Below are 72,089 nucleotides of genomic sequence, written 5' to 3'. Positions count from 1 at the left end.
CCTTTTAAAACAGATTGCTATAAAGCACTTTCTGAGATGTCATTATTTCGTTTATCATTCAGATTTCATGAAAACACATATGATTATTAATAAATAGAGTGAAAACAATAATAAACAAGAGATATGTTGGGTGTGGAGCCTGATTATCTTCTGTATTCAAAGGTTTCAGCCGGATGTATACCCCAGGAAGACTGTACACCCCTCCACATGGGGGGGTACGGGGGGGACTTCCCCCCCCCACGGGGGTCCAGGGGGTAAATCCCCCCCGGATGGGGGGTCCGAGGGCCAGCGGGGGCTCGGGGGCAGTGCCCCTGAAGCTAAAAATAGATGTAAAATTGCCTTGTAAAAGTCTAGTAATTTCTAGTCAATCTGATCCGTTCATTAGGCGAATGATATGATGGTAGAATTTATGTTTAGTTTAGGGTTTTTTTCCCTAGAAGGAAACCCCTCACTATATATGAGGGAATTGTATTGCATCTATATATATCTGTATTCTGAGTGAGGAAGAGAGGAGATTGAGAGCAAAGAGGGTGTTACAGCGGATCTGCTGTAGGTTGTATCTCTTCAGTTTGCTAGATAATATAAAAGGAAGGATTGGTTGTTTCTCCGTGGACATAGCCCAAACTGGGTGAACCATGTATATCTATGTCTCTCTTGTTTTATGTATTTTCTATGTTTTTATTTTTGCAATATTTTATGTGTTCCATTGCTCTATAATATATAATTTTTTAACAACTGGTATCAGAGCCGAAGGTCTATTTGGCTGATAAACTCGCAGGAGAGAAGGGTTCCTGGTTCGAGTGGGAGCAATGGTGAAAGATCGTAGGTTTAGGGTCGAAAAATTCAATGGCCAAAACTACCAGCTATGGAAGATGCAGATGGAAGATTATCTGTATCGGAGAGATCTGTACCTACCATTTAGCGGAAAGACAAAGAAGCCGATGAGTATGACAGACACAGAATGGGATATTCTGGACAGAAAGGCACTTGGAACAATATGGTTGTGCCTAGCGGTGTCGGTAGTGTTTAATATTTCAAAGGAAACGACAACACAGGGTTTAATGTCGGCATTGGCCAAACTATGTGAAAAACCCTTGGCCTCAAATAAGGTATTTCTTATGAAGTGATTATTTAATATGAAGATGTCAGAAGGTGGATCTGTTGCAGATCATTTAAATGATTTTAATACAGTTACAAGTCAGTTAAGTCCTGTAGGGTTAAATTTTGATGATGAAGTTAGGGCTTTGTTATTTCTGTGCTCATTGCCAGAAAGTTGGAATGGTTTAGTTATGGTCGTTAGTAACTCTGTCTCTGGATCTAGTACTTTAAAGTTTGATGATGTTGTTGGTGCAATCCTTAGCGAGGAAATGCGACGGAAAAGCTTCGGTGAGACTTCAGGTAATGCTTTGACTGCAGAGACTAGGGGAAGAAAAATGGAAAGAGGAAAGAGCCCAGGATATCGCAGTATGTCAAGAAAAGGCATATCCAAGTCCAAATTGGGGATAGTGTGCTAGAAATGCGAGAAGAAAGGACACCTGAAGAAAGAGTGCAAGTCTCAGAAGGGAAAAGAAGGAGATGCGCAGCAAGAAACTAATCACGAAGCGAATGTAACAGGTGATGTGTTGCAATATGCTTTGATTCTTTCATTAGAAAATATTATTGATGCCTGGGTGGTAGATTCAGGGGTCTCATTCCATGCCACACATGATAAGAAACATTTTCATGATTATGTTCAAGGAGATTTTGGACAAGTTCAATTGGGTGATGATAAACCCTGTAAAATCGTTGGAATGGGTACAATTTTCATAAAACAGAAAAATGGAAATCAGTGGCTATTGAAGAAGGTAAGGCATGTTCTAGATCTTAAGAAAATTTTGATTTCATTAGGGAAGTTGGGAGGTGAAGGTTGTGTAACTACTTTCACAGATAAAACCTAGAAAGTCACTAAAGAATCCCTGGTAATAGCAAAAGGAGAAAAAGTTGGTACATTGTATTTATGCAATGGTATCTCTAATTTTTTTAATGCTTTACCCTCTACAGGAGAAGATATGGCATTGTGGCATCATAGGCTCGGGCACATGAGTGAGAAGGGGATGCAGATTCTTCACTCAAGAAATTTTTTTCCAGGTTTGAAGCATGTTGATTTAAAATTCTGTGAGAATTGTGTTTATGGAAAACAGAAGAGAGTCAGATTTCTTAGAGTTGGGAAAGAAAAGAAGAGCGAAAAATTAGAGCTTGTGCATACAGATGTATGGGGACCTGCTCAGGTATCATCTCTTGGTGGCTCTCATTATTACGTTACTTTTATTGATGATGCAACCAGAAAAACCTAGATTTATTATATTTGAAATAAATCTGATGTATTTGATACTTTCAAGAAATGGAAAGCTTTGGTTGAAAATGAGACAGGGAAAAGGTTGAACTGTCTCAGATCAGATAATGGAGGTGAATATTGCAGCAAAGAGTTTTATAGGTACTGTTCAGAGAATGGAATTCATAGAGAGAAGACAGTTCCAGGAACACCACAAGAAAATGGTGTGTCAGAAAGGATGAACAGGACAATCATGGAGCGTGCAAGGTGCATGAGATTGCATGTAGGATTGCCTTTAAAAATTTTGGCAGATGCTGTAGATACTGTTGTTTATCTAATAAATAGAGGGCCTTCAAATTCCTTGGATGGTGGTATTCCAGAGGAGGCATGGACACATAAAAAGGTAAACTACTCATTTTTAAAGACTTTTGGTTGTGAAGCTTTTGTCCACATTAACAAAGAAAATAGAACAAAGCTTGAGGCAAAATCAAAGAAATGTACCTTTATTGGATATGGTGTTAATGATTTTGGTTATCGCTTATATGATTATGAAAATCACAAAATCATTAGGAGCAGAGATGTAATATTCAATGAAAAGGTATTGTATAAGAATCAGTTGCAGGAAAAGAAACAAGAAAAAGAAAACAGAGAATACACAGTGCTTGACGATATCACAGGAAAAGTGATGGTGCCTGAAAATCATAATGATCAACAGCCAGAACAACAACCACAACAACAAAAAGCACTTCAAACACCTGAAAGTGGTGTTAGAAGATCTACCAGGATAAGTAGACCCCTTGAACGATACTCTCCTTCATTATATTATGTATTGTTGACTGATTCTGGTGAACCAGAATGTTATGAAGAAGTAGTGCAGGTAGAAACCAGGAAGAAGTGGGAGCAAGCCATGAAAGAAGAGATGGACTCCTTAGCACATAACCAAACTTGGGACTTAGTCAGGTTGCCTGCAGGTAAAACAGCATTGCAAAATAAATGGGTTTATAGGCTGAAGGAAGAAGATGGAGGAAAACAGAGGTACAAAGCTAGACTTGTGGTGAAGGGATTTGCATAGAAGAAAGGTATTGATTTTGATGAAATATTTTCTCCTGTTGTTAAAATGACTTCAATCAGAACTATTTTAAGTCTAGTAGCAGCTGAAGATTTGCATCTTGAGCAGTTAGATGTAAAGACAACCTTTCTCCATGGGGATTTGGAGGAAGAGATATATATGCAGCAGCCACAAGGATATGAGGTAAAAGGGAAGGAGAAACTAGTGTGCAGGTTGAAGAAGAGCTTGTATGGCTTAAAACAGGCTCCAAGGCAGTGGTATCTAAAATTTGACAGGTTTATGTCTGCACAAGGTTATACTAGGTGTCACTCCGATCATTGTGTTTATCTCAAAAGGCAAAATGATGGTAGCTATATTATATTGTTATTGTATGTAGATGACATGCTTGTTGCAGGTTCTAACATGCAGAAAATAAATGTGCTCAAAAGGAAATTGGCAAACTCATTTGCAATGAAGGATTTGGGTGCTGCAAAACAAATCCTTGGCATGAGAATAACTAGAGACAAGAAGAATCGCAAATTAACATTGTCTCAAAGTAAGTACATAGAAAAGGTGTTGAAAAGGTTTAATATGAATGATTCAAAACCAGTTAGTATACCTTTGGCTAGCCATTTCAAATTAAGTAAGGAGGCATGTCCCAAGACTCGGGAAGAAATGGCTCATATGTCTAAAGTTCCATATGCATCAGCAGTTGGAAGCTTAATGTATGCAATGGTCTACATAAGGCCTAATATTGCACATGTAGTGGGAGTTCTAAGCAGGTACATTAACAATCCAGGAAAAGAACATTGGATGGCGGTGAAGTGGATTCTCAGGTATTTGAGAGGTACCACAAATCAAGCATTATGCTTTGGTGGTTCAAACATTGCTCTACAGGGATATGTTGATGCAGACATGGCAGGTGATAGAGATAACAGGAGGAGCACTACAAGACATGTATTTACTGTAGGTGGAACAGATGTCAGTTGGGTTTCAAAAATCCAAAATGTTGTTGCACTTTCAACAACAGAAGCAGAGTATGTTGCTGCTACAAATGCTAGTAAAGAAATGATTTGGTTATAAAGGTTTTTGGATGAATTGGGTAAGAAGCAGGAGTTGGGCAGGTTATACAGTGACAGCCAGAGTGCCATACATCTTGCAAAGAACTCTACATTTCATTCCAATACTAAACATATACAGCTCAAGTACCATTTCATACGGTCAGCATTGGAGATGGATAGTTGAAGATGGAAAAGATACACACTAGCTAGAATCCTGCAGATATGCTAACAAAAGTAGTAACCACGGAGAAACTGAGAATCTGCTCAATTTCAATTGGTCTTCAAGTATGATGAAGAAGATGAGAAACAACCAGGTCCAAAGTGGAGTCATTGTCTAGCAAATGAAGCAGCGATGGAGTTGCTATAATCAGTCTCCAAGTGGGAGATTGTTGGGTGTGGACCCTGATTATCTTTTGTATTCAAAGGTTTCAGCCAGATGTATACCCTAGGAAGACTATACACCCCTCCATGCGGCATGTGTAGGGGGGACTTGTCCCCCCCGCGGGGGTCCGAGGGGGTAAATCCCCCCCGGATGGGGGGTCCGGGGGCCAGCAGGGGCTCGGGGGCAGTGCCCCCGAAGCTAAAAATAGATGTAAAATTGCCTTGTAAAAGTATATTAATTTCTAGTCAATCTGGGCCATTCATTAGGCAGATGGTCTGACAGCAGAAGTTATGTTTAGTTTATGGTTTTTTGCCCTAGAAGGCAACCCCTCACTATAAATGAGGGAATTGTATTGCATCTATATATATCTAGATTATGAGTGAGGAAGAGAGAGGAGATTGAGAGCAAAGAGGGTGTTACAGCGAATCTGTTGTAGGTTGTATCTCTTCAGTTTGCTGGATAATATAAAAGGAAGGATTGGTTGTTTCTCCGTGGACGTAGCCCAAACTGGGTGAACCACGTATATCTGTGTCTCTCTTATTTTATGTATTTTTTGTGTTTATATTTCTGCAATATTTTATGTGTTCCATTGCTCTGTAATATCTAATTTTCTAACAAGATACAAAATACTTATTTGACCAATGTTTTGCACATGAATCCTGTGAAATTCCTTTGCTTTATTCAATGCTTCCAGCCAGCCATACAAGAGTTGTTCCAATAGCACTTCTTTTCCAAAATAATAAGTATATAGAAATGTCTAAGAATCCACCCTAAGTACTCCGAATGAGGAAGTACTTATACAAAAATTTACAACAAAATATCTCTTTAACTGAGAGAGATATAATCTAGGAAGACTAACTATATGTTACATAAAAATAGAGACAGATGGTCTCGAAGATAGAAACTAAAATGAACTGATGGCTTGCTGTTCCTGTTTTTGTGAATGAGCTGGAGGCAGGTCCTATGATTGAGCATCTTGTTGTCCTGCTTGTAATTCTGTGTTGGCTACTTGCTTTGGACTTTTAACTGATACTCTTTAACCTGTTCTGATACTCTTTACCTGCTTTATCTTCATTCATCTTCTTTTACCAAAATTGACCATAGTAAATACTTCAATTTCACTTTTTACCAAGGTAAATTACAAAATGTCTATCATATCTGTCCACCAATCATCCCTTGGTATCCTGGTCCTTTGTAGCTTTCTAAAGATTTCATCAGCCTCTATATATTTTACAAAATTAGGCTGAACTGGAAATAAATGTTTCAATTCATGTTCAACATAAAAAAGGTTCTCTAGACTGTCATAGAGAACTCTGCTTGTAGGTAGTGCCTTGGGTCCAGATGCACTAGCTAATGAACTGGCCTGGTTATTTGCATATTTATCCAATTTGTCAATATAATCCTCATGCCTCATCAATTTATCATTAATAACTAAAGGACTAGGAAGTCCTTTGCTTTGTAAAATGCCAAACTTTTCCATAAAATCATCAATGTCTTCTTGCATGTTTTGACATTTTCTTTCTAAATTTTGCATCAAAGATCTTTTGATCAATACATTTTTTATTTCTAAGATAGTCCCAATTCTATCCTCAATTTTTAGCTCTTCTAGTTGGTACTTATTTTTGCTGTTCAAAAAATTTATTAGCCTGATAGCTTCCTCAAGCTTCCCCCTAGCTCTTCCTTGGTTTTCTGAATTTCTTGAAGAGCAACTCTCACTAGTTCAATATGTTAAAAAATAATCTATATTCATGACCAAACATCATTTATTTATTGAGTGATTTTGGCCCATATAATTTTTCTTATGTCTGTTAAAGGCTTTTCAAAAGAGAGATCTTTTTCCAATGTTTTTACCTGCTGAGCCAAGCCTTTATTCTTCCTCACCTCTTTAGCAAAATTAATTTTTGAAACATCATATTTTTGTTCTAAGGTAAAAAAAAATTCCTTTACCTTCTGTAATTCAGAGACTTGGAGTTTCATCTCCTCCATTGACTTGATTAACTCCTATGTACTCAAACTTGAAGTTCCTTCCTATGCTATTCCTGTGCTTATGCTTGTAATTGTCTCTGCTGTGACCAAGGGGACATTTGGTGCTAGAGCTATTGCTAGTGTTGAAGGGACTGCTGTGGAAACTACTGGTATCACATTTTGAGGTTGAGAGGTCGACTCTCCCTGCTTTCTTTTCAATGATTTTTCTAATTATTGCTCAATCTCCTTAAGCTTGAGGACCAGGTCCATAAGCTCTTCTTCAGATTTCTTTTGAATAACTTCAACAATTTGTGGATGCCTTGATGGGGGCAAATTTAACTGCTTTCTCAAGGCAGCTATGTCTTCATCTTTCTTTTTTATCAAGGCCTCTGCAGCCTTTACATCCTTTGGGTTATGACCCAATCCAATAACCAACTCCTCCAAAGATTTAATTCTATTGTCCTTAGCCTGGGAGGAGGCTCTTTCCAGCTGTAGTTGAGTAGTTGTGTTATTTAATGAATTCTCCAATCTTTGGGCCATCATAGCTTTGCTGGTTAATGTAGAATACACCATTTCCCCTGTTTGCTTATGTAGTTCAATCTGATCTAAGGGGTGAATGTCTTTGGCCATGACCTCAAAATCAGTTTTGAGGTAGTCTGCTATTGACTGAGGCTGTTGTACTTTAGGCTTGAAGAAGCTCATTTGCATTTTGCCTTCCTTGATGTCATAGGCTGACATCAACCTAGTCTGATTGGTGGGAGCCATATTCATGTATTGATTGTAGACTTGGGCCCTTAATGGTTCATTCCTGGCCTTTATTTCTTTGAATTTCTGTTTAATGTCTAGGTTTTGATTTCTAGGAGGCCTGAAGGATGATACTTCAGCACTTAGTTGTCTCTCTAGTTCGTGTCTCTGTGAGCTAGAAGGTGTCCCACCTTCTAGGAAAGTTTGCTGACTATCTGTGCCTTCTTTCTTCTGGCTCTCTATAGTTTCCTCAAATAATTCCTCTTCTGAGTGAGGATTTAGCCTGTGCCTCTTAGCACCAGGCTGGTCCGAAGGACCACTGGCAGGGGTAGCTACTTCCCTGTCTATCTCTTAGTTCTTTTCCTCATTCAGAGGAGTCTGTAAAATTGGGGGTTCTCCCATGTTGACTTGAGATGGGGGGACCTGTGTTTGAACCTGTTCCTAAGAAGTTTCAGGCTTCTTTGACATGGTTGATTGTTCTATTGCTTGAGTGCTGGTCTCTTTTTCTCTTCCCTGTGATGTCTCTGCAAGTGGTGTACTAGTTTCCCGTGAATGCTTCTGAGGGGTATCAGCTGTTGAGGCACTAGTCCTTGATGCTGACTTGTGAGAAGTCTCAAATTGCACCTGTCCAAAAGAATCCAAGTCAAGTGTCTTTTCCAAATCTTTCATTACATTCTCTACATTGACCTGATCACTATCCATTTCTACAAGAGTCCCTTCCCTCCATTCATCCATGTTAGCATATTGTTCAATATCTGGAATTCTGTGATGAAAATATGGTGATAATCTATTTTTCATTCTCCTATCACAAATGAAACTGTGGGGATCATATGGAGTCCAACTAAAACTTTTGTTTAATTTCATGTGGTCTTCTAGGATTTGTTCTGCTGCTCTCCATGCTTCCCTATTGTTGCAGACAAATGGGCCTAGATGATCTTTGATTCTGAGTTGTACTTTCTTCTTGGCCTTAGTAAAATGAATTAGATCTGAGTATATCATCTGTCTATAATACTCCAGTGCAAACAGTCTCATTGAAACATATTTAGGTAGCTTGAATGGGGGAAGCTCACACCCATATACCCTGATCTCTGTATGATTCTAGTACAAGTACCAGTCACCTACTCTGTACTGTTTAGATAGCTCAAGTATCCTCTTGATTTCATCACTAATCCTTGGGGGAGGACTTCCTGTCAGCAAGGTAGTTTCTAGGTGGACAAACTAGTCAATGAACTCATTATATGAATAAGGGCAAGCAAAAGATTCATGGAAGATAGAAGACCAAAAGATGACAGACCTTGGATTACCCTTTGTATCAAGTTTCTTGACAGAAAATGGGAACTTATCAGACTGATGGTAGAGGATGAGGTGATATATGAAGGTGGAATACTTGAAGACCTTCTCATTCTCCAGTCTCATGAACTGGTCATGGATCTTGTCAGCTATAAATGAGGCATAATCATACTTGACAGCAGGGGGCTGACCAGGGGTAAAGATAGACATCAACACTAGGGTCAATTCATCTACATATTCACTGGTGTTGAATCCCATGACTGCAGCTATCATCTCAACTATAGTTTTACCTATCTCAGTGAAGAAAACTAACATGTAAGAAGGGAGATCTTTAGGTTGATGCTCTTTTAATATGAAAGTTTGGCAGAGGCGACTGAGCTCAACTTGGCATAATTTAGTTGATTTCTCAAGAAAATTTCCTAGGGAAATGGAGATGAGGGCTTGATTAGGATGAAATTGCAGCATCTCATTGATTGAATCAACAGTTATTGTGAAGAGGATTGTCTGATTGGGAGACATCATGGCTCTGCGGTTGGGGTCATAATTTGCATGGCATTGATGGATTATGTCAGGGAAGACATGCACTGAGGGAAGAAAATACATTGGGAGATTGGATTCCCACAATCATATGGCATCATAGCCATTCAAGTGGTTATCTTGACATTGGAAAAAAACTTTTAGATGGTCTTTATCAATGATTCAGTATTTTATTTGAAAGTCCCTATCTGCCAAAGGCAGATAGTCTAAATCATGGTTAGGAGTGGTAATGGGCACAATGTTTAGGGATACCAAAGTTTCCATACTAGTTCTTGTGGATTTCAGGAGGGAAACTAAGGTTTCTTAGGTGAAAATGATGAAATAGCAGGTTCGGGAACTTGAAGTACAAATGTAGTAGCAGAATTATGGTGAATTTTGGACCTTTTCAATTATTTATAGGGAAAAACAAGTATTTGCAGGGTTTTCTTAACGGGAATTGGTAAATACCTGTTTTAGGGATGGGCAATGGTATGCAGGCATAGTGGGTGCGAATGGAGGTCTCTGAGCAGTGTTGACTGCAAATTTTGAAGCAGGTTTGCGGCTGGGAGCACGAGCTAGTTGATCTCGTCGTTATATTTGCATGGATGTATAGGTTCACAGAAAAGAATGATAAAATGATTTGTTTTGTTTTTTATACAAAGTCAAGATTTTGGCAGGTTTCAGGATTTAGACGGGTGGTGACAGTGGGCAAATGACGTGATGTTTTGTTGTTTGTGGGAGGCAGTAAGCAGTTTTTATCACACCGCTTATGGAAGGGGGGCGGTATTTGGGCTTGAGCGAGCGATTCCATAGGATGGGTGACGCGTGGCGGGGGTACTGTTCACAAAACCACTCCGTGATCGCACGCTAACATTCGGTCACGGAGGGCCGTGCGATATGCACAAAAGTCGTCAAATATCGGAGGCTTGATCGGACGGCTATCAGGAAGGCAAGGTGACAGGGGTTTAATGAGGGCAGTCCCGATGTAATTAAAAACTTTTTAATCATATTGGGAGCAACGAGATTCATCGGGAAGGTTATTAATTAACTACGAGGGTTAATTAATCCCTTTTTAATGTGGGGGGGGACGGGGTTCTTAATTAATTACTGATTAACTAATTAATCCCTTTGTAATGTATTATGGTTATATTTTAACCAAAGGGGCAGGATATATAATTTTGGGGTTTTTATATAGTTATAGTAGTACGCGAATGGGTAGATTTTTTATAGGGAATTTACATATATTATTAAGTTAGTAGTTAATATGAAAATGAATGGAAAAAAGCACTAAGTGTATAACATTTCCATGTGTACATTAAAACTTAGGCTTTGTGAATAATGAGGGTCTTTTATGTAAAATATTTTAATTTTCCTAAGTAAAAAAGGATTTTACTTTGGAAAAACTTATTAAGGGAATGAATGATTCATGGAGGGGTGAGATGATTAATGAATGAGCTTAAGTACTTAGGCATTATAAATTATTGGGCCGAGGGTCCGATCCCTCCAGAAGTCAGAGAAATGCTCTGAGCCCCTCTAATTTGATAGATACCTTGGCACTTAGGGGAAATTAGTGAATTTTTAGGGGAAATGAGTAGGGAAGTTAATTATTTTGACTTTGCTTGCTTGATTTGTCTTCCATGTGATGTATGCCTTTGTCTTGTGATTAAAATAAAAGATTTACACATATAAACTTATTCATTCACCACATATTATTCTGCAACCATCATCTACCTACCCTACCTACTTAACCTAGAATTTTTACTTCTTTATTAGGGTGCATTTAGACTGGCAAACCCTTATCAAACTTTCTTTTCTTTTACATGGTAATGCCTATCTAAATATACACTTATTACATCCAAGGGCTCATATTAAATTGTTGAGCTCCTTTTTTCACTCTACCTATCTACTTATCTGCCAAGATTACACTGTTTGGTCAGATCTTTATTCTCTATTTCTAAAACATAAAATTGAAATTATGAACTAGTCAAGTTTAAACTATTTTGATATTCATGAATTGTGGCATAAGTGAAAAGCTGCACATAATTGTTTATTATACAAAAGTGAAAAAGTAGTAGCATTTAGACTTGCCCACTTTCCTGGTCCTTCTTTATGTTGGGGTTCATTTTCTTTCATTTTTTGACCATCTTTTATTCTTTTGACCCTTTGATTTTTCTTTTAGGGTATACCCTCTTTATATTTTTTAATTTTTTTTTTATTATTTTTTACCGATATGGAAAACCTTTGCAACAAGTAAAGGTATGAACATATTACATAGCTCATCAAGTCAATCATGATATATGACACCTATTGTTATAAGGGCATAACACTGCAAAAACCCCTAACTGATAATATCCCATAAACTCGTTTATTTAAGATGTCCTAGGCACTGGTCTAAAACCGACCCAGAGGTTGTCTCTAGGAAGCTTTCTACGTCTTCTGAAGCACTTGTGCTCTAGGTGCCATTAAAAGTGACAACACCACATATACCCATGTGGGACAAAATTGGCTTGAGTTAGCCAGACAAGAAAATACTAAGACTAAGATGGTTATGGAAAGACCATCTCATCAACCTCCTCCCCATTATCCTCAGTGACGAACTGATGCCATTCTTGGTAGTGCGCAATGGTGTCCACATACTCTTTGCTGATGTCCTTATGGAAATGAACTCTTGCCTCCATTACTTTCAGGTATACTAATTTGGATCCTTGGTCCAACTCATCATGTAACATGTGCAAATTAGTTCTAAGGAAGGTGAGACCAACAATGTACATTCACATGTTAACTGTGCTGACTTGCAAATCTGTACTGTTAGCCGTGAGCATCAACTGATCAAAGTTCGCATTGAGCTCCAGTCTGACTTTATTCTTCTCTTTGGCCTCAGTGAGCATATCAATCGATGGAGTGTCTTACTTTCACACTACTTTCACACCATGACATCCAAGCTTCTGTACAACATGCATATGAAGCCTCCACATTGGGCATGAGCAACAAGACTTCCTCATAGTTCCGGATCAGACTCTGGATGCGTGCTTTGTCCAACTCTACCTGCAGCTTCATCATCTTGTGGAAGTGAAGCGGGGATCCCTGGTACCTCATTTTCCATGTTTGTACATGATCAACTACAATATGTATATCTACAACCATTCACGCTATCTTGGTGCAGCAGTGCTGATGACCATGTATATGGAAAACTACCTTGTGCACGGTGATGAGCCTATCATACAATTTCTTCTTGACTATCTCAAGAGCTGATACTTCAACAAGTATGGCCATCTTCATCTCTGCTCTGGCGAATCTTGTTGGTTATTCCTTTCTCTGCCTGGCTACTTACAACTCCTTAGCCATGCACTCATTTTTTGCTATCAAGAACTTAACACTCAAGCTCGTGGCTTCGGCATAAGCCTTTGTAGCATCGGCCAAGGTGGTTGGATGTCTCCGTACATCTGACACAATCACCCATTCTTCCAAGTGCACAAGTGATGCATGCTCATCGGGGTGCGTGCCCTATGTGTTTGTACAACTCTGTGTTGTAACTCGTCAAAGGCTATGTTTTACATTTATGTTCCCAAATGGTCCTCAAGGAGAATGGTATCCCCTTGTTCACTCGGGACCTACTCTGTTGTTGGAGCTAGTAAAGCCTGTGGAGTGACCTTGGTTGGTTTTGGCATGAGGTCGATATCCTGATCCTATTCTGTCTGCTCCATCTTCATGTCCATCTACTCTATTATCGGTTCGTCCTATAGACCAAGTTCATGCTCCTATGGCTGCTCACTCGGTTCCTCATCTATTGTTGGTTCAGAGTCTTCAACTTGTATCGGTGAAGTTTGCGTTGTTTATATGCCTTGCACTTCCTCATGTTCCTATTCCTGTTCTTGTTCATGCTCATTTTGCACTTCCTTCTCTCTTCTACGCAGCTCTTTTTCTTCCTTGGGTTTCTTGATCCAGATTTAAATAGAAATGCAACAAATTATAGATATAACCATAAATACAGAGATGCAGTAGAAATAACACTTCATTTCATTAATATCAATTACTCAAATACACTTACAAACAGAATGGAAATAAGACTAGCTCGGGCGATTATAGCTTATCTCTGAGAAGAGATGTGGTGCCTACAATGAGGCTCAAAGGCTTATTGATTATTTAAAAACAATGTAAAACCCTAAACATCCAAAAACATAACCCTAGGAGATGAAGTGTCAAACTATGGTTCTCGATTGGGTAAATTGGTATATCAACTTCCCGGGGTCATAATTTTGGCATACGATCTTTGTTTGATGCACACAATACCTCGTGCTTGGAATGGGTCCCCTCGGGGTCAATTTTGGCATTAAAAACCCATGTTTTGGGGCAGAAGGCCCGAAGTTTGTATAAATAAATGTAAATTCTCCGCATTTTGTGGTTGCGGAGCACGAAGATGAGTACGCAGAGGCCTGGGTAGAATTCCGCAGTTGAGTGCACAGAGCCCTACAGCTGTGTGCACAGGGCAGATAGAGTCTGTATTGAGAATCCGAATCATGAATAAAGAGAAGTATTCTTAGATTATTGTGTACTTTCCATCTGTGTGTGTGTTATTTTACTTCTTCTATGAATGATGCATTTATGCTATGTTGAATACTGGGGTTATGAATTAATGCTATATTGATGTGTGAATCTATGTATTTCAACCTATCCTGTGAATGCAAGTAAGAATATATGTTACGCGAAGACAACCGTAATGGATGTTAAAGTTAACTAATACTTAAGCTAATCTAGGTAGACACAGAAGTAAGGATAATTACAGAGGTGCGTAAGCACCTGATCAATCTATTTAGGGTCTGCGAAGGACGATCAAAGACTTCCAAGGAGGCTCCAAGCACGAATAAGAGAAGTGCATTCATAATCCCTAAAGTGCTTATCAATTTGTGAGAAGGCGGAGCGAAGGTCTAAAAACTAACATCACAACCATCTCAGGGTACTGAAACTTGGTTCCTGCATCCCCGCATACTGCTGCGAGTGAGAATTTAGTCCATGCTCCATGGATTGATGCCGAAAGGGCTAGTAGTGTAGGGATTTTCTTGGCTGCTTAACGTTGAACCTAGGTCAGGGCCCATCAAGCCAAAAAATGGTTCTGTTGCTAGGACCGGGATCTGCATAATGAGATGTGTGATGTTGTATCATTGGAATCCAACTAAGAAAGAGATTGAAAACTGGTTGGATAGAAAGATCCACGAATTCGCGGCGCAAGAGAACAAGAATCTGCGATTGATGAAAGAATAGTGGTTGGATAGATATCTGTACATAGAAATACATGAAATATTCTTCTGTTCCTTCCTGGTTGAGTTATACGAGTGGATCGTGAAGTTGGCAGACGGCCAAGGAAGGTGGAGGCTTGACAATCCGATTGTTTGGACACTGGAGTTAGTGTGGAGATTGGAAGCCTCTAAAGATAAGATCGTGCACGCTATCGACCATTGGCTCGACTGCATCATAGGAGGATTTGTGACAGAGTTCGTGGTTGATAATTTTGTCAGTTACAGTGAAGCACTGCACCGCTTCTTCAAAGGACCACGATGTAAGTATTTGAAATCACTAAATACTTGGATTAAGATGCTCTATGTGAAAAGTGGGTCATGTAGTTACCTTGATGTTTGGAGCTACATGAAGTGGAAGGTCTTTCAGGGATGGAGGAAGGAAAGGTCCTGAGTATAGCCCGCTGATTGAACCTCCTTTGAGTGACGACGAAGGAGCAGTGCAGTCTTCTCCACTAAGCGCTATTCAGCTGATAAGACAAGGGTTCCCGCAAAAACGTACACCGCCCCCATCCTCATTCAATCCATCCACACCGCCTCCATCCTCACCTCCACCACTCACCCCGTCACCCACATCACCACCACCTCCACCACTATTGAACATGGTGAACTCTGTAAAGCTACTTGTATTCAAGGGCGTAGGAATGAAGATCCGGACCAGTTTTGGTTTATCGCAAAGGTTGTGTGGAAAGCTCAGTGTTGGGTTGTGTTATATTCTTTCCATGACTAGCCCACGTAGTTAATCGAGGGGTTAGAGGGGGGGTGGAGCCCCCCTTCGTTGTGCCGATTATGTAGCAAGGGGGGGTCATAGGGGGTTTGAGGAGTACCTGAACCCCACTTTATGTTAGGATGGGCAGACCCACCTATGGTTTTGTGCATGATTTTCGCACATGTTTTTGGATGTGATGGTTTTTGGTCCATGGCATTGGACACGATGGTTTTTCGGTCCATGGTATTGGATGCTTCGGCATGTATAAATATGTATTATAACATTGAAAGGAACATAATGAAAAATCAAGTTGGTAGTCCCAGTTTTGGGATCCAGGGGAAAATCTCTGTGTATGTGTGTTTTATGTGTTATGCTCTCGCATTGTTTATTTTCTATGTTTTAGAATTCATATGCAGGTAATTTCTGTACGGGGTTAAAACCTACATTTGGTATCAGAGTAGTTTTTGGCTTCAAGGGGATGCCTTTGTTGATGAGGGGTTTTTCTCAGGTCTGTGGTAGACCCTATTCAGTGGGAGATCTGCGAGATCGATTCTGGTATGAAAGAAGATGGCCAGCAGTGGAAAGATAGAGATCAAGAAATTTAATGGTCAAAGTTTTGAATTGTGGAAACTCAAGATGGAGGATCTATTGGTGGATAAAGATCAGTGGATCACGGTAGATCCGGGTACTAAACCAATGGAAGTGTCCGATGAAGAATGGAAGAAGTTGGATCGGAAGGCAAAGAGCACAATACGATTGTGTGTCTCAGATTCAGTATTGCTGAATGTATCAAGGGAAGCTACGGTGAAGGCTTTGTGGGACAAGTTAGGGACTTTGTACCAATCTAAGTCTCTGGTGAATAAACTGTTCCTGCAGAAAAAGCTGTATAAACTGAGGATGAAAGATGGAGAATCGATGACAGATCATCTGAATGCATTTAATACTGTGGTAAGTCAGTTAGCATCTGTTGATATTAAAATTTCAGATGAAGATAAGTGCATCAGTTTGTTGTGTTCTCTACCAGATACATGGGATAGTCTGGTTATTGCAATAGGTAGCAATGCAACTGCCTTGCAATTTGATGAAATATTCTCATCCTTCCTGACGGAGGAGATGAGATGGAAAAATATGGAGAGCCAGAATGGTGATGCCTTATCTGTACAAGGATGGTCCCAGAACAGAAACAAAAATAGGTCATCGAGTGGGAGATCTAAATCTAGAGGGAGATCTAAATCTCCAGGAAAACCTGTAAAGGTGGTGTGCTAGAAATACGGAAAGGAAGGGCACTAAAAAAGAGACTATAAATCTAAAGCTCCTAATAAAGGAAAGGGATCTAATGATGCTCCTTCTGCAGACGCGAAAATGTTAAAATTGGGAACCAGGGAAAAACTTCATTTGGGTCATCTTATTCATGGCTGATAATATTTTTATTAGATTCCTCTCGTCGAGAGGTGTAGGATTGATATAAAGATCATCCAATTCTGATAAGTATTCATGGAGATATGAATTTATTTTGATTATGGAATTATTATCAAGCCGACCTACATCTCATGTAGGCTCAGAAGCCCAACAGTCGCATCTATTCAAACACCAACGTTGTGTATAAATATAAGAGGACGTTTCCTCATTTTCACTCACTCATCTCATCACATCTCTCTCTCTCTACTGTGCAGAAATGAGTCTCTTCTCTACTGCGCTGAAATGGGTCTCTCTCTCACACATGTGAAGCCGGAAGCTGTTGAATTTGAAGCTGCAACTACAGAAGTAAAGATTGACTTGCATGGCCTAGAAGATCTCCTCTTTGGAACTGCACTGTAGGTTCATCTGAACCTCCTCTGAAAGCTGCAACTTTTGGTGGTGGAATGAAGTCAATCCGACGAACAGTTTGCAAGATATCGACTGCCCTAGTTTGAAGCCGGAAACTACTGAAACTAAAGCTGCAACTGCAGAAGTAAAGATTGACATGCGTGGCCTAGAAGATCTCCTCATATAAACTGCGTTGTAGGTTCATCTGAACCTCCTCTGAAAGCCGCAACTTTTGGTGGTGGAATGAAGTCAATCTGAAGAATGGTTTGCAAGATATCGACTGCCCTAGTTTGAAGCCGGAAACTGCTGAAACTGAAGCTAAAACTGCAGAAGTAAAGATTGACCTACGTGGCCTAGAATATCTCCTCATATGAACTATGTTGTAGTTTCATCTAAACCTCCTCTGGAAGCCGAAACTTTTGGTCCTGGAATGAAGTCAATTCGACAGTCGGTTTGTGAGATATCGTCTGCCCTAGTTTGATAATGAAGCCGCTAATGTTGATGCTGCTGATCTAGGGTTTGCTACTGTTGATATGAATCAGATTTATTGTACTATTTCTCTCTGCTGAATTATTGAAGATAAAAGAAGATTTGATCAAAGGGTTTCCCCACACATTGTGGGGTTTGTCCCTAGCTAGCCGTCACATCTTGTGTCTCTTGTCTTGGCTTGTTTTTTGTCAATCGTTTAATGTTCTATCTGCACTTTACTTTATGTACATGTCATTGCTAATCTGTGGAATATAATAAGGAAAATAAGTAAACTGTTATAAGCATAGAACATACCATAACTTAACAGAAAACCACCTCAAATGAAGGTGGGGATGTGTACTTGGCTTCTTCAACTACACATGTAGATCATGAGGCATGGTCTATTGACTCAAGTGCATCCTTTCACTTCACTCCCCATAGAGAGTGGTTCTGTGAGTATGAGAAATACGATGGTGGTGTTGTCATCTTAGGAGATGACAGGAAGGCTAGAATTATTGGTCGCAGAAAAGTAAAGTTGAAGTTGCAAGGTGGAAGGGTTAGAACATTTCTAGGTGTTCTGCATATTCCTGCATTGGCTAGAAATCTGATTTCTGTAAGCAAGCTGGATGATGCAGGTGTAAAAACAATGTTTGAGAAGGATACCTGCAAAATGGTTTGAGTAGCACTAGTATTGATGCGGGGAGTTCGAATTGGAACTCTGTACAAGCTGCAAGGTAGCACTGTTATTAATGGGTGCAACAGTTCTGTGGTTTCTGAAAGTGGAGCAGAAAATCTAGTGGTCTTTGGAGAGAAGACCATGTTGTGGCATCAAAGGCTTGGAAATATTGGAGAGAAGGGCCTTCAAATACTTCATGGTAAAGGTATGGTAGAAGGTATGAGTAATAGCTCTCTAGATTTTGATTTCTATGAAAATTGTGTATATGGGAAGCAGAATCGCGTGAGTTTCCCCTCTGGTAGTAAGATGGCGAAACAGATATTAGAACTTGTGCACAGTGATGTGTTTAGACCTGTGAAGGTTCCATCACTGGGTAAGTCTGTGTACTATGTATCATTTATAGATGACTTCTCAAGGAATACATAGATATATTTCCTTAAGAAGAAATCTGAAGCCATTGACAGGTTTAAAGAATTTAAGGCTCTCGTGGAAAATCAGAGAAAGAAGAAGATAAAGGTGTTGAGGACAGATAATGGTGGAGAGTTTTGCAGCAAGGAATTTGAAGAATTCTTTAAGAAGTGTGGTATAGCATCACAGAAGACTACTCCATACACACCTCAGCAAAATGGATTTGCAAAAAGAATGAATAAGACGTTGATGGAAAGGGCAAGAAGCATGCTCAGTGGTGCCGGGTTAGGACAGGAATTCTAGGTAGAGGCGGTGGATACTGCATGTTACCTGGTCAACAGGTCACCTTCATCAACATTGGAGGATAGGACTCCACAAGAGGTATGGACTGGTAAGAAACCCTCTCTTTCACATCTAAGGGTATTTGGATGTGATGCATATGTACATGTTCCAAAGGAGAAATGAACCAAGTTGGATAGTAAATCTAAAAAGTGCATATTTATTGGGTATAAGGATGGTTTAAAGGGTTATAAGCTTTGGAACCCAGTCACACGGAAGGTTGTGTACAACCGAGATGTGGTGTTCAGAGAGGTAAAAGATGTTACTAAACATGAAGTCCAACCAAAGAAACCTGAGAAGATATAGTTTGAGCTTAAGGAGGATGAATCAGACTCTATAGCAGAGGAGGAATTAGAAGATGAAGAGCCACAAACTTCGGGTGTGAGAAGATCGGTTCGAGAAAGAAGGCAGCCAGAAAGTTATAGTCCATCTGCTTTTTGTTCAAATTTTTCTTTATCTATTACTGACGATGATCCCAGAACTATGAAGGAAGCAGTAGATTTAGAGGATGGAAAACTCTGGAAAGAGGCCATGGTTGATGAAATGGCATCTTTGTACAAAAATGAGGCTTGGGATCTGGTGGAGTTGCCGGCTAGAAGGAAACCCATTGGCAGGAAATGGGTGTTCAGGAAGAAGACAAATGCAGAAGGAAAGGTGGAGAAATAAAAAGCTCGGTTGGTAGCAAAAGGTTATTCCCATGTGCCAGGAATTGATTTTGGTGATATTTTTTCTCCTGTTACCAAGGTAACTTCTATTGGGTTACTTTTATCTATTGTTGTTTCTTTTGATTTTGAGGTAGAACAGATGGATGTGAAGACAACATTTCTTCATGGGGATCTGGAAGAGGAGATCTACATGAAGCAACCTGAAGGCTCTGCGGTGAAGGGTAGGAAAGAAATGGTATGCAAGTTAAAGAAGTCTCTGTATGGGTTAAAACAGTCACCAACGATGTGGTATCAGAAATTTGATACATTTATATGGGGACTTGGCTTCACCAGAAGTAAAGCAGATCACTGTGTGTATTTTAAATTAATTGGTGACCGTGTTATTTATTTGGTCTTGTATGTGGATGATATGTTGCTGGTTGGAAATGACAAAGAAATTATCCAGGATTTGAAGACCCAATTGTCCTCCAAATTCGACATGAAAGATCTTGGTGTTGCCAACTATATTTTGGGCATGGAAATTAAAAGAGATCAGGCAAAGAGGAAGCTCTTGTTAAACCAGAGGAAGTATGTCAAGACAATACTGTAGAGGTTTAATATGCAGTATAGTAAACCAGTGAAGGTTCCTATCCCTGTAGGTGTGAGGTTATCTACTGAATAGTGTCCCAAGACACAAGAAGAGGAAGAGGACATGTCCCGTGTTCCATATGCAAGTGCAGTCGGTAGCCTAATGTATGCAATGGTCTGTACTAGACCAGACATTGCACATGCAGTGGGAGTATTGAGCAGGTTTATGTCAAAACCAGGGAAGGATCACTAGACAGCAGTGAAGCGGGTTTTCAGGTATTTGCGTGGCACTAGTGATTATGGTTTGTGCTACCAAGGAAGATCAAGATTGGAAAGAATGTTGGATATTCATGGCTTTGTTGATGCAGATTGGGCTGGAGATCTGGATCAGAGAAGATCTACAAGTGGGTATGTGTTTAACCTATTTGGAGGTGCAGTCAGTTGGATGAGTAAGAAACAATTTGTAGTGGCACTATCAACTACAGAGGCAGAATACATGGCAGCCACTCACGCAAGCAAGGAAGCAGTTTGGTTGCAGAGATTGTGTTCAAGTATGGGGTTAGTACAGGGAGCTATAAGGATAGACTATGACAGCCAAAGTGCAATTTTCTTGGCAAAGAACCTGGCATATCATTCAAAGACAAAGCACATTGATGTTCAGTATCACTTTGTGAGGGATATGATAGAAGACAAAAAGGTGTTGCTGGTAAAGGTGGACACTTTGAAGAATATTGCAGATGCATTAACAAAATCTGTGAGCTCTGAGAAGTTCTCTTGGTGTAGAGAGACAATGGGCATTTCAGTGCTGGAAAAATAACTAAGCTCTCTTGTGGCCCCCTGTGGAAAGAAAACAACAAGTGGGAGAATGTTGGGTTGTGTTATATTCTTTCCATGACTAGCCCATGTAGTTAACCGAGGGGTTAGAGGGGGGGCGGAGCGCCCCTTCGTTGCGCCAATTGTGTAGCGGGGGGTCACAGGGGTTTGAGGTGTACCCATAACCCCACTTTATGGGGTCTGGGGCAGCGCCCTGGAAAATTTTGGTTTTGGACCCTATGTTAGGATCGGCGGACCCACCTATGGTTTTGTGCATGATTTTCTCACATGTTTTTGGATGCGATGGTTTTCGGTCCATGGTATTGGATGCGATGGTTTTTCGTTCCATGGTATTGGATGCTTCGACATGTATAAATATGTATTATAACATTGAAAGGAACATAATGAAAACTCAAGCTGGTAGTCTCAATTTTTGGATCCCGAGGAAATCTTTGTGTATATGTGTTTTATGTGTTATGCTCTCGCATTGTTTATTTTTTGTGTTTTAGAATTCGTATGTAGGTAATTTCTATACGGGGTTAAAACCTACACTCAGGGTATCACGGATGACCAAATGAAGAAAGCCACACTAGTTAGTGCTTTGCAAGACTGCGCACTAAAGTGGTACATGAAGTACAATACTGATAACCCAACGCCCACGTTGGCAGATATCCAGGTTGCGCTGAATAGAGAATTCAATAGAGCTAAGTCTCAAGCACAATCAATTGTGGGATTCAAGGAGATCATGATGAAGCTTGGGGAGACGCCTTGGGATTTGGACCAAAGATTGAAATGTACGATCCGTGAAGTCAACATGAACCTAATTGATAGGAAACACCGCGAATGGTTCATGGCCTCGCTTTTGCCCCACCTAAGGGTTGCGCTATCACAACAGAAGATTGGCACCTAGGCAAAAGCTTTGGAAATCACGATGAGACTACATGAGACACCAATGCAGGATGCTAATCTAGGGGTTCAATAGATTCATGTGCAGTTGTAGAACCTTTGCCTCAAAATGCAAAGTCTGAAGAAGACAGAACAGTTCAGTTGGAGGCACACGAAGAAGTTTGGTGCCTAAAATGCAAAGGTCAGTGACATGACAAGAATCACTATCTAGTTTTTGCGAACTATGTTGCAGCAGGGGGACCAATGGCTCTAAGGCCGGAAGTTGCAGTGGGGCCAAGTGCAGGGTCTGCGCTATGGTGTGCCATATGCTAAGTAGCTGGAAAACATGTGACTGACAACTGCCATTTTTTGCAGAAATTCATACACACACCACAACAACTCTTCTGCAATTTTTGTCAATCAGTAGGTCACGACGAGCACAATTTCCATAGCTACGAATTAATGATGTACAGGACACCTGCATATAGGGTGCAGGAATAAACACGGCCCCCAACCCAAGGAGTTGGGTGAACGCAAGGTGACTATCAGGGACGTGGTCGAGGCCGAGGTGGAGGGGGGCCTGGTAGAGGCCGAGGGCAGCTTATTTGTTACAATTGTGGAGGACCAAGACAATATGCAAGAGACTATCTGAATCTGATGTGACTGTCACGCCGCCACTGTACTCAATTTGACCATGCGACTGAGGATTGCTCTATATTTTCGGTTAAGATTCATGAAAAGGGGGCGTAGCCTCAACAGCCAACGCAGAACCTCCAGATGATGAGGGTTGAGCCTCGCGAGGAAGACCCTAATGTAAATGTTATGTTGCAGAGCAGAACGATGACTAGGGAGGATAAAGGGAAGCAACCTATAGAAGGTGAATGGGTCCACAAAGCACCAGAAAACGAGACTGGGTTTGATTTGGAGCATGAAAAAGGAACATTTATGGAAGCAAGGAAAAGCTTCACTGAGGCCTCTACCTCAGGAAGTCAGGAGAAACCAGTTGAAGAAATGGACCCATCCATGATTACCACATTCTTGGAGATTTGCATGAAACTGCTCCGCGATAGTAAGGTTGTGAAAGGCCTGCATGAACTAATCAATTGGTGTGCTAGTAAGGATGGCGCTACTGACGAACCGCGCGTAGTCAAAAAACTTGGCAACCATAAGGAAAGGAATGGACGTGAGATGAGACTCACCGCACAGATAGGGGAATACGAAATGGACCAAGTTATCTTGGATCTGGGATCCGACGTGAATGTTTTGCCAAAACAAACATGGGAAAGAATGGAGAGAGCTGCACTCCAGTGGTCTCCAATCTAGTTAAGGATGGTGAATCAACATGAAATTATCCCAATGGGGAGGTTGCAGGGGGTAACCGTTGGCATCGAAGGTGAGAGCGCACTGGCAGATTTTGAAGTAATAGAGATTATAGATGATAGCAATCCCTACCCTGTGCTCCTTGGAATTGATTGGGCCACTGACATGAATGGGGTAATCAACCTCAAGAAGTGAAATATGATATTTGAAAATAAATCGCTCTGAGTAGTGGTGCCACGCGATCCTGTAGAAGGATCACGCCATACAGAACCAGTCCACAATTATGAAAGTGATGACGATTTGGACTAGATTTACAAGATAATGGCGCGAGACCTGGATTGGGTAAACCTGATAGTAGATGGATGTATTACCGCGAGAGCTCCTAAACATCAGATTCAGATAAAGAACTAGAGCACTGGCAGAACCGGCCACATGAAGTATCTACGCTACGTTTTAATATGATGACCAAGTCATTGCGTTGCATATCATCAAAAGTAAGGAATTTTCCTCACTATGATGGGCTAACTAATGTTGATCACTTTTTGGATGCATTTGAAAGAGAAGTGCCAGAGAAGCATCGCTTCCAGGCCTTGGATTGGGCACTGTGCGCTATGCCCGCAAGATGGTGGGGTACGCACAAGGATAATTTTGGTGATTGGCGCGACTATAGGAGGATGATGAGAATACATTTTGGACAACCAAAAGTATGGATGACAGACAAGTATGATGGAAGGGATGATCCATGTGATCACCTGGCCAAATGGACTAAGGCTTATGGAGCAGAGCCCCAACCTGAATGGGTGCATATGTTTTTTCATACCCTGGATGTCATACCAATGAATTGGTACTTGGAAACAATGCTCCGCCATGGCACTGAAGAATAGGACATATTGCGCTAGGGGTTTATAATGATGTTCAGCTTTCAAGATGGGTTTAACTGTATTGGCGCGATGCTACAAGAGGTTAAAGTAGAGATCTTTAGGATACCACGGGATCCTTTGGACCTAATTCAACCTAATTGGACTACCCAGCTGAGCCACGCGCTAGAATGCTATAATGTGACCGCTGAAGAAGAAGACGAGGATCCCAGAAAGATTAATATTTTGGAAATCGAGGGTCACCGTGAGGTTGAAGGACCACAGATAGAGGATCCAGACATAACCGCACTACTAAAAGCCAGACAGATCAACATTGGCACAGAGCTGGAACCAAAATTTGCAAAGATTGGGGACTATTAGGATGACACAATAGTAAATAAGGTCGCTGAGCTCCTCCGCAAATATCAGGATTTGTTCCCCACAAAATTTTCTAGTCTGAAGGGAATAATAGGAGACCTGGGTGTCATGAAGATCACCCTGAAACTAGATGCGAAACCTGTGAAACAAAGACCTTACCACCTTAATCCAAAGTATAAGGAAAGAGTCTGCACTAAGTTAGATAAGATGCTTGTGGCAGGTATTATTGAGCCAGTAGAAGAATCTGATTGGGTAAGCCAATAGTGGTTCAAGAAAAGAAACAGAAAGAAGAAATAAGGATATGCGTGGATCTCTGGAAATTGAATGACGCTTGTGTGCATGATCCTTTCCCAACCCCATTCGTTGGAGAGGTCCTAGATAATGTAGGAGGCCAAGAAGCATACTCTTTCATTGATGGGTTCTCTGGGTTCCATCAAATCAAAATCGGGCCTAAGGATAGAAGCAAGACGACCTTCGTGACTGAATGGGGATGTTTTTAGTACACCGTAATGCCTTTTGGGCTGAAGAATGCATCAGCAATCTTTTCACACATAGTCATTGCGACATTCAAAGACTTCATTCATAAATTCCTAGAGGTATACTTTAACAATTGGACAGTATTTGGATTGGTCAAGTGCCATGTGGCAAGTCTGCACTTGATGCTAGATACATGTTGGAGATACCAGATCGCGCTCAATCTGAAGTGTCTGTTTTGTGTCCCTTTTGGCATCCTGCTAGGTCATGTGGTATGTAGACAAGGATTGATGGTAGACCCCGTGAATATTGCGGTGATAATCAACTTGGAGGCGTCGAGGAATGTAAAACAGTTTCGCGCAACTCTAAGGAATATTGTATACTATAAGAAGTTCATCAAGAGTTATGCCCAAATCACTGTGCTTATAGAGAAATTGTTGAAAAAGGATTCTATGTTATGTTGGAATGATGAATTTCAGAAGAGCTTGGATGTGCTGAAAGAGAAAATGGTCACCGCGCCGATCCTAGTCTTCCCGAACTGGAAGAAGGAATTTCATGTGCACATGGATGCATCATGTTTTGCACTGGGGGCTATGCTGACACAGGCTAGAGAGGGAGAACTGGATCACCCTATAGCATTCACATGTAGGAAGTTGTCTAAATCAGAGAAAAATTATTCCACGACAGAGCGTGAAGGATTAGCTATGTTGTATGCGCTCCAGAAGTTCAGGCACTATTTGTTCGGCGGACACTTTAATATGTATACAAATCATTTCGTGTTAAAGTACCTAGTCAACAAGCCTGTGTTGGGGTGAAAAATCTGTAGGTGGATGTTGTTCTTCCAAGAGTACGACTTTGAAGTTATTTTGAAGCCAGGACGACTGAACATGGGACCTAATCATCTGTCACACATTGGAACGGGAGAGGAACCTACTAATTTGGAGGAAGGGCTGCCTGATGCGCAACCCTTTGCAGTAGGCATCACAGACAGTCACTTTGAAGATATCATCCACTTCCTGATGACAGGATCGGCTCCAGAATTTTATACAAGTCAACAAAAGAAGGAACTGGTAGTGCACGCGGCAGACTTTTCTATCATTGCAGGGCATTTGTACAAAATAGGGTCAAATGAAATATTGCAACGTTATCTGCCTGACTTTGAACGAAGAAACATCCTCATTGAGGCTCATGGAGGAGCTGCAGGAGGACATTATGTAGGGAAAGCAATAGTGCAGAAGGTTCTACGTGCTGGGTTGTGGTGGCCATCCCTACATAAGGATTTGAAAGCATATTGTAGAGCATGTGAAGCATGTCAAAGGACTGGCAAGCCATTGCGGAGGGATGAACTACCTCTAATTCCGCAGGTGATGTTGCAACCATTCGAGAAATGGGCGATTGACATTGTGGATCCAATTAAGCCTCAAGGAAAGAAGACGAATGCGTGGTACATCATCACTGCGGCAGAGTACTTGACCAGGTGGGTAGAGTCATATCTTGTGAAGGTATGTACATGAACGATAGTAGCAAAATTTATTTTTGAATATGTGTTGACAATATTTGGTTGTACAAAGATCTTGATGAGCGATCACAATATGCACTTTATTAATGAAACAATCAGCGTGTTGGCAGAATAATTTCAGTTGTATAATCAGAAAAGTACGCCTTATCATCTGCAGGCTAATGGGACGATGGAAGCATTTAATAAGATACTGGAGAGCGCACTGACAAAGGTCTGTAATGCTCAGAGAAATGACTGGGATGTGCACGTACTTGCGGTGCTATGGACCTACAGAACAACTTGCAAGAAGCTGACTGGGAAAACACCTTTCAAACTCGTGTATGGTGTAGAAGTTGTTATGCCAATGGAATACATTGTACCTAGTCTCGCAGAGCGACACTCACAGGAATGGAGGACCGCATAGCCCTGGAAGAGAGGCTCACGCAACTAGCAGACCTTGAGGAGGACTGATTTCTGGCTAGATTTCATCAACAAGTTCAAAAAGAGCATGAAAAGGCATGGCACGATCATCACATCAAACTACACACCTTCAAGGTAAATGATCTGGTCTTGTTATATGACAGTAAATTTGATAAACTTCCGGGGAAATTTAGGATGCACTGGCTAGCGCCATATGTCATCAAGGAGATTACTGATGGTGGAGCAATTTAGCTGGTTAAATTGAATGGAGAACCCTTCCCAAGGAAGGTGAATGGCAACCGATTGAAGCCATACACTGGTGATCAAGCTAGGTGACTATATGAGGGAAGCATTGTCTTAGTGCTCCAGTCACCTGAAAGGAAGCACGAAACTATAAACTACACTGCCTAGGTCAGAGAGCTGCACAATCGGGGAACTGCGGGGAATAAAGATATGTCACAGAGCTCACAGAAGCACATAAGGAGCTGCGCTACCAAATGAAAAACCACACAGGATAGCTAGAAAGTGACCGTTAAATTCATTGTTCATGATTTGACAGTGAAAAAATGGCCAAAAGGAGTGGGGGGCAGCATGTAAGTCAGAATTTATGGACTAGATCTTTGAAAATCTTCCGCCAATCTAGCATTAATGAACTAATTTTGGGGGGAACAGTCAGATTTGAATTTGAAAGTGCCTATAAATTACAGGTGGTTGTCCAGCGAAAAACACTTGCCATTTTGAGAATTGATATGCCGAGCTCTTAGGTGCACATGAACCGTGAAACCTTTGAATTTTTGCTAGCAAGTTTTGTATTTGAGACATTGCCATAGGTGACACAGGAGTTGTTGCATAGCATCATGTTGATGCCCATAGAAGCTATGAGCGTTGAAGCAGTGACAGCCAAGGGAGTTGTTCCAGAGGTGGCTATGGTAGTAGAGGGAGCTATCCCGGAAGTTGCACCTGTGGAAGTACCAGAAGAAGTGCCTAAATCCCCCAGGACACCCCGGCCAAGGCCTACGCCAACCCAAGAGGGGCCAAAACCGAAGAAGGACAAGTAGAAAATGCCTCCGTTGGTGGGTACATCACCTAGGAGGCACCCGCATTCAGGAAAGCCCACCGTGCAAGAGAAGGCCAAAATGATTGACCTAGAGCCGGAAAAAGAGGTCGAAGAAATCCCCATGGATGATGAGGATATTGCAGTGGAAACTGAGGCCGTTGAAATTGAGGTGTCAGACTAGTGAGCACCAGTATTGCAGCAATAATGTTGCAACTCCTGGACTGCCTAATTTACTCTTATCAACCCGGTAGTTCGTAACAAACTTAGAAGCGACGGTGTTGTATGCACAAGTACTAGTTCTTACTACAAGCTGTCACTTGGTTAGTTGGTGCAAGATCACTAGGAGCTCAATCCAGCTTCTATCTATTCCAGAAGAAGCTCTATATGTGATGAAAGAAGAGATTACTCTACAAAAGCTACTCTATTTGTAGAAAGAAGAAAGACTGAAATGTAAAGTAAACCTAGTAAACCCTACTTAACCAACTAACCCTACTTTTGCAAAAAGCAATATGAAAACCATGAAATGAATGCCATTACCTACTCAAGGAAGTAAACAACATCTACTTAAGCTATTTCTAGAAGTAAATGAGCAAAAAACATCTTTTTGGATTTTTATGTATTTTTATGTGAATTTGACATGCATGTATTTTATTATGTGTGAAGGTGGAAGCGAATAGGTGGTGTTGAAGGGCGACTTTGGGCTTTGAGGGGATGTAGGATGGTGTGGATGGGTCCTAGGAGGTCTCGGGTGGCCTTCTAGAGGCTTTTCCACACTCGGCCTCCAAAAGGAAGCCTACAGGAAAATCTACAAGGAGGACACAGGGGATCTACAGGAGGTCTACAGAAGGTCTACAGGTGGAGACCGAGAGCAGTTTTGAAGGTTTTGAGGGTGTGAGAGTGGGTGGAAAAGGTAGATTAAGGTTGGGATGATGTGTTAGGGTGCCTAGGGTCCACCAAGAATCACTAGGAGAGGGAAAGATGATTGGGAGAGAGGAAGAAGTCCTATGGAAAAATACAGAAAACTAAGGCAGATTTGAGGTGAAATTTAGGTGACCTGTAGGGCATGGATCAGGGAGAGAATTTGATGGCTAATAGGCTAACCTTCTGTGAGAAAATATCTACTGCAAAAGAGTTGATGGTCAACCAATGAGATCAAGCAAGCAAGAAAATGAGTACATCTAAAAAACAGAATTTTGCATCAAGCTAGTCTAAATTATGATCTATGGAAGTAAATGATGAAAAATGCTACAAGGAGAGAAAGCATGGAAGAAGACTTATTGCAAAGACAGAAATGAGTATGGTGGAAGAGATCTAAAGAGAAGCATTAACCTTCTAACAAACTGCAAACAGTAGAAATCCTATGGAGAAAGAAAATCTGTGTTTTTGGGGCAGCAAGAGGGTCTTTTCCTCAATTCATGGTCCCAAAGGGAAGAAAAGAGGACAAGGCACTGTTGCTAGCCTTTTGAATCTTCTTTCTATCACTGCTTAACCTGCTATAGAAAACACAAATGGAAACAACCTTGTAAATCACCAAAAGCAACCTATTCTTAACCAAGAAAGAAATTCATCTAACAACAACTAATCCATAAATTGAAACAAAGCATATAAATACAAACAAGAGGAGCTTGGCTGCTTGGATTAGGCACTAACCCAAGAGCTTCAGCCCTCTGAGGTAACTCAATGCTAGTTCAGAAAGGATCTCATCTTCATTATCAGAATAGTAATAGGATTACATAAAACTGTCACCAAAAGTACGCTCGAAGTTGAGCAGAGTTTTACAATAGCAAAAGTACAACAAAAATCTGACCCTAGTGAGGCCCTAGACCTTTCTACTTATACAACTAAAACTCCCAAAAGCTTCCTTAAAATCAGGGAGGCTTGGCTCCCAAAACATGAGATAAACATAAGTTATCCTCCACTTGCTCGACTGCCTCCTAGTGTATTGATTTTGTTGTTTGTACTCCAAGTTGCATGAAGGGGAATTCGAAGTGGGGAGTAACAAATGAGGGGGATTCCCTCCTATAAATCCTCTCCTTTGTCCACTTCGAATTATTGCTGCCAATTGTCCATTGAATCTTTTACCTTATCTTCAAAATTCAACAAAAATCTGCATTAAACACATATTAGACCGCATGGCATCATAACTAATTCAACTCACTCCATAAGCATAAATATAATAAAAAAACATGCAATAAGCTAAGAGAATGGTTGATTTAACTATGTTCGGAGGCAAAATGAGCCCATATAATTACCCATTTATGGGGCTCATCATCACCCCCCTATTGAAGGTGTTGCTCATCCTCTAAGCAACTTAGTCCATCTCCTCATCTTTTATGGCCTTGGTGGCCTCTCTAGCATCCCAAGCTTCTGATGTTGTTTCCTCTTCCTTGTCATAGAATCCTGTTGTTCTATCTATCTCTTCCCACTGCCTTTGCTCTTCTTCTTCTGTTCTTCCTTCTGGCATGCCTAACAGCAGTGGTGGACTCAGTTTGAGGCCAATCCAATTGACCTGCAGCCTCTGCATTGAGTGCTTGTACATTGGCACTCTCCTTAGTGCCTCCTTCATCCTCATTGGGGAATGATATTCCTTGATCTTCAGACTGTGTGGTAATGTGTTCCATCTCCTCATACATGCATGCAAACAGTCATCCCCAAGTAACCTTTCCATGTCCTAAAAATTTGCAATGGCCTGTGCTTGATCACTTATATATCTAGGGGAAATTTGAGGATTATTTGCAAGCACCTGGTGTGTGCTAATGAGAACCATGGGATCTGATGGCTCAGCTCTGATCATCAATGGCTCATTCTGCTTCTTGATCATCAACCTTTTCACTTCTATTGCCCTTAAATCTTCATGGTTCATCCAAGAATCCATGACCATTAGTTGTAGGTCTCGTAGCCTAGCATTGGGGTCCCACACATTCATGTCTGTGAGGGCCATACTATGTAGGTAAAATTCTGCCATTTTTTCCTTATCTTCTGCTATGCTTTGGTCACACAGGTCCATAAATTGTCTGTAATCTTGAAAAGGCATTGTGCCTCTTTGTGCCAAAGTCTTGATCTAAAACTGTAGCCATTGATCCTTGAGGTATAATCCATAGGATTTTGCTGGTGTTCTACATTGCAATGCCTCCATGGATAAGCCAGCCATACATGCCAGCTGGGTTTCTTTCTCCTTTAGTTGCCTTCTTAGCAATTCATTTTCAGTTTTGAGTTGGCTTCTTGCAATTGCCTTCCTATGTCTAACAACACCTAACTCCCTGCCCATTTCTCTAAGCTTGTTCTCCATGTGGCCAACATCCTCAACTCCCTTGGATTTGGCTATTTGCATCCACCTATGTGTTCTTATTCTTTCCTTTTCTAATTCAAAGAATAGTGTGATTAAAAATGTTTGTGGAATTATCCTTCCTCCTTCAAGAAGATGGTAATATGAGGCAAGTCTGGGCTGGGGATCAGGTTCTTGTGGCTATGTAGCTTCCTCCTTCCCCTTTGGCTGCTCTTCCATTGTTTTCTCAAGCTGTTGGGTCTCCTGTAGCCTTGACAATGTCTCCTGTAGAACTGTCTGTGCCTCCTGTAGGACTGTTTTTGGGTCCTGTAGTTGCACTTTTTCCTTCCAGGTGGAAGATCTAGGAGTCCCTCTTTCATATGTGATAGGGGTTTTAGAGGGAGATTCTTCCCCTTTGACAGTGGGTGAATCTTCAATTGTAATGGGCACTGTTGAAGATGGCTGGGGTTTTCCTGTTTTGATCCTTGTGCTTTTCCTGGCCTTGAAATACATGGAGGCCTGCCTTTTTCTCTTTTATTTTGGTTTAATTGGTGTGCTCAGGGCAGTGAGGGCAGCTGCTGCCTCTCTTTCCAGAGTCTTAGGGGACCCTTCTCTTTGTTTTGCCTCTGCTGCCTCTTTTTCTCCTCCTTCTGTCTCCTTTTCTATCTTTGTTTGCTCTATTTCTTCCTTTTCTATCTCTTCATCCTTCTCCTCTTCTATCTTAGTTTCTTACTCCTCCTTTTCTTGTCCTTCTGAGTCATCAATTGCTTCACCTTCTCCCCCTTTCTGCTCTTCTTTCTCATTGTCAGAAGGCCCGATATCATAGGTGAGGACCTTTATGTCATCTTCTATTGTCATGTTTCTGAAGACTTCCCATGATATAGGGAGTGTGAATGTATGGAGGGCTTCTTCCACTAAAATTTTCATTAACCCATGGTGAGCCAGCTGATCTGGACTCCCTACCTTAAACTTAATGTTGGATTCTATGAGGGACTGTAGGAGGAAATAGGGGATGCTGAGTTTCTAGGGTGTTGGAGTGTCCATGCCATATCTCAGCCCATGAAGGATTCTAAAATGGTAGCCATAGACTATGTTATACCTCCCCTCATAGGAAATATATTTGATGATTTGGTAACTAACCTCATCCCAAGGGTAGGGTATGCTTGTCCTTCTAATGTCATTTTTATCTTCTACAGGATGTTCATTGTTTTGGAAGAAGTTTTTCGTGGCAGCCTATCCAATTGGTTTTTCATCTTTGCTCCAAGGTAATCCAAGAGGAAGGGTAGTAACCCTACTGATAAATTTTGGGGTTATCTCCATGGAAAGACCTCTAAAATTGACATTGGAATGGGTTCTTGAGTGAGGGACTAATGAAAGGGCAAATTCCTCGGCAATTTCCTCATCAAACCCTCAGAATTTCTCAAAAAAGGTCATCCAATTTTCCCTTGTGAACATGGCTACTACTTGGGGATGTTCATGGAGCCTGGTTGAATTAGTCGGCTCCTTCCTCATGAATCCTCCTTTCATTGTTCTTATACCCCTTTTTAACACAAAATGTAGAGATGGAGATAATAATTTTGAAGAAAACAAGAAAAAAAAAGAAAACTATGTTTTTTAAAAAAACAGGCAATTTTTTTAATGTAATTCCTCTTCTTCTATGGACTCAATTCCTCCTTAAAATGATATCATTCCTTGCACATATTGATAATCAAGGTGGGTATGCATGGAACCTACCTCCTCAAGCCAGAAATCGAGCAAAAAACCCGTGTTTTCTTCTTAAAAACAACTCATTGGCCCTCCTATAGAACTTCCCGTGGGTGCTCCTGTAGAACCTGTAAGTGCTCCTGTAGAGAATGCTGAGAGCAGGAGGATGGATGAGATTGATGGAGAATGATTATTTTGAGGCTGTGCGGTGACAAGGATTTTGCTGCAGCTAATTTTACGAGGAGAGAATGAAGGAAAAGGTGGGGAGAGTGCTCGAGGAGGAGTACTTATTACTTCTTTTAGATATTTCCGGTGACGGGGGTGAGCTAGAAAAAATGTACGTTGGCCATATTTGGACCATTGTTTCCCACCTAACTTATCATCATGGTTTCTTCCCACAATCACCTCTGATTATTGCATCGGAGTTTGCATACCCTCCACTACCTATCCTTGGTATCTTTCTCTGAGTTGACTATGTGCACGTGTGGGTGACATCTTTGGATGAGTGCATTCAACTAGATGAAGGTGGCCAAGTTAACTGACCACCTTTTCCACCTTCAACCTCAACCATCTCATTTCTCATGCATATCTTTCAATTACACAAATGCAAACAGAGGAGCGGGTTAGTCACTTACCTATGAGTCGAATGTATGTGTTGTGAGGTATTTTGGCTCCTTCTACTGCTGCATGCTTGTATTTCCTTTGTTGCATGCTATCTTCTTTCTGATGTGTTGTTGTTTGTCTTGTGCAGGTATCCTCTGGCTAGATTCAAGCTTCAGATGTCTCCTTCAATCTTCATGGTTGCACTGTTTTGTTGTTGTGGCTTGATTTTAATGGGATCAGCTGCTACAGGAATTCCTACAGGAGCTCTTGTAGCTGCTTCTCCCTTTGAAATTTCAGCTTATTTCTGTGCTGGGAGCTGTGAGGATGATGCCAGAGATGAAAATGGAGATGGAGAGGTAATAGGTAAGCTGCAGGTGAGAATTGAGGTGCTGCTTCCTCTCTTTTTCTCTTTTTTTTTTTCTTTTTACTAAAAACGGTTTTTTTCGGGTTTTTCTAGGACATAAAAAAAATGACGATCATGGTGTGATGCAGATGTAGAATGGATGGAAAGGAGGGTTGATAGCTGTAGGAGGGTTTATATGGTCTTCATGAAGCTTCCCTGTCCTTCAAAATGCTTTTTGGAACCATTTCTGGCTCTTTGTAATTCCTACAGGAGCCTCCTGTAGAAAACACAAAGCCTCCTGTAGAACACACAGTTTTCGGAAAAAAACACAGTGGGGTGGAAGAAAGGTCAGAAATGATGGAGAAGAGTGTGGAGGAGATAATATAGGTGTTGGTGTGAATTTCAGGGCTCTGTGGCATCTCCTCTTGCTCTCTGTGGTCCTCCTGCAAACCTGCAAATCACATTAAAATTCAGTTTTTTTTTTTTTTTTTTGAAAACAACTAGGGCGCCTCAAGGAGGTTTTCACCCTGATTTCCTACCCTGGGTGCCTCCAAGGGAGGTTTTCACCCAGGGATATTTTCTCTTTTTCTTTCTTTTTGTTGACATCACTGGGCCGCCTCAGGAGAGGTTTTCAACCCAATGATGGGACTCAAGCGCCTCATGGAGGTTTTCACTTGAGTCCTTATTTTTCTTTTTTCTTTTCCTTTAGTGAGTGGGTGAAGTGGAAGCTAAGACATGCTCCACTACCATCACTATCTTATTCAACCCTTCAATGAACTCTCGCTTGGAGAGGGGCTTCTTGTAAACTTTCAACTGATGTCCATTGAAAGGCATGGGGATGGCTTCATCATCAATGGTTCTGATAAGAACTAAACGATTGTCATTGCATTTTTCCACAGTGTAGGGTCCCAGCCATCTTGTCCTCAACTTGCCTTTGAAGTCTTTATACCTTGAATCATAGAGCAGTGCCCAATCTCCCTCTTGGAATTGCTTCTCCTTGATATTTTTGTCATGCCATATCTTCCTCTGAAGCTGAACTACCTCTGTGTGGAGAAGGGCCTGCAATCTTTGTTCATCCAATCCATTGAGCTGGAGTAATCTTTCCTTCTATGCATGGCTAAGGTCTAGGTCTAGTTGAGCTGCCATCCTTAGTGTATTGAATTCAAATTCTATTGACAGCAAAGCCTTCTTCCCATAGACCAGTTCATAGGGTGTGAACCCTGTGGTGGTCTTCCATGTTGTGTTATAGGCCCATGTGGCCTCGACTAATCTGTCCGCCCAATCTTTTCTGTTGTTGCTCACTACCTTAGTCAGAATTCCTTCCACATCTCTGTTAGTGACTTCCACCTTCCCATTGGCTTGTGGATGGTAAGGGGTGGAGGTCATGTGCTTGATTTTATGATGTGTGAGCAGGTCTTCAATCAAATTGGAAGTGAACTGATTTCCTTGATCTGTGACCAATTCTCTTGGATACCCGAACTTGTAGAATATGTTTTCTCTCAAAAACTCAGCTACTTTTTCCTCTGTTGCTTCTTTGATTGCTTTTGTTTTTTCCCACTTTGTCAAGTAATCGGTGCACACAATGATGTATTGCTTATGTTTTGAAGGAGGGCTGATAGGACCCACAAAGTCCATGCCCCACTTCTCAAATGGCTCAAAGGTCACTTGAGGTTGCATGGGCATCTCATCCTTTGTAGTGGGTTTCCCCATCCTTTGGCACCGATCACATTGGCTGGTGTATCTCCTCACATCTTGATGAAGAGTGGGCCAATAGTAACCTTCTTGCAATATTTTGAAGGCAGTTCTCTTTGCTGCAAAATGACCTCCACAAGGCCCATCATGACAGGTCAGGAGAATGTCAAAGACTTCCTCCTCCCTAACACATCTTCTCAAGATCTGATCTGGGCCAAGTTTGAAGAGATTACCCCCAATCCAGGTGAAAGGGGCGCTTTTCCTTACTATCTTGCTCTTCTCTTTTGAGGACAAGTGTGGTGGAAACTGTGCTGAAACCAAGTAGTTTGCTATATCAGCAAACCATGGAGAGAGTACTGAAATAGAAAACAGATGTTCATCTGGCATTTGGTCATCCACCATTCCTTCTTCACCTGTAAGCAAATTTACTCTAGACAAAAAGTCAGCAACAACATTTTCTTTACCAGGCTTATCAATAATGGTCAGATCAAACTGCTGTAATAGAAGCAACCATCTAATAATGCGAGCATTTACATCTGGTTTGTTCATTAAATATCTAATTGCAGCATGATTAGTGTGCACAAAGGTTTGATAGCCTGTGATGTAATGTCTAAATTTTTATAAAGAATGCACAACAGCTAGGAGTTCCTTCTTGGTCACTGTGTAGTTTAACTCTGCCTTTGACAAATTTTTGCTTATAAAGTATATGGCATAAGGTAACTTTTCATCAATTTGTCCTAAGGCTGCTCCTATTGCTTTGTTCGAGGCATCTGTGTGAATGTGAAAGGGTAGGGCCCAGTTTGGGCCTCTGAGAATTGGGGCAGTTACTAACTTGCTCTTCAAGGTATCTAGGGCTTCTTGATAGTTTTCAAACCATATGAACTCAACATCTTTGCCTAAAATTCCAAACAAAGGAGAGGCTAGCTTACTGAAATCTTTAATGAATCTTTTGTAATATCCAGCTAAGCCTAGGAAACTTCTAACATCTCTCACCTTTTGAGGAGGTGGGACCCTTTGGATGATGGCAATCTTGTTGGGGTCCACCTGCAGTCCTTGTTGAGATATTGCATGACCTAACACGGTCCCTTCAGTCATCAAAAATTTCGCATTTTTCTAGACTAAGGGATAGGTTCATCTCAATACACTTGTCTAGAACTTTTCCTAGGTTAGATAAAGCTTCCTGAAAGTCAAAACCATAAGGAGTAAAATCATCCATATATATTTCCACTGCATCATGAACCAGTTTAGAAAATATACTCAATACCGCTCTTTGGAAAGTGGTTGGAGCATTCCACAAACCAAAAGGAAGGACCCGGTATGCAAAGGTACCCCAAGGACAAGTGAAAGTGGTCTTATCTTGGTCTTCCAGACTTATTTGAATCTAATTGTACCCGCTAAACCCATCTAGGAAGGAGAAAAACTTTTTCCCCACCAGACCATCTAACACTTGATCTATGAACGGTAAAAGAAAATGGTCCTTTTTAGTGGCTTTGTTAAATTCTCAATAGTCGACACAGATTCTCCACTTACCATTTTACTTTGGCACTAGCACCAAAGGAGAGACCCATTCACTGTCAGAGATGGGGTAGATGAATCCTGCATCAAGCAATTTTTGCAATTCTTTCTTAACAATGTCTTTAAGTGCTGGATTCATCCTCCTTTGAGGCTGCCTAACTGGTTTGCAACCTTCCTTAATGTATATATGATGAGTACATACTGAAGGGTGCACTCCCTTCATGTCCTTACAACTCCAGGCAAAGGCATTTAAATGTTTTCTCAATAAGATGCACAACTCCTTCTCCTGGAAAGTGGATAGGGATGGATTGATTTTCAAGGTTCTTTCTGGGCCGAACTCTATATTCTTAACACGGAGAGAGGTCGGGTCAGCCACACAGAGATCAGTTGAGGGGTTGTTTTGGGTTTCTCTTACTATGTCCTCTAATGGTAATACACTGGGGGATGGCTTCTGAATCAAATTTTCAATCATATCATCCTCATCTTGTAGTTCCCCCCCATGGAAGTTTCTATTGCACAAAGTGGTGCAGAATAGACTTCATCCTCATCCTCCTCCTCCAACCAGAGAGGTAGATCATGTTCTAGCAAGGGTTTGGCAGGAGGGTATAGGATTAACTGCTTGGACATATGCTCGTTCTTTATGGTCATGTTCCCAGCTCAACAACTGATGTAGGCATCAACAGTAGCCAACCAGGGTCTTCCCAGGATGAGAGGATACCCAGTGAGCTTTGCCTTCAGCTGGAGAACTAAGAAATCAACAGGGTACTCCCAAGAATCAATGGAGACCATCACATCTTCCACAATCCCTTTAGGGGTCATGGTGGAGTGGTCTGCTAGCTACAGTACTGTTGTGGTCTTCCTCAAGGAGCCCTGGAGGTTAAGTTTGAGCATTGTGTCCTTTTTCATCACATTAATGGTAGCTCCCAAATCAATCAAGGTGTGTGGGATCATGGTGCCATTGATGTGGACATCAACTACTGGGCTTCTAGGGTCCAGATATTTCAGACAGATTACCTGCCCCAACATCAGGTCGAACAGTTGTCTTATGACATTGATGGTTGGGACATCTCTCTTGCGCCTTCCTGGATGCCTAAAGCACTTCTCTTTGATCAACCTATTGTAGATAGGCACATCTTTTATGGCTTGGAGAAGTGGTATCTTCACACATAACTGTTTCAATTCTCCTAGAAGTTCAGTTTCTTCTGGGGTAGGCTGTGTTGTCCTGGATAATATCTCAGGAAAGGGTGGAATTGCTTTAGGTTCACTTTCCTCTTTATCTTCCTCAACCTCCCTGGGTGGAGGTTGACTATCAAGGAGAACCTTCCCAGATCGCAGGTTAATCTCCTGAATCTCCACAACATAAGTTGGGCATGATGGTCCCCCACTATATACTTGTTGAGCCTGTCTGTTGTTCATGTTCGGGTTCGGCTAGGTAGGCATTTGGGGTTTCCATGGTGGAGCAGGAGGTAATGGTTGTGGTTGAGCAAGTGGTGGAGGCAAAATAGTGGGAGGAGAGTTGTACTCGGGCCTTCACCCCTGATGATATGCATCCCACTGAGGTTGTGGCTGAACATAGGATTGAAATGAATGAGCAACTAGTTGGGCATGATATTGAGATGGAAAGGACAAAGGAGGAGGTGTGGACCAAGAAGGATGAGCAGGAGGGCCCCAAGAAGGTATGGAAGTGACTTGGTTGGGGTTGTATTATGCTGAGATGTCCCTTGCATCCCCTACTGGTACGGTCTAGGTCCATGCGGTCTCCTTTGGTTCATGAAATAGATTGGTTCAGTGGCTCCTTCAGCCCCTTGGTATACAGCTTTAAGTCTGGGCAAGGAAGGGCACTTATCTGTAGAATGATCTTCTTCACAGATTGAACAAACCTCTATAGAGTTCAATGGACATTCGTTCCTAGGATGCCTCCTGGTGCATCTAGGACAAAAGATGGCCAAAGCCCTCTCTGCTTCCTCTTTTTTTCTTTTGATATGCAAGGTATCCATTTGCATGGCAAGAGTCTACAACATCTCACTCTTGAAGTCTTCCAGCATGTTTCCAAGTTCACCTTTAATGGATGAATTGGAAGAAGGAGTACTAGCTATGGGTTGACTCCCCCTACCTCTCTTTCTGGCTGCTCTAGAATGGTTTCTAAAAAAAGTCTTTATGTTCTCATAAGATAGTTGGTAGATGTCTCCCCCAGCCAGTAAATGGAGGGTGTCCAGAAGGTCTTCTGGAATTCCCCTGAGCAGGACCAACTTTAGAGATTCAGGGTCAAGTGTACACCTGGCCCTTTTGTAACTGAGTTGGAACCTCTCTTCATAATCTTCCAAGGATTCATCACTTCCCATGGTCATTTGGAATATTTCTTCTTTGGTATCTTTTGACCTACAGTAGTTTCAATATTTGTCATTAAAGACCTTCTACATCTGAGACCAAGTTGTGATGCTATTGCCAGGTAACCCCATGAACCAGTGCAATGCCACATCCTTGAGAGTAGAAGGGAATAGTTTCAACTTTTGCTCATCTTCTACATAGTCATAGGTTCGACGGATGACAACAAACTCAAACAACAAGGTGTCAAGATCTTCTGTAGTCAAACCATGGAAGTGAGGTAGGGCTGAAGGACTTATATTCTTCATTTTGGTGTCCCTATTGGTCTCCCGAATCGGAAAGGTACCCTCTATTCTCTCTCCATTTCCCCTAACATTTATGTTTTCAGCCATTGGCTCAGGAGGGATGTTTTTTCTCCTTCTTCCCCTCTAGGTTCTTCAAATATCTTTGGTTTTTCACGTAAAGGTTCTTCTTGATCACTCCCACCGAAGAAGAGAGAAGGTTGGCTGTGTGATGTAGTGGGGGTGTTGTGCAAGAATTTTCCTGAATTATCTCTATTCCTACAAGGCATGAAAGGAAATCCTTTTGGTTGGTTTTTGGTTTCTTTTTCCCCACACTGATTGTACCTGCAAAACTAAAATTGATTGAACAAAACAAATTGCAACTAACTGAAATGAACTTGCTGAAATGAAATTTGCAGAATTGAAAAGGAAAGCAAGGAAATGTAGAAACTGAAAGAAATGACTATTCTACTTTTGTTGAAATAAACTATTTAGTAGAATGTTGCAATAGAAAATAGAAGAAAGTAGTAATCACAGAATACTCTGATGCTTCCTTGACAACGGCACCAAAAAGTGGTGAGCACCAGTATTTCAACAATAATGCTGCAACTCCTGGGCTGCCTACTTTACTCTTGTCAAACCAATAGTTCGTAACAAACTTGAAACAACGGTGTTGTATGCACAAGTACTAGTTCTTACTGCAGGCTATCACTTGGTCAGCTGGTGCAACATCACTAGGAGCTCAAGCCAATGTCTATGGATTCCAGAAGAAGCTCTATATGTGATGAAAGAAGAGATTACTCTACAGAAGCTACTCTATTTGCAAAAAGAAGAAAGATTGAAATGTAAAGTAAACCTAGCAAACCCTACTTAACCAACTAACCCTACTTTTGCAGAAATCACTATGAAAACCATGAAATGAATGCCATTACCTACTCAAGGAAGTAAACAACATCTACTTAAGCTATTTTTAGAAGTAAATGAGCAAAAAACATCTTTTTGGATTTTTATGTGAATTTGACATGCATGTATTTTATTATGTGTGAAGGTGGAAGCAAATAGGTGGTGTTGAAGGGCGACTTTGGGCTTTGAGGGGATTTAGGATGGTGTGGATGGGTCCTAGGAGGTCTCAGGTGGCCTTCTAGAGGCTTTTCCCACACAAGGCCTCCAAAAGGAAGCCTACAGGAAAATCTACAGGATGACACAGAGGATCTACAGGAGCTCTATAGGAGGAGGCTGAGAGCAGTTTTGAAGGTTTTGAGGGTGTGAGAGTGGGTGGAAAAGGTAGATGAAGGTTGGGATGATGTGTTAGGGTGCCTAGGGTCCACCAAGAATCACTAGGAGAGGGAAAGATGATTGGGAGAGAAGAAGAATTCCTATGGAAAAATGCAGAAAACTAAGGTAGATTTGAGGTGAACTTTGGGTGACCTGTAGGGCATGGATCAGGGAGAGAATGTGATGGCTGATACGCTAACCTACTCTAAGAAAAGATCTACTGCAAAAGAACTGACAGTCAACCAATGAGATCAAGCAAGCAAGGAAATGAGTACATCTAAAAAACAGAATTTTGAATCAAGCTAGTCTAAATTATGATCTATGGAAGTAAATGTTGAAAAATGCTACAAGGAGAAAAAGCATGGAAGAATACTTATTGCAAAGACAAAAGTGAGTATGGTGGAAGAGATCTAAAGCAAAGAATTAACCTTCTAACAAACTGCAAACACTAGAAATCCTATGGAGAAGGAAAATCTGTGTTTTTGGGGCAGAAAGAGGGTCTTTGCCTCAGTTCATGGTCCCAATGGGAGGAAAAGAAGCCAAGGCACTGTTTCTAGCCTTTTGAATATTCTTTCTATCACTGCTTAACCTGCTATAGAAAATAGAAATGGAAACAAACTTGTAAATCACCAAAAGCAACCTATTCTTAACCAAGAAAGAAATTCATCTAACAACAACTAATCCATAAATTGAAACAAAGCATATAAATACAAACAAGAGGAGCTTGGCTACTTGGATTGGGCCCTAACCCAAGTGCTTCAGCCCTCTGAGGTAACTCAGTGCTAGCTCAAAAATGATCTCATATTTATTATCAAAATAGTAATAGGATTACATAAAACTGTCACCAAAAGTAAGCTTGAAGTTGAGCAGAGTTTTACAATAGCAAAAGTACAACAAAAATCCGACCATAGTGAGGCCCTAGGCCTCTCTACTTATACAACTAAAGCTCCCAACAGCTTCCTTAAAATCAAGGAGGCTTGGCTCCCAAAACTCAAGATAAACATAAGTTATCCTCCACTTGCTCGGCTGCCTCCTAGTGCATTGATTTCATTGTTTGTACTCCAAGCTGCATGAAGGGGAATTCGAAGTGGGGAGTAATAAATGAGGGGGATTCCCTCCTATAAATCCTCTCCTTTGTCCACTTCAAATTATTGCTACCAATTGTCCATTGAATCTTTGACCTTGTCTTCAAAATTCAACAAAAATCTGCATTAAACACATATTAGACCTCATGGCATCATAATTAACTCAACTCACTCCATAAGCATAAATATAATCAAAAAGCATGTAATAAGCTAAGAGAATGGTTGATTTAACTATGTTAAGAGGCAGAATGAGCCCATATAATTACCCATTTATGGGGCTCATCACAGACCCGATATCTAAGCTTCCTGAATACATTCCTCCACACAGGGGCAAGACGAGGGTGCCCAAATATATTAATGAGAGTAAAGTCACCCTGCACACACCCCTCATGCCAGACCAAATTGTCTTTGAGGGACTGTACTTGGGGCATGTCCCCCTTTGGAAGTTGGAGGACTGGGACTTAGTAGACATGGAGCGCTTCCCTCATTTAGTGACAGACCAACTTATGCACCAAGTCTTCCACAAAAATACTGGAGTAACTGCGTTGGAGCCGAAGAACTAGCTGAAAGTTGTGGACAAGGCAAGCCTACTAAACTTGCTATGGGTGCCACATTACAACTGTACACCTATCACATTGTTAGTGATCAAGCAGCTGATGTGCTTGGTGCATGACGAGTGTCTATGGCTGGAGGAGTCGATACCCATCACAGACATGCTGATCCATAGGATCACGTGACTACCATACACATGAGAAAATTTGGCCATGGCATTTAGCGGAAAGGCCAGCGAGCATGCACTTTCCGAGGCGATGAAGAAAAAATTCAAGTTGGTAAATAAGCCATGCAGCTACGCCATTTCGAGCATATGTGACCTTGTGGTCAAAGTGGTGACGCAAATCTTAGCAGAGAAGGTGATGCGGAAGTATCACGCAGATGAAGTGTCGCACCAGTGATAGATTTGGTGGCCCGATGTGTGGAGGGAGTCTAATTTAACTGGGCATGCTACCTCTATGGTGAGTTCCTCGTGAAATGCCATGAGGCACAAGATCACAGTAAGACCTTTCATTATGCATGCTTATTGCTATCCATAGTGCTAGTTGCGTGGGAGCTACCTGAAGATAGCCAGTTCCGTCCAGTCGCACCGGACCTACCAGAGGCAGCGAAGTTTGCTTCGCTGTGGGTGACGAAGGATCCTCAGCAAATAAAGGACAACAAGATCTTCTGGATATTGATGGAAATGAGCATACATATGGCCATCAACTACAAGCCGCAGTTGACACCTACAAATTTTGAGAAGTTACAAGAATACATGGAATTCAAGGCTGACTTCCACCATGTGTCAATACGGGCATGGAAGGACCCTGAGCAGAAATGGCATGACCTGCCATACTTGGCCACCGATGATGCAATTGCAGCAGTCCTCAACTGTTGGCCAGCAGATTGGCGCAATGCCATGAACTCGACGTGGGGGTCTAGCAAGATCGCCACGTAGTGGAAGAAGGAAGAAGCCAAGTTGAAGATAGATCAGCGGGCCGCGAAGAGGAGGAAGGAGGTCGATGGCAAGCCCAAGGCATAGCACACTGCCACACAACAGTCGAGTGGACAGGAAGGCGAAGAAGAGCGTGACTCTGACTAGAGTCAGGAGTCGCCTTCCTCGAATACAGAGGAAGAAGATGATCAGACAGAGCAAGGAGGAGCATACCTAGAGATGACTTCGTTCTGCACCAAGTGCATTAGATATCTAGAGAAAGTAGGGCCATGAAAGAAATCCAAGGCTAGAAAGACGACTCTAGACCCGATCACCCTAATAGAGGGGGCCTTAAATGACATAAGTGATATGGTGTGGGATGCCACTACAGAATTGCTATTACAATTCAAGCAACAACAACAGCAAGAATTAGGGGCTACACAGACGGGTTTGTGTGAGCTGCAGATCCATGCATCATAAAGAAAAACTAGCACGGTGTCAACCAGCTTGGCGCTCAGCACCTTAGAGGCTGCAGAGATGTTGCGCGAAGGGATCCCTGAGAAATAGTGCTTCCAGATGGAGCACTAACGACAAAGACTGTAGCTGACAGACCTGCTGTCAGCGTACTCAAGAGAGTTGGACTTGTTGGCATTTTGGCACAGGTGTGGCGCTATGATACAGGTGTTGTCCTTGATGGCAACTCTCTTTGATGACAGATCTCCGTTCAGACTACAGAATGAAGAGAAATCTCATATACGCAGGTTAATTAAGTCCAAGTTGCGTATACACGCCGTCTATCTGCATACTAAGTCGCGTATACGCAGGTTAAATATATACGAAGGCGCGTATACACGCAGATATATGAACAGAAAAGGGCGTATATGTCGGGAAGCTTCCCTTTGGTCCGTGGTAGTTAGTCCTCGGTACTTGAGCCTATGTATTTGGACCAAAGTATCTCGACAGACGTGTTGATCCCTAGTTTCTAAGTTGATGGTATTGGATTTCTATGGTTTGGCCCTTGGTATTGAGCAAGGCCTAAGGCTATATAAGGAGAAGAAGATCATTAGGCAAATACATCTTTTGAAAAGGCTTGAATATCTGAAAAGAAAGAGATCTGGTATGCAGGTTCTGGGTTGCTTGATCTAAGCTAAGGAGAGATCACTTCGGTTGATGGAAGACTAGATCTAAGGATAGATCGGGATCTAATGATTTGAAATGCACTATTATGATATGGTTGATTATGCGTATTTCTAGATCTGCATACTGACGCAATGTTATGTTCTGGGTCTAACTGATGTCTGGTACAGCTGCAAGTTGAGAGAATTTATTTTTAGATCTGTACGCAGGTTGGCTTCGGTAAAAGTGCATGTATACGCGGGTTTCTCTCATTGAAGTAGCGTATATCTTTTGAAGCTTGATTTTTGGGTTTACAGTTGGGTCTGACTGTTATTGCAGAGTTCTGTAGTCTGCTCTGTGTTCTGGTAACTAGTGATTGACAGGGTTTCAGTGGTTCAGTGATTGATGATGCTAGTATTGGATGTTTTGTGCTTCAATGATCTGTTGTGAAAGTTGAATGAATTGTGGTCTTCAGATTGTAATGTTATGCTTCAGGAATATCCAGTCTGAAAATGTATGAAAGGTGGTACCTGAAAGAAAGAAGATTGTAGGCCTGCACCTACGTACTAGTATCTTGGCTAGTACAAGAGCAAAGGGGGTTGGAGCTCCCTTCCAAGGAAGATTGGAGAACGAGAGAAGGTTGTAGCCTTCTGTAGGTTGTAGCCTGCGTACTGGTATAAGGCTGCACCAGTACAAAAAGATTGTAAACTGAAGTTTCATATTAAAGAAAGATAGAGACGACTTGCAGGAGGTGGTTTTCACCCACATTGGGTTTCCACCTTATATCATGGTGTTCATGTGTGTGGTTTTTGTGTGATCTGTTCTACTGCATTTGTTTACTCTTAATATGGTGAATAATGTCCTTATGCACTTAACTAAAGATAAACTAACTGAATTATAAGATTTCTGGTTATACGCTGTTTTCTTTAGACACAGTTGCGTGTACACGCTGGTTCACTTAACGAAAGTAGCGTATATGTTTCTGAGCATTGAAAAAGTTTTATAGTTCTGATAATACTGATTCACCCCCCCTCTCAGTATTATTTCCAACAATTGGTATCAGAGCAGGTCCTTCAGAGAAGCTTGACCGCTTGAAGGTAGATCGTTCATCATGAGCAACTACGAGAAAGAAGCATCAATCAGGCCACCGGTTTTTGATGGGACAAACTTCAATTATTGGAAGGTAAGAGTTACTGCATATCTTCAATCTCTTGGTACAGAAGTTTGGAACATCGTAGAGACAGGCTACACTTTTCCTTCAGCTACTCCTACAGATGCAGCTGAGAAAAAGAAATATGAAACAAATGCGAAAGCAGTCAATACTCTTTTGGGATGCATCTCTCAATCAGAATTCATGAAGGTAATGCACTATAAATCTGCAAAAGAAATATGGGACAAAATGGTCACGAGCTATGAAGGAGACAATCAGGTAAAGTGTGCTAAACTTCAAACTCTCAGGATTAAGTATGAGACTCTCAGAATGTATAATGATGAAAGTGTGGCTAACTACTTCCTTAGGGTAGATGAGATTGTCAATTGCATGCAAAACTTGGGTGAAGAAATAAAAGAGGCTATTGTGGTTGAAAAGGTTCTAAGATCTTTGTCCCCCAAGTTTGAATCTAAAGTGTCTGCCATAGAAGAAAAGGAAAATTTACAAATTCTTACTATGTCTCAGCTTCACGGAATTCTAACCGCTTATGAAATGAGAAAGGGAGGTCCATCAGACAGAAGAGAAGTTGCCTTCAAGGCTTCAGGCAAAGAAGATTATTATGAAGCAAGTCACCTGCCAGAAGATGAAGAAGAGGAATCAAATTTTGTCAGAAATCTTCAAAGGGGTTCTGGAAGGTTCAGAGGTAAGTTACCTTTTAAATGCTTTGCTTGTGGAAGAGTAGGTCATTATGCTGCCAAATGTCCTCACAAAGATAAGAATGACAAGGGAAAGGAACCTGTTAAATGGAACAAGAAACAATATGAAAAGAAGAAAAGCTATTACACTCATGAAGATAGTGATGGACTTTCAAATAGTGATGAAGATGAACAAGGTAATAGATATAAACTTTTAATGGCTTTTGAAGATGATGACTACATGGATGCTATAGATGTAGAAGGCTTTTATGAAGAAATGAAAGATCTCAAAGTTTGTTTAGAAGAGAAGAGTGCTATTATTGATTCTCTACAATGTCAACTAGCTGAAAAGGAAAAACATCTTGAAAATTTGGAATGTGAGATTGTTTGTCTTAGAAAGGAGATTGAGAAAACCAAAGCAATTAATCTTAAGTTTGTTAAAGGATCTGAAACCTTGGATGAGATTATCAATGTGCAGCGATCTCCTCTGATCAAGACAGGTCTTGGATATAATGGAGAAACATCTCAAGCCTCTACCTCTAAAAGTTATCTTGATGCAGCAAGGAGAAGCGAGCAAAGGCAAAATAAAAGTCATCAGGTGAATCAGGGACAGTTTACCTCAAGAACAAATAAAGACCATCAAGAAATTCGGGGACAAACTGCCTTAAGGACAAACAGAAGCTACAATCAGCCACAGGTAAAATCTTCCCAATTTGCTCCAAGAATGAATAGAAGCTACAATCAGTTGGATGATAGATCTGATTATCGCAGAAGTTTCTTTAATGGCCAATGCTTTTCTTGCCATAACTTCGGTCACAAAGCAGCTCAATGTGTTGCCTACAAAACAATCATGACTAGAGAAGCTCAAAAGCAAGGGAGAATGACTGGAACCATGAAAAGGACTTATAACAACTTTTCGGTTCTTGAAAATGAATTTGAATGCTCTATTTGTAATAACTTTGGTCATGAAGACTCTGAATGCAGGAGCAGGTTCCAGAAGACAACTCAGAAGGAACAAACCTCAAATGTTAGAACATGGAGAATAAAAGAATCACAACCAGAAAGATGTGGGATAGCCTTTTATGCAGAAGGTCAAGAAAGTCTATGGTACATTGACAGCAGATGTTTGAAGCATATGACAGGGGACAAAGAAAAGCTTGAGTCATATACCGCATTAGAAAAGGGGAAGAAAGTTTCTTTTGGGAACGATATCTCTGCAGCCATAAAAGGAAAAGGTGTTGCTCCGTTGAAAGAGAAGGTCAAAGCAGGAAATGTTTTATATGTTGATGGATTGAAGCATAATCTTCTGAGTGTCAGTCAGATGTGTGATCAAGGAACTGAGGTTATATTTAGATCAAATGGATGTTGTGTTCGCGATCTTGATACAGGTGAAACAGTGATCAAAGGAAGAAGGACTCCAAATAATCTATATATCTTTGAGGAAAGACAACAATGCTACTTAAGCAAGGATGATGAACATTGGCTATGGCATCGGAGGTTGGGGCATCTAAGCTTTTCACAAATAAGGAAAGCATGCAAATATCAGGCAGTTCGTGGTCTTCCAGATATCAAAATTCCAGACAATACCATATGCAAATCTTGTCAGTTTGGAAAGCAAACCAGAACTAACTTTCCAGAGAAGGAAGGATCAGCTAGCATGCCTCTCGAGCTAGTCCATACAGATGTATGTGGTCCATTTAGGAAGAGGACACCTCGAGGAGAAGAATATCTGATATTATTCATTGATGATTTCTCCAGATTTGTTTGGTTAGGGCTCATGAAGCACAAAGATGAAGCATTCGAAAAATTCAAATCCTTCAAAGCCTTGGTTGAAAATGAATCAGGACACAAAATTAAGTGCCTCAGATCTGACAGAGGTGGGGAGTTTACCTCAAACGAATTTTTCGATTTCTGTGAAGAACATGGGATAAGAAGAGAATTCTCTACAGCTAGAACTCCTCAGCAAAATGGGGTTGCGGAAAGAATGAACAGAACAATCCAACAAATGGCTCGTGCTATGCTTGATGAATCAGGTACTCCCGCAACCTTCTGGGGTGAAGCTGCACATGCTGCGGTTATTATTCTTAACAAAACAAATGTCCGAGTAAACAGCACTCAAACACCTCATGAGCTCTGGAGTGGTGAGACTCCTTCGGTGAAGCACTTCAAAATCTTTGGGAGCAAATGTTATATTAAGAATACTGATGAGCAGCTTGGCAAACTTGAACCAAGAGCAGATGAGGGCATTCTTCTTGGTTATTCTCCACATAGCAAAGCATACAAGTGCTACAATAAAAGACTTGGCAGAATTGTTGACAACATTGATGTAGTGGTTGATGAGAAGGGATATATTCCTAGGCAAGTTCATCATGAAGACATTGAAGAAGATGAAGGCTACCCTCAAAGACAGAATGATGAAGAAGAAGAACCTCAAGAAGAACCAGAGGAGCAGACAAGAATAGAAGAGAAGACTCCATCCAGATATGTTCAAAAGAATCATCCAGAATCTCAGATTGTGGGGCAGAAAGAAGCAAGAGTACAAACAAGAAGGACACTTGCAGAAGCTTCAAGCTATTTGGCATTACTCTCCTCCACTGAACCACAAAATGTGAAAGAGGCATGCAAAGATGAATGTTGGGTCAAAGCAATGGATGAAGAACTTGAGCAGATCGAAAAGAACAACACTTGGGAATTAGTTCCTAGACCAAAAGATAAGAATGTAATAGGAACAAAATGGGTCTTCAAGAATAAATTGAATGAAAATGGAGAAGTAATTAGGAACAAGGCCAAACTTGTTTGTAAAGGGTATGCGCAGTAAGAAGGAATAGATTTTGAAGAGACCTTTGCTCCTGTGGCAAGACTTGAGGCCATCCGAATGTTCCTTGCTCTCTCAAGCTTTCAAAACTTCAAGGTATTTCAAATGGACGTGAAATCAGCCTTTCTGAATGGAGACTTAGAAGAAGAAGTATATATTGAGCAGCCAGATGGTTTCATTCTTGGGAATGATCCAAACCTTGTATGCAGATTGAAAAAGGCTCTCTATGGACTCAAACAAGCTCCAAGGGCTTGGTACTATCGGTTGGACAAATATCTTCACCAACAAGGCTTTTCAAAAGGATCAGCAGATAGCAATCTCTATATAAAAGTTGAAAATAACAAATTGCTAATTCTTGTTGTTTATGTAGATGATATTATCTTTGGCAGCAGTGAAGAGACTATGAGTCAAAACTTTGCCTTGGTTATGCAGAAAGAATTTGAAATGTCACTACTTGGAGAATTGACATATTTTCTTGGATTGCAAATCCAACAAAATGAAGGAGGTATCTTCTTGTCTCAAACCAAATACCTCAAGCAGATCTTGAAGAAGTATGGCATGGAAGAGTCAAAGCCAGTATGTACACCCATGGTTACAGGATGCAGCCTCAGTGCAAATGATGAATCAGCAGCAGTTCACCAACCCACTTACAGATCCATGATTGGGAGTTTGCTTTATTTGACAGGTACCCGACCAGATATTACACATGCAGTAGGAATTGTTGGAAGATTTCAAGCCAACCCAAAGGAAACTCATCTTCAGGCAGTCAAAAGAATCTTCAAGTATCTTCAAGGGACCCAAAACTATGGCTTATGGTATCCTAGAAATACAGATCTCACTCTTCATGCTTACACAGATGCAGATTGGGCTGGAAGTGTGGATGATAGGAAAAGCACAAGTGGTGGTGCTTTCTTCATGGGTTCCAGATTAGTATCTTGGTTCAGCAAGAAACAGAGTTCGATTGCCTTATCTACAACTGAAGCAGAATATGTGGCTGCGGCATCTTGTTGCACACAACTTCTTTGGATGATGTAGACCTTGCAGGACTTTCAAATCACTTGCACCCCACCAGTCTCTATCTTATGTGATAATACAAGTGCAATCAGCATTTCAAAGAATCCAGTCATGCACTCAAAGACCAAGCACATACCAATCAAGTACCATTTTCTTCGGGAACAAGTGCTTGAGCAGAAGGTCAAGTTGGAGTATGTTCCTTCTAAGGAACAAGTTGCTGATATTCTCACAAAACCACTGCCCAGGGAAACTTTTGAATATCTCAGACAAAAGCTGGGAGTAGTTGATGCTTCATCCTGCTGTTAAAGCTTGTCTGTTCTACAGAAAAGTTGGTATACGCAAGTTACGTAAGGGATATCCGCGTATATACGCCGATTTATGCGGGGTAAGTCGCGTGTATGTTGTACGCTTGTTGCAGAAAGTATATCCGCGTACATACGCTGGTTTATGCAGGATAAATCGCGTATATGGAGTTCTGAACAGCAAGGGCAAACTCTGGTTTGAAAAGGTCTGAGATGGGTATGTCAGAATTCTTCAGACACAGTTTCAGGGGGTGCAGCAGGCACAGGTTCAGGGGGAGCAGCTTAAAAGTCTCATAAAGCATTGTTGGCATTTAGATGTTTTGGTTGTTGGTTTCAGGAGAAGGAGCTCAGAAAGAAATCCTGGTTGCTGATCTAAAAGATGTTTATCAGATGCTGCTGGTGACTTTCATAAGTCTTGGTCTAGATCTGTTGTCTCTATGTCATGTATCTCTTTTGTGATATCTCTTTTATGGTGTCAAGGTCATGTAACGGCCTATGTTGGTTTCCCCACTATGCCTGGGATGAATGATGTAATATAATTGGTTGTTTCTGATGTGTCCCCTCTTGGTAGGGAGTATGGATGTATGTATTGAGTCTTTTGGTGATAAGAAGGTCCCTTATGGTGTATAAGTCTTGGTTCTTGTTGAAGAACATCTTTTGCAGATCTGGCCTGCAGTCAGGGGGAGCATGATTCAGCACAGCCAAGCAGAGGTATCAGCATGTACTCAGGGGGAGCACAACCCTTTGCCCTTGATGACAAAGGGGGAGAATGATTCTAAGGATCTTGAGGTTGCCATCAAGTCCAAAGGGGGAGATTGTTGGCATTTTGGCACAGGTGTGGCGCTATGATACAGGTGTTGTCCTTGATGGCAACTCTCTTTGATGACAGATCTCTGTTCAGACTACAGAATGAAGAGAAATCTCATATACGCAGGTTAATTAAGTCCAAGTTGCGTATACACGCCGTCTATCTGCATACTAAGTCGCGTATACGCAGGTTAAATATATACGAAGGCGCGTATACACGCAGATATATGAACAGAAAAGAGCGTATATGTTGAGAAGCTTCCCTTTGGTCCGTGGTAGTTAGTCCTCGGTACTTGAGCCTATGTATTTGGACCAAAGTATCTCGACAGACGTGTTGATCCCTAGTTTCTAAGTTGATGGTATTGGATTTCTATGGTTTGGCCCTTGGTATTGAGCAAGGCCTAAGGCTATATAAGGAGAAGAAGATCATTAGGCAAATACATCTTTTGAAAAGGCTTGAATATCTGAAAAGAAAGAGATCTGGTATGCAGGTTCTGGGTTGCTTGATCTAAGCTAAGGAGAGATCACTTCGGTTGATGGAAGACTAGATCTAAGGATAGATCGGGATCTAATGATTTGAAATGCACTATTATGATATGGTTGATTATGCGTATTTCTAGATCTGCATACTGACGCAATGTTATGTTCTGGGTCTAACTGATGTCTGGTACAGCTGCAAGTTGAGAGAATTTATTTTTAGATCTGTACGCAGGTTGGCTTCGGTAAAAGCGCGTGTATACGCGGGTTTCTCTCATTGAAGTAGCGTATATCTTTTGAAGCTTGATTTTTGGGTTTACAGTTGGGTCTGACTGTTATTGCAGAGTTCTGTAGTCTGCTCTGTGTTCTGGTAACTGGTGATTGACAGGGTTTCAGTGGTTCAGTGATTGATGATGCTAGTATTGGATGTTTTGTGCTTCAATGATCTGTTGTGAAAGTTGAATGAATTGTGGTCTTCAGATTGTAATGTTATGCTTCAGGAATATCCAGTCTAAAAATGTATGAAAGGTGGTACCTAAAAGAAAGAAGATTGTAGGCCTGCACCTACGTACTAGTATCTTGGCTAGTACAAGAGCAAAGGGGGTTGGAGCTCCCTTCCAAGGAAGATTGGAGAACGAGAGAAGGTTGTAGCCTTCTGCAGGTTGTAGCCTGCGTACTGGTATAAGGCTGCACCAGTACAAAAAGATTGTAAACTGAAGTTTCATATTAAAGAAAGATAGAGACGACTTGCAGCAGGTGGTTTTCACCCACATTGGGTTTCCACCTTATATCATGGTGTTCATGTGTGTGGTTTTTGTGTGATCTCTTCTACTGCATCTGTTTACTCTTAATATGGTGAATAATGTCCTTATGCACTTAACTGAAGATAAACTAACTGAATTATAAGATTTCTGGTTATACGTTGTTTTCTTTAGACACAGTTGCGTGTACACGCTGGTTCACTTAACGAAAGTAGCGTATATGTTTCTGAGCATTGAAAAAGTTTTATAGTTCTGATAATACTGATTCACCCCCCCTCTCAGTATTATTTCCAACAGGACTCAACCTGGTCACGCTTCCGAGTGAGTCGCTTTACCTTTTGTAGGACAACGTGGTTAAAAAACTTTGGGCTCGCAAACAGTGAGCGTTACAAGTGATCAGCGAATAGAAGGTCAATAACGCCCAGCTAACCATGCAGAGAGACTCCACCCTTAACCTTGTCAAATACATTATAGATAAGAACCAACACATTACCACCGTTGTAAGTGAGGCATGCAGGACTGTCTCGGAGTTGGGAATTCCTAAGGCTAAGCCGATCGATGTGAGGGTTCAAAAGCTCACTGCTAGAGTGCGAGGTGCACCAACTGAATTGGCAAAGGTTCAACTAGAGTTGAACCTCAAAATTGCAGAATTGTAGTTGAAATCCTAGCCTTCGACTTCGCCAGAGATCAGAGAGCAACATGAGACCACTGTGAAAGATGTGGTAGCAGCAGTGGAGAGCACAGTAAAGGACTGTACCATGCTCTTTGAGAAATCGCATGAGGTAGTCACCTTCTTGCAAGAAGATCCTATGATATAGTGGCTGGAAATAGAAGCACAAGAGCTGTAGCAGTGCTATGATGAAGTCAAAGTGACAACGCACATTATCGCCATCACGCAGAGGTTAGCTAAGCTGCAGGAGGCCAAGGTGTTGAAAGAGAAGGTAGATGCATCTCAGCACAAGGAAATCATGTTGAAGGCTCACTTGAAGCCTTGGTTTGATGAGGCCTACTTGATCATGACCACTATTGAAAGCAAGTTGGCTAGGTTGCAAGAGACTCAGCAGAAGGTTCGACAACACACGGCCAGCAACAGAGTAGTTGGTCGAGGAGATGAAGTAGGTGGAAACACAGTGTGCCGCCAAGGTAGAAATTGTCCAAGTCAAGTTGGGAGGTCTTTGTGACAAGATCTCCGCACCAGCTGAGTGACTCGAGGGCGAGTCACCATGTTTTCGTTGGGGGCCTATTGGGAACGGGTCCCCTGGGGGTGAATTTTGGGGTTAAAAACCCATGTTTTGGGGCAGAAGGCCCGACGTTTGTCTAAATAAATGTAAAGTCTTTGCATTTTGTGGTCACGGTGCGTGAAGATATCTAAATTCAAAAAGGTTTTTCCACCCTTAGTCTAGATAGGTTGTTTTGGTTTTGGAGATTTTCCCTTGGTCCGCGAACCATGGGATTGTATAAAAAGGAGGTCTTAGAGGAGTCTAAGGAGGTCAGTGGGGGAAGTAGAAGTACTTGATGAGTTTGTAAAGAGCTAAGAGCGAGAGTCTTACCATAGGAAGTGGCTCTGCAGCTGAGTGCATAGCAACCTAGGGTAGAAGTCCGCAGCTGAGTGTGCGGACCCCTGCAGCTGTGTGCGCAGGGCAGATAGAGTCTGTATTGAGAATCCGAATCATGAATAAAGAGAAGTATTCTGAAATTACTGTGTAATTTCCATCTATGTGAGCGTTATTTTACTTCTTCTATGAATGATGCGCTTATGCTATGTTGAATACCAAGGTAATGAATTAATGCTATATTTATGCACGAATCTATGTATTTCACTCTGCTATATGAACGCAAGTAAGAATATATGTTACGTGAAGATAACTGTAATGGATGTTAAAGTTAACCAATACTTAAGCTAATCTGGGTAGAGACAGAAGTAAGGATAATTACAAAGGCGCGTAATACTTAAGCTAATCTGGGTAGAGACAGAAGTAAGGATAATTATAGAGGCGCGTAAGCACCTAATCTATCTATTCAGGGTCCGTGAAGGACAATCGAAGACTTTCGCGGAGGCTCCAAGGAAGAATAAGAGAAGTACATTCATAAGCCCTAAAGGGCTTATTGATCTACATGAAGGCAGAGTGAAGGTATAAAAACCGACATCACAACCTTCTCAAGGTGTGAAAAATTGGTTCCTGCATCCCCCCATACTGCTTCAGGTGAGGCTTCAGTCCGCACTCTGCAAATTGATGCCAAAAGGGCTAGAAGTGTAGGGGTTTGCTTGGCTTCTTAATGTTGAACCTGATTCAGGGCCCATCAAGCCAACACCTCATTAGAAATATCTATTCAAGGACTACAACTTTTGAATGGAAAACATCCATGTTGGCCTCGGTTTTCCCAAGAAACATCATTTAGGGCCTTAAAACGGCTTCGGAAGTTTAGGACCCGAAAAACTGCCAAAAGTATTAAATTGTGCTACAAATAAGGAAACTAAAAAACTGAAAGAAACAATGGTGGGGGTCCAAGTGGCATAGGCGGGTGGCTACCAATATCCACCTCAATCACTTCTCCTGGACTTCCTCCAACATCCTCTCGCCATCTTCTAACCTTTGCTTCTCTCTCTTTCTTTACGCTATCCTCTTATCGCACTATTGCCTCTTCGCATCTATCTCCAAATATACCTTTTCCACTAGTGGGTCTTCCTTAAAATTGTAGCTTTGTTCCATCTATACACTTTCGGCAATCTTCCTCTTTCCTTTGTCTTGCACATGTTTGTTGCTCATTGTTGTTGTTGTTGTTGCTCCCTATGGTGTTGCTGCCTTGAGTGCTGCTAGCCACTCCACTGCAATGTTGACCAATTCATTGAGGCTATAGGAGTTACAACAATATCTCCATGGGTATTCCTCTATCCAATAACATGCTTCGTGGATCCAAGGATAGTACACTCTCACATAATAGTCCCTGCATAAACCATGTGGGTCGTATGGGTTGAAGCTCTTGGTGCCAATCTTAAACTTCTTGAAGTCTACCACTTCGACATCTGCTTCTTTAAAATTCTCAATCATGTACAACCCAATTCACATAGGAAGCGTGGGCCATGGTGCCTTCTTCTTCCTATGCAATCCAGCTGATAACCGTGTCGAGATGTGGTATGCAACGTCGTGCATTACCAACTTGTATGTGGCAAACCTCAACAACACATTCAGAGATCTCTTTGCATTGTACATCCTGATGAAGGTTCCCTTGGGTGAGGCGTACTAATCTGTAATGTTCAACAACACCTTCATTGTTGCCTGGGACATGCAGGGCAGATCTTATTCAAAGATCATTGTGTATAGAGGGGCAATGAAATGGTCAGATATTCTTGCCATGACTCCTCAGTAGCTGCAATCTGAGAGCAACTCGCAATATATGTTCACAACACTCTCTGAAGGTGTCCATGCTAGCAAACTATTGATAGGCACAAATTGCATCGAGCAGGTGGGCAGACATGAAGAATTTATCTTGTTGATCCTTGGGCGGACTCCTAGCATTAGATAGATGCACTTTCAACAAGAGAGCCAACATGTTGGACCAGTTTAAGATTTTCCTTCACTTTCCAGCTGATCCAACATAGCAACCTGTTGTACTATTCAACAACCCCCATTTTAATATATTACAAATTTCCTATCAAATTTATTATATTAAAATAGGTACCCTTTAGTTTTAAAAAGCCTTTGATTTTTTATCTCTTTAAAAAAACAAAAAATTAAAAATTAGAAAATCAACATAAAAAATATTGTTAATAAAATCCTATAATCAAAGTTTAATACTTAGGCTTTTTAATTAAAACCCAAGTATTAAACCTTGATTATCCAAAAAACCAAATTTCAAATAGCCCCCGAGACCAAGACTATACTTAGGCTTTAAAAAACCTCAAGTATTTAAAATATGGGTTATTTAAATAAAAAACAAAATAGTTAGATTTTTTAATTCCCAAAGGTTAAATTCTTTCTAAACTCTGACTCTCCACCATACCCCGCATCACACATCCCATAATAAAAAAAAATTCCAAAGGCAAAGACTTCCCCACTAACACCGATTGCGATATTCATCAACCGGATCTGATGGGAAAATTAATCATAAGAAATAAATTCCCTACGTCCATAGCTATTGCAAATTCTAAAAAACAACTTAAGTCCCTACCCCGCCCCAAACAGCGATTGTGATAACTTGACCCAACAAGATTTTCACTACAATTCATAAAATTCCTCACATCCACAACACAGGTACCAAAGGGTCATACCCCATTACCTACACCAATTTACGATTGCGATTAAGCCCATACCCGACGATATTATACATACCAATCCATAAAATCCCGCATCTGCAAGCTATCGCAAAAATACAAAGGCCATGCACTCTTCCCTTTCCTGATTTCAATATGTGATATAGCGGAACCCGCAGGGATTTCTCACTCTAGTTCATAAATCCCCTGCTTCTGCACAATCGTAAGAATCATAGTCTTAATCCTTCCACACTGCTGATTGCAATTGCAATTTGCAATAAGCCCCAGACCCAATAAAAATTACATGTCAATTCATAAATTCGCCCACGTCTGTGGCTATCGCAAATACCAAAGGATCATTGCTACCCGCCTCCTATGTTATGCCGATTATGATTTTACGAAAAGACCCATTCAGCCATGTCATTCACCATGTCAGCAGTGACATCAGATACACATCACCTATGATGTCATCCTCCACGTCATCCCGCAGATCGCAAATCACAAATATTCGGGACCTAAAACATATTCCTCTACCTCCACTTAGAATGTTGATTTTGATAATATGAAAATCCCGACTTGCCTTGTAAAAATAAATGGCTCAGATCTAATCTACCTGGATCAATGACATAGAATATTTCAGACCCCCCTGCGCTCAATTTTTAGTTTCTGAAAGGGAGGGGGGGGGGCTCCAAAAAGTGGTTTTTTTTCCAAGCCATATATCCACGCGTCACTCATTTGTTCTTTTAGACCCCCCTCTTCACTAACCACTTACCACTTCCAACCCCCTCCAAAAAAACCGTTAGCCATCCACCTTTCCGTGATTGTGATTGTGATATTATTTGAAGCACTCCCGATCTCTAGCCGATTGCGATTATTCTGAGTTCTCTCCCGGTATAAAAGTGATATGCGATAAGGCCATAAAGTCCACATCTCTTACCACAAACCTCACTCTGCATTCCTCTCCATAATGTTTGTGTCGGGATTTATTACACTCTACATTTTTCCTGATTTCCTGCAAAAGTGATTTGTTTCAAATAAAATTCTCTTATCAGTCTCAATTATTTTTATCTTATCAATTCTTGTTTTTCATGTTCAGGTTCATAACAAAAGAAGATAGTTGTGCTGATAAGTGGAAATTTAGTTCAAATAGACAGACAAACATCTAGATAATCCGATAAAACAAACAAAGTCGATGATGACAACAAATCACTTTCAAAAATTTCTACCAAAAATTGTTTTCCTTTAAACATTGTTGAAGAGATCTGTTTAAATGCCCTCAATGCTTTGCACAATAGATTCAGTTGTTTTCTGCTATTTAAGATTACTTGTTGTATGAAATAAAGGTCCTGAATTTTATGAAGAAAGGCTTATGAAAGCTCGCACTATTGTACTTTCACACTTTTCTCAATAGAACGACTAGAACATTGTTTTAGGAATTTTCATAAAGAATTTTGAGAAGTTGCACTACTATACTCCTGGAATCATCTTTGTGAGAAAGACTAAACTGCTGCTATTTCTTTTATGAGTTGAGAAACACGCATCTGCTATTTATATCTTTATTCCTCTGTTTTGTTCATAAATAAATAGTGAATTTATCTTTTCAGATTGCTTATTACATGGTATTTCTACTCTTCTTTGCAATTCACAAATTCATGAAGGCACTATTGTATAAATGATTTAGAGTTCTAGGTTAGAGGAGAAAACTCATATCTAAGGGATTATTGAGGATTTCTCTTTTGCACTCTGAATTATGTTTTGATGGCAGAGTTCGTACTATTACAACTCTAGTTTTAAAAGAAGAAGTTCAAGAATTTTAAAAGACTGTTGGAGACCAGAGCCATAGAAATGCATTTAATAAATTGGTATTTTTAATACTAGTTTCATTTTAAATGGCAGGAATGTGTCATTTTATTCATATTTTTGCACTATTGTCAGTGTGAGTAATTTGTCTCAATCATATGTTATTATTTATCTCTGCTCTTATGTGTTGAATTTTGATTTCTATGTAACTATTTACTCATAAATCTGTCTTTTAATATAGATTTAACAAATAATGATATGTTGTGAACTATTTCCTCATATTCTTTATTAATCATTCGAATTATTGATTTAATAATCAATATCGTTTTGTGAACTACTTCCTAAATGTTATCGGTTGATTATTTCAATTAAGAGGTCTCTGAATAGAATATGTTTTGGTATTCATAATGTCATTTAATTGAATTATTTCATTAGCTTCATATTCATTATAAGCCAAACATATTTAAATCCCAAATTATTTAAATATCTTGCTCTCAGTTGGGTTAGATCTATATCTACCTAATTGAGATAGGATTAGGATTTAGTTCCTTTTTCTTGCATTTTAGAATTAGTTTGCATTTAGATTAATTCTACATTTTTGGAAGTTCTCTTTTAAGGAAAAACTTTATATTGGTTTGGTTATTCCAAAAAAACAACTTAAGGATCATTCTTCTTGCCTAATCAACTCGAAGAATTGATTTGATGGCCCTAGATATTAGCAATTAGATATATGTTTAAAACTAATAGCGGTTGGGAGAAGGCAACTAGACCTAATTGAACCAGTTGGAGTAACTATCCCAAATGGAAATGGAGTTGTTTTAAGGTTCGGACCGGGTGGTTATCCCCAATGTTGTGGCATCGATTTTCGAGACCTCAACATGTTTGGTGCTATAAGGATGGCATTGAATTAGTTATTTGTTTAAATTCTATTATATCATTTTTTAACTAATCATGGATCTCATATGCATTCTTACACTTGGGCATGCATTCAATTCACCTAAGCCTACACTACGCATGCCTAAGAAGCAGATTGATTCCTTGTCAGAGTTAAAGTTCGATGGTGAGAGTAATATTTCTGCATTAAATCATATTGTTGATTTTGTTAATAGATGTAAATATTTTAATATAATCATTGATAATGAGATTTGCAGGATTTTCACTCTCACATTCAGAGGACGGATCCGCAAATGGTTCTTGGTGCTTCCTGAGAAGTCGATTCATTCATGGAAACATTTTTGCCAGGTATTTCTCAAAGAAAATCAAAATTACAGTTACAATAGTTTGTGTTTAGAATTAGATAATCTTTACATCTATGATAATGAATCTTTAGATCAATTTTATAATAGATTTTGGTCATTTTGTTATAGATTTCATTTAGATTATTTTCCTTCAACTAAAGATTTAATTAAACGTTTCACTTCTCTTGTTTCTTCCCATACTGAAAATAATAAATCAATTAATGAAGAACAAGACACATCTAATTCATTAACTAGTCTTGAATCACTAAACGATTTTATGGAACCCAAACCTGAAACTGTAATTGAATCACAACGTTCTTCTTTAGAAAATTTCAATTCTCATTTTCTCTTTGAAGATGAAATTGAAACAAATTTTAATAACGCATGTGATCAATCAGTAGGTCCAATAAAATCCAATCTAAAACAAGGCTTGAATAATGAACACGTCAATTTATCTTCCTTGAAGGCAACTTTAGAAAATTCAGAACATGTAACTGTAATTGAAAAAATGTCCTTAAACCAGGATTATAATACAACAAGTTGTATAAATGAATCATTTCAGCCGTCATTATATTCTGGCATACATTATTTTCTTTATCTTGATGTCTTTTCAAATCAGAGTATAGTTAATGATGATCATACTAATCTTTCAGTTGATAATTTTCCTAGTTCTTGTTCTGAAAATTCTACATCTAGCAATCATTTGAATGATAATCCTTTAATTGCAAAATCTTCTTCTTTTGTATTTTTTGATTCTGTTATTTCAGATCAGTCATTTTATTTTCATAAGAAGAAGGTAATTTATGACGATTATCATGATGATGATGACAAAGAATCACATCTTGTACAAACTGCGCCAATTTTGAAAATTGATTTATTTTGTGAAGATTCACATGCTTTAATTTTGTCTCCTGAACACAAACTTAGTTTTGAGAATTTTGATGAGTTAATTTTGCGAGTTTCTAATGTATTTCATTCTGATTCTCTTTTAGAAATTCACATTTTTAAATTTTTCAGGGAATGTCCTTTTAGTGGAAATTCATTGATTAAAATCCACAATAGGTTCCAGAATTGCCTTGTAAAATTATTTTGTAATTTTAGCTTTCATAACAATTTAATTGTTTTTCCATCCTTTTATTTTCTTTTCTTTTCTTTTTGCAAGCATGTTAAATCTCTCAATATTGAATATCATCGAGATTTATTAAGTGAAAATGATGAATTGGTTTCTCATAATCCTGAATATCAAAAATTATTTTGTTTCCAATTTAATTCGACATTCAAAAATTCATTCCAATCATTTTATCATCAGTCAAATTTAAATCTTGAGAGTGTTCTTCCTTCACAACATGATTTTCATCATCTCCTTTGGAAAGTTTTCATTCTCTAACAAATATTCATCCATTCTTTGATGATCCCATAGATATTTTATTTTGATTATTCTTATCATATTTTTACTAACGTTTGACTTGTACATACAGGTAGGTAATAAAACAAGAGAATGGTTACATTGGAAGTATGATTATACATAGTCATGTTTCCTTCATTAAGTTAGAATTAGGAGTAGATTAGTTTAGATAAGATTTAATAAATAATGATTTTGAGTTAATTGCCTTGCATTGGAGAAAGTCATATCTTTCCAGTAAGATTAAATGAAATTCTTCAATGGTAAGTCTCATATACTCACTTTCATTCATTTCTTTACTTTTTAGATTTAGTTTTGTTTTCTTATTTTCTGTTGATATGTAACTCTCTTTTGCAGCTCTTCACAAGCATTTTCACACCTTCACCAGATCAAATTGTGAGCTCAAAGAAGCAGTAATGATTTTCATCGAATCAACCAAAATGGGGAAGTTCTAAACCTTAATCATTTTCTTCAAAAGAATTACTCTAATTAGAAAATGGTTAAAACTCTTTTTTCAAAGTTCTTCTTTAAAAAAAAGAAGATAAATAAATAGCAAATTTCCTCATTCAAACTAAATTATTACTAAATGCTTTTAACCTTTCAAATTCAATTTATCTATATTTTGGCATAAGAAGGGATGTTTTCTTCATTATCTTTTTCCTCTTTTGTTAAGAAATTTGCATAATTTTCTTTTGTAAAGTTTTCTTTTTAGATTTGGTTTTGAGTGATTTCATCATCATACTTGTGAATGGTTATACCTTGAGAATTCAATTATCATATCACATTTACTTTTTCTTTTAGATAATAATGTTAAATGACATACTCTTGGCCTTTCATCAACATCTCTTGAAAACCATTTTATGATTTTTCAATTTGAAAGTAGGAATTTTTCAGGAAGTAGTTATGAGAATTGAAAATCCTCCCCAACTCAGAATTTTTTTCAACTCGGATTTGTCATCCAAAACTCTTAAGGAGTCAACGACCCTCCCCATCCATTAAAAAGCAAATTAGAGTGTAATTCTAAAATAGAAAAAATCTAAAAAGATAAGAGGTATCATCATGATGATCCAAAAATACATTACAACAAATACCAAGTTCATCCCTGAACTTAGTAAATTTTATTCTGCCAAGTGGTTTTGTGAAAATGTCGGAGATTTGATCTTCGGAAGTACAATAAACTGGCTTAAGGACATCTTTGGCAATGAGAGATCTGATATGATGATACTTGGTGTCCACATGCTTTGTCTTTGAATGAAAAACTGGGTTCTTGGCAAGTTTGATGGTTGATTGGCTGTCAATGAATAATGATGTAGCTTATGCCTAAGAAATTCCCAAGTCCTGCAAAATTCTGCGCAACCAAACAATTTCACATGCTGCTTCCCATGCTGAAATGTACTCTACTTCTGCTAAAGAAGTGGCCACTGTATCTTGTTTCTTACAACTCCAAGATACTACTACTGACCCCATGTTCATTAAATAACCTGATGTTGATGCTCGATCATCAATACTCCCAGCAAAGTCGGCATTTTAATATCCACCAAGTACAAAATTTTTAGTCTTTGTGTAAAGAAGACCAAAATCTTTTGTTCCTTGGATATATCGAAGAACTCTTTTGGCTACATTCCAATGGCTGTCTCATGGTTCCTGCATAAAACGTGAAAGAATACTGACTACATAAGATAGATCAGGACGAGTATTTGTCAAATAAATAAAGCTACCAATCAACTATCTGTAAGTTGTACTGTCCACCTTTTCCCCCCCTTCAAATTTTGAAAGTTTCAAGTTTTGCTCCATGGGGGTGAGAACGGGCTTGTAATCTTAACTTCCAATTTTGCTAGTGTAGCTACATCTGTGGGTTTATTTGGCTTAATATCTCCATCACATATACCTTGCCATAATTCATTGTAAATGAGAGTGCTTTCGATGAGACGGTGCCATGTTTTATAAGATTTTGTGCCTTCAAGTTTGTCGGAATCAGAAAACAAATTAATCAACTTAGACATTGTAGCGTTGAAGCTTCGCACCAAGAATCAGAACAAAAATGTCAAGATGGGCAACACAACACTCAACACACCACGCAAAAAACACGATCTATCGGGGCTTGGCCTTGACCCTCGTATAGTCGTTGAAGCAGGAGAAAAATGACTAAGCTTTGCACTTGGCTCTAGTCAATTTCTCAAAAATTACAAGGTAACTTTCAAAATTTGACTTTTACAACGATGCTCTTGCAAAACTTGGTAAAAAAAAGTTACCCCCCCCCAAAGTAAAATTACTTTGAGTTACACTTATCCCCTTTAAAAAATTACAATTAAAATCCCCTTATTACTCCAAAAATTTACAAATCACCTTATTACTCCATAAATTATAAATTCCAAAATTAAAAAATCACCAGATTTCTCAAAAAAAAAATAAAAATATTCCTTATCTCTCCACAAGAATTACAAAAAATCGAAAAACCTTATCACTCCATTAACATTACAAAATTAAAAAATATTTCTAATTGCTCGCATGCTGGCTTGTTGCTGGCAGGCTAGCTTCTGCTGGCTTCACATTGGGTTTGTTGGCTTTCTAATTTATTTTGTAGACCTTGCGCATGCTATCCCCGTAAATTTCTTGTAGAAGTGGTAATGCCTTTCGATTTCTGAACCACAAGAAAGTTGTTCTGGCCATTCACTTATAAGGCCCCTTTATCCCGAGTGATAACCGTGTCCATTGTGGAGTTTGGAGGGGTACGTATCAGGCCTTGATTTATTTGCATTTCCATAATGCAGAGATGATTTACGACGTGATCTCACCATGCTTCAAGTCCTTCCTTGATCAATTCCATAGTGCTCTCCAGTATGATCTCCAGACTCAATTCTTGAATGGTTGTTCTTTCAATGCAGTAAAAAGCTTTGAAGGTGGATATATACCACTGATAAGTTTGATTAACTCCCTCATCTTTTCATGCCCTCGCGCTTTCTTAATCTTGTGCCCTGACTTCTACAAACGCAAGACAGTCCATCGTAAAAGAATATTTACTACTATTTCTATCATCTCCTTGATATGAGAAGGTATTGCCTTCTGCAACAAGTCCAGACCATCAACATGCTTCTTTGAGTCTGAACTTAATACGCTGAGCAATGCTGTACATCTTCCCCAAAATGCTTCATGACATAATTCTCTATCTCTTGAATCATCAGATTATGGGAACTAGTCTGTCTTCACACAGCGAAGCTTTTCAAAGAGCAATCGATCATCTGAGTGAATTCTTGGAAAAAGGAGGCGGCCAACTTTACATTTCCCAGGTAGATGGTCAACTGGAAGCTTTAATGTCACAGAACACTTCACTCTTCATCTCCATAAATAGGCTGTAATTTTGGGTTCTCAGGATTTAGAAGATTGGCCATTGATTCGCCCTTGCCGTCTTAAGGAAAAGGTCAGGCGTGAAAATAAGTGGGCTAGATCTAACTGTGGAGGATATGCTTATCATGGCCGAACAACATGTTGAAGCAGATTAATAACAGAAATTCAAGATATAGAGGCAAATTTTTGACAATAATAAAAAATGATTTTTAGATTTAAAAAATCTAAAATCAAAAATAAAATTTCTTTTCCTTTTAAATAAAAAACTGGACAATTTCCATACCAAGCATTTGTTGATCAATTCAATGGAGTTTTCCAAGAACTTATAGAGCTGAATCTCCTTTTCACATTAGATGCATTACTTGAGCTCTGATACCACAATAATGGCAGAAGTGTCTTCAGACACGTAATTCTATTAATCAGAAAAAAATAATTACATAATTTGATTTTGCAAGAGTTTACACCCAAACATCCAAACACTCTTGCAATGAGCTATTTATAAGCTCGATGTCCTAACTACCTCTAATTATGGATCACTTATCAAATAACAAGTGTCCATTTACAATAAATTCTATTCAAACCATCTAGCTAACAAATCTCCCAAAATAGAGCCTAAGATACGACACTTTTGGAGAGTCATATCTTGTTGCAACAATACACTAATTCTAAATGTCTTCATTAAATAATTAAACATTCTAGAATAATAATTATTAATTTAATATCTTAAATTAATAATTATTTTATTGCAATTTTATAACCTATGATAATATTGTATTTTTGGGTCATCTAACACACGAGCCTCCTTACCATGTTCATAGGGAACCAATTAAACTGACATTACCACACTTAACACCAAATCAGGGTAATGGCTTACGATTTTTAATTGTAAGACAGGGTGTCTCATCACGAGCCAACTTTTTTAGTTTGATTGTAACCAGAGAATGGCATTGTCATTATCTAGCTACCAAACTAGGACAATGGCTTTTTAGTATCAAAAAAGAAAAGGAAAGAAAAATAAAATTTACCTCTAATTATTGCATTATTAAATGGATGGGATACTAGATTGTTGTTGGTTAAAAGGTAACCCTGTCAAGGCTATGAATGCTTGCTGGCAGCAATGGCTCTACCTGTGACGAATGAGTACATTATAAGCTAAGTCGTAAAAGGCCCCCTACTTTATTTTCACAACTGATTAATGATTGATACAAGTAAATAGGAATTTTTCATTCACAAAAGGTTTTTAAAAGAAATTGCAATTTAATGAGTTTTATAGCCAGAGTAATTTTATTTATCTAGATATTTCGAAAAATAGTTTTCACTTCTTAAATTATTTTTACTAAATTTTTGGAAAATTTCATTATTATCAGAGATAACTGGTTCTTCCAGTGAATCGCCAATTGTTGTATTGTTCAACAACCCCAGTTTTAATATATTATAAATTTCCTATGAAAATTATTATATTAAAATAAGGACCTTTAGTTTTAAAAAGCCTTTGATTTTTTATCTCTTTAAAAAGACAAAAACATAAAAATAGAAAATCAACATAAAAAATTGTTAATAAAATTCTATAATCAGAGTTTAATACTTAGGATTTTTAATTAAAACCGAAGCATTAAACCTTGATTATCCAAAAAAACCAAATTTCAAATAGCCCCCGAGACCATGACTACACTTAGGTTTTAAAAAACCTCAAGTATTTCATGTATGGGTTATTTAAATAAAAAGCAAAATAGTTGGAGTTTTTAATTCCCAAAGGTTAAATTCTTTCTAAACTCCGACTCTCCACCATACATCGCATTGCACATCCCATAACAAAAAAAAAAATTCCAACGGAAAAGACTCCCCCGCTAACACCGATTATGATATTCATCAACCGGACATGACGAAAAAATTAATCATAAGAAATAAATTCCCTGCGTCCATAGCTATCATAAATTCTAAAAAAAAAACTTAAGTCCATACTCGGCTCCAAACACCGATTGCAATAGCCGGACCCGACAGGATTATACACTACAATTCATAAAATTCCTCATGTCCATGGCCATCGTAGTTACCAAAGGGTCATACCCCATTACCTACGCCGATTTGCAATTGCGATTAAGCCCAGACCCGACGGGATTATACATGTCAATCCATAAAATCCCGCATCCATAGGCTATCACAAAAATCCAAAGGCCAAGCACTCTTCCCTTTCTCGATTGCAATATGCAATATAGTCGGACCCACCGGGATTATTCACTCCAGTTCATAAATCCCCCCACGTCCCCACAATCACAAGAATCATAATATTAATCCTTCTACACCGTCGATTGTGATTGCGATTTTCGATAAGCCCCAGACCCGATAAAAATTACATGTCAATTCATAAATTTCCCCTTGTCCGCGGCTATCGCAAATACCAAAGAATTATTGCTACCTGCCTCCAGTGTTATTTCGATTACGATTTTGCGAAAAGACCCATTCCACCAGGTCATCCGCCACGTCAGTAGTGATGTCAGATCCACATCACTTGTGACGCCATCCTCCACATCATCCCACAGATCACAAATTGCAAATATTCAGGACTTAAACCATATTCCTCTACCTCCACTCCGAATGCTGATTTCGATAATATGAAAATCCCGACTTGCCTTGTAAAAATAAACGGCTTAGATCTAATCTGCCTCAATCAACAACATAGAATATATCGGACCCCCCTGCGCTCAATTTTAAGTTTCTCAAAGGGGGGCGAGGGTGTCCGAAAAATGGTTTTTCGTCTAAGCCATATATCCACGCGTCACTCCTCTGTTCTTTCGAACCCCCCTCTTCACTAACCGCTTACCACTTCCAACCCCCTCCGAAAAAACCATTAGCCATCCACCTTTCCGTGATTATGATTGTGACATTATTTGAAGGACTTCCGGTCTCCAGCCGATTGCAATTATTCTGAGTTCTACCCCGATATAAAAGTGATACGTGATAAGACCGTAAAGTCTACCTCTCTTACCACAAACCCCACTCTGCATTCCTCTCCATAATGTTTGTGTCGGGATTTATTACGCTCTACAGTTTTCCTGATTTCCTGTAAAAGTGATTTGTTTCAAATAAAATTCTCTTATCAGTCTCAAGTATTTTTATCTTATCAATTCTTGTTTTTCGTGTTCAGGTTCATAACGGAAGAAGACAGTTGTGTTGATAAGCGATAGTTCAGTTCAAACAGACAGACAAACATCCATAGAATCTGATAAAACAAACAAAGCTGATGATGACAGCAAATCATTTTCAGAAATTTCTACCAAAAATTGTTTTCCTTTAAACATTGTTGAAGAGATCTGTTTAAATTCCCTCAATGCTTTGCACAATAGATTCAGTTGCTTTCTGTTATTTAAGATTAATTGTTGTATGAAATAAAGGTTTGGCACTTTATGAATAAAGGCTTACAAAAGCTCGCACTAGTGTACTTTCACACTTTTCTCAATAGAACAACTGGAACATTATTTTAGGAATTTTCATAAAGAATTTTGAGAAGTTGCACTACTGTACTCCTGGAATCATATTTGTGAGAAAGACTAAACTGTTTCTATTTCTTTTATGAGCTAAGCAACGTGCATCTGGTATTTCTATCTTTGTGCCTCTATTTTTTTCATAAATAAATAATAAATTTATCTTTTTAGATTACTTATTACATGGTATTTCTACTCTTCTCTGCAATTCACGAATTCTTGAAGGCACTATTATATAAAGGATTTAGAGTTGTAGGTTAGAGGAGAAAACTCAAATCTGAGGGATTATTGAGGATTTTTCTTTTGCACTCTGAATTATGTTTTGATGGGTAGAGTTCGTACTATTAGAACTCTAGTTTTAAAAGAATAAGTTCAAGCATTGTAAAACACTGTTGGAGACCAGAGCCAGAGAAATGCGTTTAATAAATTTGTATTTTTAATACTATTGTTTTAAATAAAAGTTTCATTTTGTAATGTTAGGAATGTATCATTTTATTCATATTTGTGCACTATTGTCGGTATGAGTAATTTTTCTCAATCATATGTTATTATTTATCTCTTCTCTTTTGTGTTGAATTTTGATTTCTAAGTAACTATTTACTCATAAATTTGTCTTTTAATATCGATTTAACAAATAATGATATGTTGTGAAGTATTTCCTCATATTCTTGTTTAATTGTTCGAATTGTTGATTTAACAATCAATATCATTTTGTGAACTATTTCCTAAATGTTATCGGTTGATTATTTCAATTAAGAGGTCTCTGAAGAAAATATGTTTTGGTATTCATAATGTTAGTTAATTGAACTATTTCATTAGCTTAATATTCATTATAAGCCAAACATATTTAATTCCCAAATCATTTAAATATCTTTCTCTCGGTTGGGTTAGATCTATATCTGCCTAATTGAGATAGGATTAGGATTTAGTTCATTTTTCTTGCATTTTAGAATTAGTTTGAATTTAAATTAATTCTACATTTCTAGAAGTTCTCTTTTTAGGAAAAACTTTAGATTGGTTTGGTTGTTCCACAAAAAAAAATTAAGGATCATTCTTCTTGCTTGATCAGCTTGAAGAATTGATCGGATGGCCCTAGCCATTAGCAATTAGAGATATATTTAAAGCTGATAGCGGTTGGGAGAAGGTAATTGGACCTAATTGAACCAGTTAGAGCCACTATCCCAAACGGAAAAGGAGTTGTTTTAAGGTTCGGACTGGGGGGTTATCGCCAATGTTGTGGCAATGATTTTTGAGGTCTCAACACAACCCAAATCTACGAGAAGGTCTTTGTACTCCCTTGGCCATACAAGCAGCGTGTGAAGATGACCAAGAACTGATATACCTTCCTAATTGTCTTCATCCTGTATATCTAGTTGGGTGTCGCCTTGAACTTTGCTGGCTCCTTTACCCAATGCTTCAAGATGTCTCTTATGTTCGTGCTTCCGTTGGGAATGTAGAACGACACATCCATCCTGCTCACTAAGAATGGAAAATGATATATCTCCTGATAATCCTCCATCCTAAAGGAAGAAAGCCTTGCTCCACTTACACTGCTTAGTATCATTATCTCAGGATCAGTGTGTGAGACAATCTATTGGATCACATCTCTGCAAGGGAACACGGGAAACTTGCATGCAACCTTGTATAGTCATGACTTACCGATGTTCACATAGACCTGTTGATCTTCCAGATTCTCCTCAAAGCTTCCTGAGAAAATGGTGTTGATGTCTTGCCATGTGATCTTGATGTCTTTCTCGATGAGCAGGTGTGTGTTTGTCTACACAAGCAAGCCCATAGACCCCTTCTCAACCATGTCCCTGGTATTTCTTTCCACTATGTCTTTTGATCCAGCTCTCTTGGAGGCCATGATACCTGTACTACTGAGAAGTTTCTCAAAAAACCTGTGTACATGGAGACAAAAAAGACACTCACGGAAAGGAAATTGCAGCTAGAAACATCAAACAAATTCAAGAAACATTCAGGAAACAAACTGGTGACTACTGAACATGATTGCGTAGAACTGACTTCGAGAAGCTGGGAGACTGTCAGCTAGAACTACTCATTGCGCAATCCCAGCTATCAGTGAGCTTGACTGCTGGTTGGATCTGCATAATGCACAGTCCAGAGAGGTTGTCTGTTGACTGAAACTATGCAATATGCAGAACATTCAGGTTGGGTTGTTGTTTGGCATTGCACATTGCGTAGTTCGAGTTGGAAGGATTGGACACTACCTCCCAGGATTGCGTAGATCACAGCTGAAAGACAGTGTGGGCAGCCTCTACGTAATTCTTGGAGGCAAGGCAGTGCTTTGATTGCCAGGAATGCACAGAGCATGCTGGGAGAGACAAGATCTAGACCAAGCCAGCTCAGATCTACCCAATGGAAAACTGAAAACATGAAGGAGTGAATGTGTGTGTGAAGCTGGTGCAGATCTGAGTGAAATAAACATGCATGCGATTCAAGCAAGTGCAGAAATTAGTCAAATGACAAAACCAAGAATCTCATGAAGCGAGTCGCTGAAACAACGACTATGAGTGCAAAAATAGTGTTATGCGTGCGACACTAAGGAAAGGTAATGAAAAACTTGAAACAACACTTCTACAAGCTAAAATACATTGAAACGTTAGCGATCATTCAATAAAACCAAGGAAACAACACTCATACAAGCCGAAAACTAAAAAGCGACAAAAAAAGCAGCAAAATGCATGAAAAGCAAAACTTACTTGAAAAATTTTCACTGATTATGTCAAAGGTTCCTAGATGCCTTGGGAATGCTAGAGCTCCAATATCGAGTGTGAAGAATGAGCTGTGAAGTTTCCTTTAAGTAGATTTAGAGAAATTAGGGTTATGACGCGCATGCCACAAATCTAGGAAAAAGTGACACTTAGCGAGGAGTTTATAAAAATGGTTTTGCATGTAACTCATGTTGTTAAAAATAGATCCCTAAAATCTAGGGATGCTTTTTCTCATTTTTATTTTTTCTTTTTTGAGAAAAGTTTCCCGGCATGCAAAGAAGGATTGCACAATTCTTGAGGGAATCGGACAACCTGCCGGCACATGCGACTGACAGTCAATGAGGGCAAACTTTTGCGTTGTTTCTGCACTGAGAGGCCTTGGCTGACTAGCCAACTCTACACAATTTTCCAGAGAAATGATGTTGGGCTTCTCTGCACATTTTTGGAGAGCATTGCAGTTGGCCAATTCTACGCAATTTCGGAGAACAGTGTCACTGGCCTAGGCTTCTTTGTGAATTTCTGGAGAGTAGTGTAGTTGGGCTAGTTCTGCACATTTTTGGGTGGCAGTGCAACTAGCTTGGCCTACTCTACGCAATTCTAGAGAGTAGTGCCAGTGAGCTGAAACTACGCATTTCTGGAGAGCAGTGTCGGCTGGCCTGCTATGCACAATTTCCAAAGCAAGGCTGACTGGCCTGCTCTGCGTAATTTTTGAGTGCAGGGAAGCTGTTGGGCTTCTTTGCACAATTCCTGAGGGGAAGACAAGCTATCCTCTAAGTTTGCGCCAATTTGGGTGATAGCTTATTGACCGGATGTGAACCAAGTGCTGGGTGTGATTTTGGTTGACCGACGGAACAAGTGAGTTGAACACAAGATGCTAAACGACAGATGAATTCAAATAAACACACATACCTTATCAGTGCAGGATAGCTGCGATGATTTCAAGGAAGGAGGCTCCAAAATGAAGCGAAGGAAAAATTTTGGAGGGTGGTTGTAGCCATTACAACATAACGAGAATAGAAAGTTGGCTCCTATGTTTAAGTTTTTAGAGAGCCACAATGTTTCAAACGTTGACTGTCTTTAAAGAATCGCGATGTTCAAATTGTTCATTCTTTTTAAAAGAAGCATAATGTTTCAATTCTTTCCTATATTTACAGAATCACAATGTTTTCGGAATTAGGATGGTTCCTAGTGAAG

The sequence above is a fragment of the Pinus tabuliformis genome, chromosome 1_1 (genome assembly GCF_031772625.1).
Source record: "Pinus tabuliformis cultivar Carrire ecotype Pingquan chromosome 1_1, CPIR1, whole genome shotgun sequence".
Taxonomy (NCBI): Eukaryota; Viridiplantae; Streptophyta; class Pinopsida; order Pinales; family Pinaceae; genus Pinus; species Pinus tabuliformis.
The sequence above is the reverse complement of the archived record's forward strand: the minus strand, read 5'-3'. Positions refer to the sequence as shown.